General features: G+C 41.9%; 2 protein-coding genes across 2 annotated transcripts in view; both read left to right on the top strand.

Annotated features, from left to right (window-relative positions):
• The window catches only part of BPIFB6 (BPI fold containing family B member 6), an 18,739-nt gene extending 8,154 nt beyond the window's left edge, over positions 1-10,585 (top strand). The window contains exons 8-15 of the mRNA XM_043980795.1: positions 1,048-1,224; positions 1,497-1,550; positions 2,735-2,905; positions 4,142-4,209; positions 5,140-5,185; positions 8,689-8,752; positions 9,284-9,360; positions 10,553-10,585. Of these exons, the coding sequence (XP_043836730.1) occupies positions 1,048-1,224; positions 1,497-1,550; positions 2,735-2,905; positions 4,142-4,209; positions 5,140-5,185; positions 8,689-8,752; positions 9,284-9,360; positions 10,553-10,585 (690 nt within the window). The remainder of the gene's footprint in view (positions 1-1,047; positions 1,225-1,496; positions 1,551-2,734; positions 2,906-4,141; positions 4,210-5,139; positions 5,186-8,688; positions 8,753-9,283; positions 9,361-10,552) is intronic.
• A 13,182-nt stretch (positions 10,586-23,767) lies between these two features.
• Positions 23,768-56,284, top strand: BPIFB3 (BPI fold containing family B member 3). Its single transcript, XM_043980794.1, has 15 exons — positions 23,768-23,879; positions 27,290-27,446; positions 28,594-28,698; positions 29,485-29,625; positions 35,502-35,565; positions 38,182-38,242; positions 38,907-38,998; positions 39,888-40,067; positions 41,259-41,312; positions 45,233-45,403; positions 47,275-47,342; positions 49,988-50,030; positions 52,530-52,593; positions 55,087-55,163; positions 56,249-56,284. Exons 1-15 carry the CDS (start codon positions 23,768-23,770, stop codon positions 56,282-56,284), a joined length of 1,425 nt encoding a protein of 474 aa, XP_043836729.1.
• Positions 56,285-72,089: the final 15,805 nt, after the last annotated feature.

Here is a 72,089-nt window from a genome sequence, read left to right as displayed (position 1 = left end):
TATATATATATATATATATACATATATATTTTTAATTTGGCAGGGCAATGGGGGTTAAGTGACTTGCCCAGAGTCACACAGCTAGTAAGTGTAAAGCGTCTGAGGCTGGATTTGAACTCAGGTACTCCTGAATCCAGGGCCAGTGCTTTATCCACTGTGCCACCTAGCTGCCCCAATAGTCTATTAATATTAATATTATATTCCTTCTAGCTATCACATGTAATTTGGGGAATAGTTAGGTAATGATAACATTAGATCTAGAAGGGATCTTAAAGCAGTTAATGTCAGAGCTGAGAGGAATCTTACAGACCATTTAAGTGAACTTCCTCATTTCACAAATAGAGAAGCTGATGACTGAGAAAGGAAGTGACTTGCCCAGGGTCACACTGTAAGTCAGTGGTATAGCCAGGACTAGAACCCATGTCTCTTGACTCCTAACCTAACACTCTCTGCACTGTGTCACACTGACTCTTGTGACAATGAAACAGCACATTTGAGCGGGATGGATGAGATAATAATGGAAGCAACGAGACTGTAGAGTCCCAGGGCTTGGGTTTAAATCATGCCTCTGCCTCTTACAATTAGTAATACTACCTAATTACCTTACTACATGTATGATCTTTGGACAGGTGACTTATCCTTACTGGGCTTAGGTTTCCTTGACTGAAATGAAGGTGCTGGGCAAGATGGCATCAAAGGGACCTTCCATCTCTTGAAAGTTAGCACTTGAGAATTCATGAGCTTCCTAATGATTTGCTACTTAGAAATTTTGTTCAGTCATTTCTGTTTCTTTATGAGCCTATTTTGGGGTTTTCTTGGCAGAGATACTGGAATGGTTTGTCATTTTCTCTGAAGCAAATGGGCTTAAATGGCTTCTCTGAGGTTGGATTTGAACTCGGGAAGATGAGTCTTCCCGACTCTAGGCCTGGGACTCTATCCACTGAACCATGTAGCTGTCCTTAGCATCAGTGTATATAATTGAGAAACAAGAGTTAATTATTCTTGAGGCTGAATGAATGTCTGTCTCTCCCATCTCCAACTATACAGCCTGTAGTCCAGAGAAAAGAGGGCGACACTATTGTTCTGCCTGAAGATGGAGCTGCTATCACAGTGCCAGAAGACTACCCAGATGGTTCATCCCAGCTGGTGCTCTCTGCAGCATTCTTCACGGCTGAGTTTACCCTCCTACAGAAATCTTTTGATGTGGACATCAAAGGCAAAAAAGTGAGTCACTTTCCACTCCTTGGCCATGATCCTTGTCCTACTCCTGGCCACACACAGGAGGCTGTTTTCCTTCCGGTCTGAAGGGTCTGGGGCCTTGTGATGCATGCCTATTGGGATTCCCTCCACCTTTTATGACAGTTATTCCTTCTCCTGTTGGACTAAGTCCCTGAGGGCTCATCTTCATCTTTTCAATTCCTTAGTGCTGAGTACAGTATTCATGGATGGTGTGTCATAAAGATTTGTCAAGTTGAGATTTTGTTTTTGTTTTACAGATTGGCAAGCTTCCCCCACATACGACCAAAACACTAGCTCGCTTTGTGCCTCGGGTGAGTCATATCACCTGCCTCTGACCCCTTAGATTGGACCGCAGGGAAAAAAAATCAGTGCCCCCTTTCTCACAATTTCATAGAATTCACTTTTCTCCAGGTTTTCCAAAGCACTTTCCTGACCACAACTCTGTGAGCTAATCAGTACAAGCATTATTAGCATTCCAATTCTTTATTTTATTTTATTTATTTTTTGTTTTGTTTTGTGAGGCAGTTGGGGTTAAGTGACTTGCCCAGAGTCACACAGCTAGTAAGTGTCAAGTGTCTGAGGCCAGATTTGAACTCAGGTCCTCCTGAATCCAGGGCCAGTGCTTTATCCACTGTGCCACCTAGCTGCCCCACCATAGATTAAGAACTTGGAGGAACCTTAGTGGAACATCTTATTCAGTCCTCATTTTACAGGTGAGGAAATTGGGACTCAGATAGGTTAAATGACTTACACATAGTAAATGTCAGAGCTAAGATTTGAACCTGGTGTTTCTGGCTTAAAAACTATCTTTTCATCATGCCACACTACTTCTTTTGTGCTCCTCCCCCCCACCCCCCTTGTGGAGGAGATGGGAAGGGGCCTGGTGAGGACATTTTATGCTTGATATTAGACCTGAAATGCTATAAGCACATTCCCAGGGCCAAGCTGCCAAGATATGACAATACAGAATTAAGTGAAATGAGGTAAAAATCCTTTAAATAACATATTGTTAATGTGGTTTTTTTTGAAATTTCTGGGAGATGTGAGGAAGGTTTTTTTAAAATCAGCAAGCTGAAAAAGTTTAGGAGAAATATAATCCTAGCACACTGGATTTTTCTCAAATTCATTGATCACAATAGTTCTATTGGTGCTGTTGGACTGACAGATCAATGGCGTTCTCTGCTGTTCCTTTGGTTCAAGAGAAGGCAATGATGCTGAGGACATCAGAAGTGAACAGGCTGTCACATTAGCAACTTACTATCTATGTCTTATAAAGAAGAGGTGGCTGGAGGTGGTCATATAGAATGTGACTATGGAAAAGTAAGGGAAACGTTTTCTCCATTTTCTATTGCCTGTATTCAAGGAGAAACAAAAACATTTGAATAGTACACTTCTTTGTCTAATGTAAAAAAAGTGATGAGGAATTTTCCTCCATTTCTACTGAGGCCAACAGCCCCAGGGCTTATCCTGAAAAGAGTATCTTGGATTCCTGCAGGTTCGTAAGGCCTACCGCAAATCAGTGCCTTTAATGACCCAAATCAGAATCGGTAAGCCCCCTAAAGTCACCATGAAACCAGGCAATAGCCAGCTGCACCTCCATGGTACAATAGAGATGTTCGCTGTTCCCCCCAAGTCAAACCCTTCCTCCATGTTTGTTCTAGAAACTGTGAGTATTCAAACCATTTCTCTTTCACTAACAGTTCCTGCTTATCCTTGTGATTCGCTAACTTACTAGAGTCCGATTATTGGGCAACGGATCATGTGATCTGATCCATTTGTCTTACTGGCTCCATGTGAGAAAACATGATTGGCATGGTCATATATCTAAAATATTCTCAGAGGGGGGAGAGATTAAATTTCGTCCACTTGGTCCTAGGAGGCAGAACTAGAATTAGTTGGTAGAAGTAATAAGGAGGTAGATTTTAACTTGATAGTAGGAAGAACTTCCTAAAAATTCAACTTGTTCAATAATGGGATGGGCTGCCTTGGGAAGTAGTGATCAGTTTCCTGTCAGTGGAGGTTTCTGTGGAGAGTCTGGATGAACCCTAGCAGGGGAAATTGTAGAAGGGACATAAAAAGGATATAGATATTGGCTGAGATGTCCTCAGAGGCCCCTGTCCCAGTTACTAGAGATTTGATGTGTGAGCAACCAGACTGAGTTGGTCATGACATAGACACAGAGTTAAGGAGAGATAAAGATCATTTTATCATTTGAAAAATATTTATGAACTACTCAGAATTGCCCTAGTTGTTTTGCAGGGCTTGAGGAACTATAGACATGAAATCCTTGACTAGTGAGATCATGGGGTTGAGGGTATGGGGACTGGGGAAGCTGATGATGATCTTATTTGATCTTGGACCTGAAGAAAGAACAGGAAGTGGTTGGGTTGGATGGCTTCTAAAGTCCCTTCTAGCTGTGATGTTCCATGAATCTACGATTTGAATTAATCTTTGTTGACAGGATCAAGGCAAATCACATTGTATGTTTCCCATCCCTCTCCCAAACATTTTAATCCTTCTTTCATTGATTAAAATGAATGTTCTGGACTCTCATGTAGGGGTTGAACAGTCAGAAAAGAGTAGCCTAAGGGGTAATAGAAATGGAAAGGAAGGTCCTTGGAGACTGATATGGATAAATTGTGTGCATATGGGCCTCTTTGTTAGCTCTAGCTAAAGATCCACCTCCTTTTTCACTTGCTGCTTCTCCATATTTTTGATCCCGGTAGAGATTGGGAGGGGGAAGATCCCAAAGTACATGTCCTTACCTGAGTGCTAGTTCTATCTATTGGAGCTAGGAGTCTGGAAGCCAGAGGAAGGCATGACTGAGTAAATATCTGAAAGGTTTATGTGTTTGAAAAGTGCCATGATCTTGGATTGACTTCCTGTTCTTTGACACTGGCAGCACTTCAACCTGGACATTCAGTACTCACTGAGTGAAGACAGGGTGCACATGGCTACATCCATGGACAAGTAAGTGAGGATCTCTCGCTCTGGTCCAAGAGCATCCTCTTTGACAAATATGCCTATGGACAAATGTAAGAAGTGGTTACATGACATCCACCCATGACATACCCACAGAATATATTTGTTTGTGAAATGTATCATATGCACTCACTAGAGGAACATACTATTATCTGACATTCAGGCAATGTATATATGTTCTGCCTCACATGTTATATGACACACTGGAGGCAGTACATACATGATACATACTCACCCAAGATATACATGAAATATACGCTTACATACTTGTACATTATGTGTATAATATATAGCTTATGATCACATATACCACACTCAGAAAGATACAAGGTCACAGTGAGATATACATATACAATATAGATGTATTGCTGCAAAGTGGAAAGAAAATGAGACCCTAACAAAAAGAATTGGCACAGGGCACTCTGGTTATTGCTGGTGGAGGGTGGGGAGACACATCCTTGTTCTTTTTTTTCTTTTTCTTTTTTTTGTGTGAGGCAATTGGGGTTAAGTGACTTGCCAAGGGTCACACAGCTAGTAAGTGTCAAGTGTCTGAGGCTGGATTTGAACTCAGGACCTCCTGAATCCAGGGCCAGTGCTTTATCCAGTGTGCCACCTAGCTGCCCCGATGCACCCTTGTTCTTAAAGGGCAAGCAGCCTCATGGCCATGCCTATATATGGTTGTAGGAGGACCTGGAACAGAATGCTATAGGCCTCAGTATCTCTCCAGTTTAAACTCCTTGTTAGCAGGAGCCCTCCCAGCCTGAACCTGGGTCCTCCCTCGGTTCCTGGGATTGCCCTTCACAACCTCCTGGCATGTTGTAGTCTTTCTCCCCCAACCCTGAAACTGATGCCCCTGACTCCTTGCATGCCCAAATCTCTTTTTCCCACCTCTGACTGGCTTCTCTTTCATCCCTGTAGATTTCTGGACCTTTCTGTGGCCTCTTCTTCCATTGGATCCATTAAGGTAAATACACAGAACTTCTGTCTTATGTTACTTTAGATGGGGTGTATTGGACTTGGAGTCAGGAAGAGAATCTGTGCTTCTGATACCAGATATGGTGACTATGAACAAATCACTTAATTTTTCTCTACAATGAAGATAATCCTGACAGTAGCATCTGATTTGATGTTTTGTTGTGAGGCTTGAATGATATTGTATATTTAAAGCACTTTGCAAATCTTAAAGTGCCATAACAACATTAGCTTTTATTATTGTTGGATATGATGTGGCCATGGGAAACCCATGGGGATGACTTGGTTCTAATTTGGTTAATGAAAGTAGAAACAAAGTAAAAGTGGGGAGAGTTTTCATAAAGCCACCTGCACTTTCCATTTGCCCCCCCTCTTATTCACATGCCTTATAAACCATGATACATGTTTAGGAGTTGCCTGGGAATAGAATCTGTTGGGGACCTTAATCCTTCCTGGGTTATTACCTGTAGGTAGTAAAAATAGGAGGCAACAGGGTGACTATTAGGCAAGAGCCAGCTTGGCATAGATTAGAGTTGGATTTCAGCAGTGTTGAATTGCCTAAATTAATCAATTAGTTTATAGCAGCTTTCTGGTTCCTTCCTCTTCATAGACTCATGGATCTCCTTAGGAGATACCTCCCTTTACCCAGTGGCACATAGATGAGACTTAGTTCCCTGGACCCAGACTCAAATGGGTTGGTTCTGAGGAGACAGAAGGCTTTGTACAAATGTTCAATTGTGGGTAGTGTCTCAGTGCTGAGTTTCCCACATTCTCTAGTTCTGGGAGTATCCTGACTATGAACAAATCCGACATGTTTTTATTTAAAAATTTTGCATTATCTTTTGTTTTCAAATCCCCTTAACTTTTTTCCTTAATATATCTTTCATCTTTCTTTTCCTTCTCCTCTTCCAATCAGAGTCATTCCCTATAACACAGATTTTAAAAGAAAGAGAAAAGAGGTGAATTCATCAAAACTAATCAATGCATTAACTGAGTTTGACAGAGCCTTGGCACACAGCAGGTGCTTAATCAATGCCTGTTCTTGATTTGACAACATGTGCAGCATTCCACACCCCATAGTTACTCACCTTTACAAAGGAGAGAAAGAATTACATTCTTGTATTTCTTTTTCAGGGTCAAATTTGGTCATTATCATTATATAGCATATGATTTCCATGTTTTTCTTTCCATTTGCATTGTTGTAGTCATTGTACATATTGTTTTCCTGCTTTGGCTCATTTCATTTTGCATTGGTTTATATCAATGTGCTTGATAGAGCAATAAATAACCTGCTGTGCCAAAGCAGAAACAAGTGGGCAGACCAGACCACCAGGATCAGGTCTAGCCCCATGCTGCTGAACTCTATGGACTCCTTATTGTCATGAGGAGGGGAAGGGTCTGGTTGTGAGTCAGCCACATGACAACAGGACTTTCCATCTTTCTCTGTGTTCTTCAACTTCCTTGAGGCTATTTTTCTTTCTTTCTTTTTTTTCCTTCGGTGTCAGGGAGGAATCGGATAAGATTAAGTAGCTGGGAATCAATTGGCACAAAATCTTGACTTCCTTAGCACTGAGTACTCGGGCTTCATGGACTGATGGCATTAGTGACCAGATCTTTTTACCATGGTTAGTATCTGCCTATTGGCTCAGGGGAGAGGCTGCCCTCAGCACAGATGGCACAATTGGCTGTTATAGGGGTGGATGAGCCAAGTTTGTGCTTGCTGAGGTAAGAGAGACATTCTCCACTTCTCAACCCCAGTGAATAGAACTAACAAAATGCTCAGCCAAAGAAACATTCTCTTTGAAAAAGGATTCAGAGATTCTTAACGTTTTTCACATCATGGGCCCTTTTGTCAGTGCAGGTAAGCTGATGACCCTTGTCTCATAAACAATAGTTTTCTATGCATAAAACAAAATACACAGGATTTTTTCATACATAGAATTATAAGGAGACCACTTATTTTGAAATATAGTCATTAAAATATAAAAAAAATCCCCAAATTCACAGCCCCCAGGTTAAAGACTTCTGGTGTAGAACATCTCATTAGTTACATTAATTGGGGTTAAGGAGTTTGGGACATTCCTTTTACATCAGCATAGCCATGGCAGAACCTAAGTTGGTGATTGCTCCTGGTGCAGTGGACAAAACATTGGATATACAGTCAGTAGTCCTAGGTTTGAAGGCTGGTTCTGACACATACTACCCATGTGACTGTAGGTAGGTCATTGCCACACTTTGGGTCTCAGCTTCCTTGTCTGTAAAATGAGGAATTTGGACTAGGTGACTTACTTTTTTTTATGGGGGCAATGCGTATTAAGTGACTTGCCCAGGGTCACATAGCTAGTAGGTGTCAAGTGTCTGAGGTCAGATTTGAACTCAGGTCCTCCTGAATCCAGGGCTGATGCTCTATTCACTGCACCACCTAGCTGCCCCTAGATGACTTATTTTTTTTAATTATAAAAGTATTTTATTATTTTCCAGTTACATGTAGAGATAGTTTTAAACATTTGTTTTTATAAGATTTCTAGTTTCAAATTTTTCCACCCCTCCCCAAGACAGCAAGTAATCTGATATAGGTTATATGCGTACAATAACATTAAACATATTTCTGCATTAGTCATGTTATAAGAGAAGAATCAGAGCAAAAAGGAAAAAACCTCAAAAAAGAAAAACAACAGCACCAAAACCAAAAGAAATAGTATGGTCCAATCAGCATCCATATTCCACAGTTCTTTTTTATTCTGGATTTGGAGAGTCTTTTCTATCATGAGTCCTTTGGAACTATCTTGTACCGTTGTATTGCTGAGAAGAATAAAGTCTATCACAGTTGATCAACACATAATGTTGATGATACGATGTACAATGTTCTCCTGGTTCTGCTCATCTCACTCATTATCAGTTCATGCAAGTCTTTCCAGGTTTCTCCGAAATCTGCCTGCTTATAGTTTCTTACAGAACAATAGAATTCCATTACAGTCATATTCCACAACTTGTTTAGCCATTCCGCAATTGATGGGCAGCCCCTAGATGACTTACTTGTAAGGACACTTTCTGTGCCAAATCTGTAATATGTTTTCATGACTCTCCTGGCAGCTCAGGAAAACAAGGGTAAGCCCTAGTTAAGGAGAGTGACCAACTTCTTGCATAGCCCCAGGACCCCAGATCAATGCAGATTTGCCCTGGTCATCAGTTCTCCAAAAGGTCTCAGCGCCCTGAAATATTCAGAGGGCCTTCCCCTTTGGCCTCCCAGGGCTCAATCCAATCCAGGTCTCTGTTCTGATGCCTTCTGGGATTGGGTATCTAGAAAAAGGTCCAGACTGTACCACCATTCTTTTCATGGGGGGATGGCCAATGGAAAATGGGGAAGGGTCCTAGGTTTCCTATTTATAAAATGAGAGAGTTTGACTAAGTGATTTCTAAGATCCCTTGTACCTCTGACATTTTATTTTCAACACTATAGTTTTCTGATACTCTATTTATGTTTTTTTTTTACAGGAGAAAAAGCTGAAAGAATTTTTAACTAGTTTATTCCAAGAGGCTTATGTACCGGTCATCAATGGTGAGGGCCAAAAGACATCTTGTTTTTTACCATGAGGTAGCTGATTATTGTTGGTGGGGGGAGGGTAAGGAGGAACTCTGGGTAGTGGAAATATGACTATGGTCAAAGGTCTTGCCTATTCATTGTCTTTGAATATGACTAACTGAGTAGGGGTGGGAGCAATGATAAGCTCCTGAGGAAACCAGTCTTGCTATTAGCATCCTGAATGTCACAACCAGAAAGTATGACAGTAGCAGGAAGAACTCTGGACCAGAATTCAGGAGCCTGGATCTGTCCCTGGGGTACATAAGACTGTGACACCTTGATGTAACCTGAATCTCTTGGAATTTCAATTTCCCCATCTGCAGAATGAAGGACTGGATAATCTCTGAGTTTCCTTCCAGTTTACAATTCTATAATTTTATGAACTTTAAATGCTATAGAAATATTGAATCTCCATGACTTCAGCCCACACCCTAAGGAGACTTCCCTTTTCTCCCTAACTCATTCCTAGCTTTGCCCCCTGTTGATGGTGTCCTCATATTTTTTCAGGTGCTCTTGAAGTCGGGTTCCCCCTTCCAGATTTCCTGGGCACGAAGTATGACCAATCAGAGCTGGCCATTGCAGAGGTATGGGTCAGGGCTCTCTGTGTTTCATGGCCTTCTTACCTCTAAAGTTGGAGGGTGGGGAAGGAGTTTGAGAGGCCCAGACTGGTATAACCAGCAGGCAAGTTTCAAATTCCCATCTCCTCCCCAGCCTATGATAATTCCTACCCCAACTAAAGAGCAGCCTTCTGCCCAGGGAATGAGCCCCTGCCTAGGAATCAGGCTTGATTGAATTCCTGACTCTAGCTGTTTGACTTTGGAAAAGTCACCTTCCTTCTTAATGCTTTTCTCTGGACTCTCCTCTGCTGGTCAAGGGGCCTGGAGTCTTTCCACAACTCCATGCTGTCTCCCTGAATCACAGGGAAGGGGCCAGAATGGAGGTGCTATCTATGATTGGCCAAGTCACTGACTGAAAGCGTCACAGACAAACCGGTTCCAGAAATATCAATTCACACATTGCTTTATTCAAGGGAGTCAGGTCAGGTATTATTATTCACATATTTTCAGAGAAGATATTGAGGGTCATAGAAAGGAAGTGACTTGCCTAAGGTCACACAACAGGTTAGAGACAGAGCTAGGAGTAGAAATATGGGAGCAACCTTTAGAGGAGGCCCACAGACACTGAGATAAATCTGAAGGTTGCTTTAGCATGTGACTCAGAGTCCGTAGGCCCTTGTTCTTTTTGTTCTGTAGGTCACAGGTCTGAATTAAATCCTAAGAGGACAGGGAAAGAGTGTGGGTTGGTTGCTCTGGAAACGGATTCTGCCTGATTTAACAGAAATCTTCCTCTTTACACACCCTTCCTCTCTTCTTAGTGGATTACAGTATCCAACTTGGACACCTTCCATCAAGCCAACCGGGACATTCCCAGAGGCTAGGGCAGAGGGCCGTGTGTGTGTGTGTGTGTGTGTGTGTGTGTGTGTGTGTGTGTGTGTGTGTGTGTGTGTGTGTGTATGTGTTTGTGTGAGACTCATCTCCTCTATGCATTCCAAGATGCTCTGGGGCAGAATGTAGGGGGTCCAGGCCCTTGTTCCTCCCTCCTGTCCCCACAGCAACTCAAGGCAAGGTCCCACTATTTTCTTACGCACAAGTCTCATAGCTAGTGGCAGGGCTCATAGAGGGTAGAGTGGGCACCATCACAAGCACCTGTCTCCATAGGGATTTATGATAAGAAGCCTTTCTTACTTGTGCTTCCATTTCTTCTCTTTTCTATCAGAATGCCTTGGTGGTGGACCTGCGGACAACCTAGGGGAGAGGAGGAGCTACCTCATCGCCCAGGGTACCTGCCTCAAGTCAAGAGAGCCGAGAGTCCACCCCACTTCCAGACTCTAGCCTTCTCCATTTTGTCTATGAATGCTTTTCCTAAGATAAGGAGAGGGGAAGGGCTTTGCCTGTGGCCTGTCTCAGTAACCAGGATAAATGGCTTCACTGGGATCTGACTGACATCTTTGCTTTCAGCAAATCTACCCTCATGAGCTTCTCTCCCCCTCTTCACATGATCACTTCAGAGACCTGGGTTCTAGGTCTGGATTGGCCACTCCCTCACTGCTTGACCCTTGGCAAGTCACAATGCCCATGTGACCTAGAACCCAAGCTTCCTGGACCCTGGACCATTATACTGCCCTACCCTGGGATGTAGGATGTGGCCCTGGAAGGAGAGATGCTGGGCAGTGGGAGTTGGCAGTGCTTGTGTTGGGGGTGGTGGTGGGTGGGGAGTAAGGCAGAATAAGGGAAAGATGAAGGGAAGGATAGAGATGAGAGAAATCAAAATTCAAAAGCATCCCCCACTCCCCCACCCAGTCTGCAGTTGGATGTGGGCAAAAGCAGCCAGACTCATAATGAGTCTCAGTTGGAAGGAATCCCAGAGGGTGTCTAGTCCAACCCCATTGCTCTTTAGTCACCATGAGGGAGAATCTTCTACAATGGCCCCACATTGACCACTTATTTTTTCTGTCCAGTTGTCCATCCTCAATTATTATTAGCAATAACAACAATGAAAATAGCTGACATTTGTGTTCATTCATTCATTCATTCACTCACTCATTCATTCATTTATTCAATGAGCATTGACTAAGTAGCTATTATGTGTATGGCCCTGAGACTGACCCCAGTGATCTCAACATACTACACAGATTCTATGGGGGAAGGACTTACAGTCTGGGGAAGGGCAAATTCACACCACAAATACCCATGATACAAAGTAGACAGAGAAATAAATGCAAAGAAAAGATTCAGGCAGATTTCTGGGACAGTCAAAGAGGGAGGGATCACTTTGAACTCTTCCCAGGGTGGGAAGGGGAGAATGGGTCAAGATGGGGCTCTGGCTTCTGATTTGGGTCTTGAAGGAAGAGAGGGGCTTCCTCTGGTAGAGGCCGTGTGAGGGTCTACTCCACCAGGGGAGATGGCAGTGGGCAGGAAGAGGATGGAGATGGAGATTAGTCTATTTTGACTAGAATGTAGAACGTTTTAGGTGGAAAAGTGTGAGAGAAGGCTGGAAAGGTATCTTGGAGCTGAACTGTAGAAGGTTTTGAGTGTCAGCACTAGGAGTTACATATATAGCCATAATTTCATTTTATCCTCATAAAAGTCACGCCTGAGGTGTAATAGAAGAAAAACAAACAAACAAACCTGGGTTAGGAATGAGAAACCTTGGGTTTGCATTCTGACTTTGGATGTTGGGCAATTTCCTTTTCTTTCTCTGTAAAATGTTGAAGTTGGACTAGATTAAATTAAATTGGGGTCCATGGATCCCTCTCTCCCATCTATGGCTAGATTTCCATGGAGCCAAGAATTTGGATATGAAAAAAATTTTATCTGTATTTACATTAACCTTTAACTGAAATCTAGTATTTCCTTCAATTATGAATTAACCCTCCCCCAACATTATTCTAAGAAAGGGTCCATAAGCTTCCCCAGACTGTCCATAATACACAAAATGTTAAGAACTCTGTGCAGTAAATGATTGCTAAGGACCTATGGATCTACAGAGGCAGGGCCTGCAAGTGTGCATTAAACCATGAGGCTCTGTAGAGCTGGCATGGTGTAAAGGAGAGAACACTGGCTGTTTTGTCTTGGTTTTGATCTCCCCATAGCTCAGGGAAAACCCTCCTTTCCATCAGAAAGACAATGGGTCAGAGTCTGGGAGCTTTCTACTCAAAGCACAATGGTCTCCTGGTCTTATTTCTTATATGCTCCTGTTTTTCTCTCTCTCTGCCTCTGCTTGAATGAGTATAGGATTTCTGATCTGTAAAGGGCTTAGAACATAAACTATAAGAGCTTTTAGAGAGACCATAGAACTTAGAATATCAGAACCAAAAGGTGTGTTAGAGACCATGTAGTAAAATCCTCTCACTTTACAAATGGAGAAACTGAGGCCCAGAGAGGGGAAGAGATTTTGCCAAGGTTACATAGAATAATAAATGGCAGAACTAGTACTTGACTCCCAGGCCAAAGATCTTTCCAAGTAACAACAATAGCAACACATTACTGTAGTCCTTGGAGGATTTCAAAGTGCTTCCTTTGAGGTGGGTAGTGCAAAGATTATTCCTCCCATTTAACAGAAGAGAAAAATGAGGCTCCAAGGCAGGCAATGACTTGCTCAAGATCATACTGAGTCAGTGTATGAGTCAGAATTTAGAGCCCCATCTTCTGACTTCCAAGCTCAGGGCTCTCTTTAAATCACTGTGCTGCTCTTGGGCCCTCTCATTCATGCTCCGAGCCTAGCACTCCAGTGTGCTCAGGCTAAGCCATCTGAGTGAGGGATCATCTGCCTTGGCAGGCCTGGGTTTATTTTGGCTCTGCCTCCCTGGCTGTAGGGCTTCATTCATCCAGTTGCTTCCTTGGGATTAACTCTGCTGCATTTTCCCCAATGCTGGCTCTAGCTTTATCAAGAGATTTGTTCTTTGCCGGGACAAATGCCAAGTCTCTCATAATGGTACTATTGTCCCTTCTTAGAGCCTGGCCCTCCCTGTGGCTCCAGACACCAGAGTGGGATTGCAGGGGATAAGATTAAACTCGGGGTTTTCAGGGTTTGGGCGATCCTAGTCTCCTCCCCCAAATGGGGATGATGGAAGCCATGATACTAATGAGAGTCTGATCCACTTCCCTCTTGTTCTCCATTGCTTTTGCTACCATAGCTCTTGGTCTCAAACTGTGATCAAGAGACCCTGATCTTCCTCTGGTGGCTACTCCAGGGCAGGCAGGGAATGAAGGAAAATGCAACTGGGTCTATGGGCAAGGGGCCCATGTCTGAGGGCCACCCTTTCACATAGTGCTCAGCTCAAACACAAAGGTGTTATCTATTTTGCCCAGCCATTTATTGGGTCTGGTCATCTGCCCTCCTCTCTCCCTAACCCCCAGGCCCATTATATACACACAAACACACACACACACATCTGTACCCCCACTGCCATTGGGATATGAAGATTCACTAATTTAACACAAAAAATACACGCAGGCAAATGCATATCTGCACACATATATAAATGGCTTATGTGCTGAAGGAAGGAGGAAAATCCCTATACCCATGCACAGACATGGATGTACATCTTTGTACTTGGATCCAAGAGACTGAGGAAGTTTGACTCCTAGCTCCAACCCTGACTAGTTGTGTGTGTCATTTAACGCCTATAAGCTTCAGTTTTCTTATTTGCAAAATGGCTCCATTGCTTGCTGATTACGTGACGTTGGGCAACTCACTATACTTTTTTTGGGTCTCAGTTTCCTCATCTACAAAATGAGGGGGTTGGACTATGTAGTTTCTGAGACCCTTTCTAGCTCTAAATACCATGATCCTATGACAGTCACATCCTTTGCACTGGGTGTTATGACTCTCTTAATGCAGCCTATGATTATATTAACTTTTTGCCCTCCCATATAATAACAATATATAAAATTATAATAAAAATAATAATATTTTCCCTCATACAACAACAGCAACAACAAAAACAATACAGATTGAAACCTGGTAATCTAGTAAAATTCCCAGAAGGACTATCTAGCCACACTTCTCCCATCTTGTATTTGGGCAAGTGATTTTTTTGATTATGAGTGTCAGATGTCAAGTAGCCCCATTAAATTTCACCTTATTTGATTTGGTCCAATATTCTAGAGTGCCAAGATATTTTGGGAGCCTGAATCTGTCATTCAGTGTGTTAACTATCTTTTCCAGTTTTGTGTCATTTTATAAGCATGACACCTATAATTTTATCCCAGTGATTGACCAAAGTGTCAAATAGCACTTGGCCAAGTACCAATCCCTGGAGATCACCTTCTAAGTTGACATTGAACCATTAATGACTACTCTTTAGATCCAAATGTTTAAGCATCTCCAAATCCACATGACTGTATTATTATTTATCCTGCCTCTCTCCACTTTTCCCATAAGAATAATGTGAGATTTGGGGCAGCTAGGTGGCGCAGTGGATAGAGCACTGGCCCTGGAGTCAGGAGTACCTGAGTTCAAATCTGGCCTCAGACACTTAACACTTACTAGCTGTGTGACCATGGGCAAGTCACTTAACCCCAATTGCCTCACTAAAAAATAAAAAAGAATAATGTGAGATTTGTCAAATACTTTGCTCAGATATGGGTAAGCTATACCTACCTCATTAACCTAATCTCCTAATCAAGTAACCCTGTCAAAAAGGAAATGAGGTTAGTCTGACATGACTTTTTCATGATGTAACTGGGCTGGCTCATTGTTATCTCTGCTTCCTTTAAAGAAATTATTTTTGTATCTTTTGTTTTTACACATTGCCTAGATTTTTCTCTGTGTCCCTTTTCTTTCCCCTCTCTGAGAGAGCTATTTCTTATAATAAAGATTTTTTAAAAAGGAAAAGAGGAAGAAGAAACAGCAAAACCAATCAACACATGAAAAAAATCTAATATTCTTTTTGATGCTTCACAACTGTGAACCCTGACATCTACAAAGGCACTGCTTCCTTTTCTAGATATTCACTAATCGTCTCTTTAATAATATGTTCTATTCTCAGGCATTGAAGTCCAACTCATTGGCCAATAGACTTCAGACTAGATTCTCTTTACATTTTTGAATATTAGGACATTTGGGGTGTGTGTGAGTATTCAGGGAGGACTGGCACTGCTGGTGTGAAGGCTTGCTTAGCTCCTTTCAGAGCTACTCATCCACCTTTGGTGTCCACCTGGCACTCAACTCTCACATGTAGCTCTAAGAAGCTGTGGCATTTGGAGTGGCCACACCCTGGCAGTGAGTTAGGGAGGTGTCTACCCTATGTGTATGAAGACTTTGCCCAGCACAATGGGTGGATGAGAACAATTTGTTTCAGTACTATGGAGGCAGATGAAGCAGGTGCTGTGGAGCATGTAGAGCTTGGTCAGACATGGAAGATGCCAAGGTCACCCACTGCATCCTGGGCCATGGCCGGTCATTCTGACTTTTATCTTGCCACTGGACTTTGATGGCTCTGGGAGAGAATGAGGCTGAGGACTTTGTTCAACTCTGTCTCACTTAAATCCAATTCATGAGCAAGCTAAGACACACTCTATGGTGTCATTGGTTCTCTTTGAAATGAAGGATGAATGAACAACTCATCGGGACATTTACTCTTCTTAGGTCCTTGGATGCCTCTCCAATGGTTTCAAATATCACTGGCAGTCACTCAGTGATCACACCCTCCATTTATTTCATTACCTAAGGTTGTAGTTCATCCAGGCCATGTGACTTGTACCGATCAAAGGGAGCTAGGTACTCTGAATATTCCCTTACTCATTTCAGATATCAACTCCCTATTAGCCATTTTTGTTCTATCCATTTCAGTCCCAAGATCATTCTTTTTTGCAGAGAAAATAGAAGCAAAGTATGAGTCACTTCCTTCTGGACATCAATTTCCTCATGTGAACACATGACCAAATGTCCAAGCCACTTGACAATGTTGGGAATTAAGCCAAGGATCTAAATGATCCCCATGGTCCCTTACAGTTCAGTTCTTGAGAATTTGCAGGACCAGTCAAGTGAATGTGTTTGGTTCATTAGTTAGCCTTGACGGGATAATTATATAGAGAATAAATACAAAGTATTTAAAGAGATACAAGATAAATACAAGGTGTTTAAAGAGAAGGTACTTAGGGAAGAAGGGAGAGAACTAGCATTTTGGGGATCAGGAAGAGCCTCATGTAGAAGAAGGGGCCTAAGACTTGTTCTGCTCAGAACTAGGAGGGATAGACAGGCCGCATTATAGGGAGATGATGGTGATCTGTGGACAGAACACTGAGCTAGTCATTTTGGGAGTGAGGTGAAGGAGAAAGAAACACGATTCTCTGAATCGAAGGAATCCCCCAGGTCATGGCAGAGTGTGAGGGGGAAGGGAGAGACAGGAATAGACAGTGCCCATGTGGGAAGCCCTTCACCTATTAATAATATGGTGGCCTGCAAGTATAGCTTTGATGGGCCACAGGAGAATTAAAGGTGACCTAGAACAGAGGAACACTTAGAACTAATTTGATACTGTTTTTGGTGTTGGGAAGACAGTCTGAAAATAGTCCTTCCCTTTAAGAAGGTTACATTACACTAGATCCTACATCCTACTGGCAAGGCTAACCAAGTGGGGTTAATTTGGAGGAAGTGAGTTTTGAGCAGGGGTCAGAAGAAGTAACAATGCCATAGAATTGCCAAAGGCATTGAGGAAATTACTTCAACAACACAGTTAATTATGCTGTTGTTGTTCAGTCGTATCGGTTGTGTCTGACTCTTTATGACCCCATTTAGGGTTTTCTTGGTAAAGATACCAAAGTGGTTTTCCACTTCCTTCTCCAGCTCATTTTACAGGTGAGGAAACTGAGGCAAACAAGCTTAAGGTCACACAGCTAATAAGTGTCTGAGGCTGGATTTGAACTCAGGTCTTCTTGACTCCAGGCCCAGCAATCTATCCACTGTGCCACTTAGCTGCCCACAGTTAATTATATTCAGGAATAATTACAGGAACTGAGATCCATCTAGCACAATCTCCTCACTGAGTAAATTTCATACATCCACACAAACTGAGAAAGTGTTGTCAGTGAAACAATTTACAACAGGCTTGGCAAACCAGGCACGGAAAATCTAGAAGGAAGATCGAAGGAACTGGAACTGACCTTAACTTTCCCTGGAATATTATAGTAATTACCGCTGCATGAAGCTTCCTGGAGTTGTTTGGATTCTTGCTTCACCTTCAAGGTTTTATACCCGAAATTAGAATGAGAGGTCATTTACAATGAATTCTTATGTGATTTTGGTACTTGAGGCCTGAATTTTCCTCCCTAAGACTGAGCTATTGGTTAGTTATGAATGAGAGCTCTTCACACCCTTTTAAACGGAAGGGACCCTGGACTTCTAGTTGGGAGGGACTTTAGCGACCATCGAGCCTTTTACAGATGAGGAAGCTGGCACAAAGAGCTTAGATGATTTGGCCACGGTTACACAATGAGCAGAAGTTGCCAAGTTGTGTAGGAAGTTGTAGGAGCCGGAGACAAGTTCTAGCATGTGAAGGGAAGAAGTGGGGCTTGATAAAGTGTTTGTGTGACCAAAGAGAAATAACTTGGCAGTGGCCAAGAGAAAATGACAGAATCTTAAACGTTGGAAAGGAACTCTGGGGTCATTTAGCTAAAACTTAAAAATTTGCCTCTTCTAAAATAGTCCCGACAAGTGGTCACACAGCCTCTTGAAGACTTCCAGGGAAGGAGTACCCTGGCTTTGGAGGTAGCGAATGCCACCTCTGGACAGCTTTAACTGTTAGGAAGATGTTCCTCGTACCAAGCAAAATCGATCTTCCTTCAACATTTACTCTGTCGTTCTTAGTCCCATCCTTTGAGGAAAGGCAGAACAAGTCTTTTTTTTTTTGCAGGACAGTGGGGGTTAAGTGACTTGCCCAAGGTCACACAGCTAGTAAGTGTCAAGTGTCTGAGGCCGGATTTGAACTCAGGAACTCCTGAATCCAGGGCCGGTGCTTTATCCACTGCTCCACCTAGTCGCCCAAGGCAGAACAAGTCTTAATCCTCATCCCCTTCTATGTGGAGCTTCCTAGTTCCCTCCTTCTCCAATTACTTTGTATTTAACTAACTTGTCTTTAATCTCTGTATATTTATTCTGTATGTTCTTATAAATATACACATCTCCTCTGATAGAATGTAAACTCTTGAAGAGTAGGAACTATTTCATTCTTTGTTTTTGTCTAGCACCTCTCACAGTGCCCGTACATAGCTTAATAAATGCTTGTCGATTGATTGATTCCCCAAGAAAGTCTTTCAAATCCTTAAAGGCCTGTCTAAGTTTTTGCTCTTCCAGGGTAAATATTCTCAGTTTCTTCAATGATTTCTTTTTAACAAATAATTTATTTTTATTTTCAGTTCCAACCTCTCTCCTTTCCTCTTCCTCCTCCTTCACCCATTGAGAAGACAAGAAATACAATACTCATTATACATATGAAGCCATGCAATATTTCCACATTAGTAAATGGATTCTTATGTGATGTGGCAGTCAGGTTTGGAATTTAGGCACCAAAGCAACAGCTTAAGATGATGACTGGCTTGTGTTATCATTCAGTCTATCAGTCAATAGTCATTTATTAAGTGTTTACACTGTGCTAGAGGCTAGGGATATAGAGATAGAATTGAAATAGCCCCTGTCCTAAAGGAACTTACATTCATATTTTCAATTTTCAATCCCTTCACTATCCTGATCACTCTATCTGGCCATAGCAAATATTTGACGATGATGACAATGACGATGACAACCAATAACAACAACCACAACCACAACAGCAGCAGCAGCAGCAGCAACGACAACAGATAGCATTTACATCATGCTTTCAGGTTTGCAAAACACTTTACAACAACTTTCTTTTGGGAAGAAAGTACTGTTATTACTTCCTTTTTCCAGACAAGGAAACCAAGGCAGATAGAGTTTAAGCGACTTGCCCAGCCATGCAGCTAGCAAGTATCAGAAGCTGAATTTGAACTCAAGACTTCCTGACTTAATGGTACAGAGCTCCATCCACTGTGCTACCTAGTGACCTAATACATTTACCCAAATCTTCTTAAAATGTGGTTCCCAGAACAAGACATAACACTGCAGATGGGAGTCTGACCAGGGGAGAGGACTTAGACTCTCAGAACTGGGAGGGGCCTTACACAACATTTATTATTATCCCTTAATTATATTGTTGTTGTCGTTGTTGAGTTGTTTCCATTATGTTTGACTCTCCATTACCTCATTTGGGGTTTTCTTGGCAAAGGAGTGGTTTGTCATTTCCTTCTTTAGCTCATTTTACAGATTAAGAAACTGAAGCAGGGAACAGCTAGGTGGCGTAGTGGATAAAGCACTGGCTTTGGAGTCAGGAGGACCTGAGTTCAAATCCGGCTTCAGACACTTAACACTTACTAGCTGTGTGACCCTGGGCAAGTCACTTAACTCCAATTGCCTCACTAAAAAAAAAAAAAAAAAGATAAAAAAAAGAAACTGAAGCAAACAGGGTTAAGTGACTTGTCTAGAGTCACACAGCTATAACTCCCCCTTGCCTACTTAGTGGTCCTGCCAAATTTCATGGCATTCTATGCCTTTTCATCCTGCTTCTAACAGTCTGACTTCAATCTACCTATTCAAGTCATATGGTAAGTGGTAGAGCAGGGGTTAAAACCTAGACCTTTGGGCTCTTTACCTGGTCTTTCCATTCCACTGCATGGCATGTTTCTTCTCATCAGCCAGGCTCCCGAATGGCCACACAGAGGGTTCTCTTATCTATGGCTGCCCTGCTAGTCCCTTCCTTAGGCTCATTCCTCTTTTCTGCTCTCCTCTGCAAAGTCTTTGCCTGACAATGACAAGAACTATTTTCTTAAGTAGCCTTAAGGTTGACAGAGAACCTCTCTAATGAGGAGTATAAATATTATCATTCCCACTTTACAGATGAGGAAACTGAGGCTTAGAGGAAAAATATGACTTGTCTATGGTCACCGAGCTATTAAGTGTCAGAGCTGGGATGCAAATTCAGGTCTTGTAATTCCAAGTCCACTAATCTTTCCATTATACCACACTTGCCTTGTGACTGGAAGTGTGACTAGTTGTAGGGCGGCAATGTGTTCCATCAATGGCAAAGCACCAATTCTTCCAGAGCTGATTCCTGGAGCCAGGGGCTCATTGTCCTAGCATCCCCTCAAAGAGCCATTACCTTTTACAAGAATCTCATAGCATTTGGCTCAGACCCATAGGGCAACCAATCCCCTTTGCGTTACTCAATTGTTGGCTGACATTTTCTCCCCCAGAAGGAAGGCTTAGCCTGGGTCGATAGGAAAACCACAATTTACTGTTGACACCCTGATGGGTTTCTTGGCTATCCCCAACCTTTTGTATCTTCCATATCCCCAGAGCTGTTAGTCCATATAAAAAGCCTGGCACCCCAGTGCCCCAGGAGGAGCTGAGCAAGCAGGCATCCAGGAAGACCTTTTGACTCACCCAGAGCAGGTAGCGGGTAAGACAGTCAAGTACATCTTGTAGGGTTCCCTCAAAGATGAAGATTGGGGAATTATATAAGCATTAGAGCTGGAAGAGATTATAGAAATGAGGGGCATCTTGGTGCGGTGGAAACAATATGGACTTTGGATTCAGAGGACCTGGGTTCAGATCCTGCCTGTTGTTTATTATCTTCACGAGTTTGGGAAAATTAACCTCTCTTGGCCCTCAGTTTCCTCATCAGTAAAATGAAGGGGTTAGACTAGATGACTTCTAGGGTCCCTCTCAGCTCTAAATCTCTGATCATCTAGTTCAACACCTTCACATTATATAGCAGAGAGAAACTGAGGCATAGATGGGGAAGTGACTTTCCTAAGGTCACACAGGTGGTAAAATAGCAGATTTGAGACTTGAACCTAGGTCTTCTAACTTCAAATCTAGTGCTCTTTCTTTTGTGCCATGTTATTTCTCTAACTTGCTTCTTATTCCCACTGGGAACCATGGGTATAAGCTTCCTCTGAACATGTCTTACTCCTCTGTTTAATAGGGATGAAAATAGATTATAGGATGAAGAGGTAGAAAGGGACCTTAGAGACCACTCTAGCTCTATTTTACAGATAAAGAAACTTAGGTCTCATCTGTAACCCAGGTCTTCTGATTCCAAACCTAGTATTCTTGATGCTGCACCAGTTTGAATAGTTAGCCCTTATAGAGGGTCACAAGTGTTTTGAGAACTGTCGGAGAAAAGTGAGATGCTAATATTTCATTATATCCCTGTAGATTTTATATGGTAGTGAAGAGGAGCCATTTTGTTGTTACCATTTTAGATATGAGGAAAATAAGGCCCAGAGAGAAAGGGAGGTACTTTCACAAGTGAGTGATGGAAAGTCATTGGATCGACTTAATTATTTCTCTGGTTCAGCAGCAGACAAAACCTTGAGTTGTATTGTGAAGTGGTTCATAAGTCAGAATGAATTGATTCTCTATTTCTTCGACTACTGCTACTGTAGCCCTCACTACCATTTATGAACTAATATCTCTGTCTGCTTTCCTGAGCTTGTATCTATCTTGTATCTATGTGGGTTTAGGTTGACTTCTGGACAAGAAATCTAGTGGTAAGATCTTCAGGTCCTACATTTCCTTCTTTTGATTTCATAAGAGCTCACATCCCTATGCCCTCAGTTTCCTCATCTCTACAATGGGAATATGTCTGCTTGCTATCTAATTGAACCAGCCCAGCACAGGGATTAGCCCAAAGTCTGAAATGCTCGGTTTCTCTTGGAGAAATTCAAGGAACAGGTAATAGATGGAAAAAGTCATGTGATACCTTGGAACATAGAGTGTGATGTCAGAGCTGGATGGGATCTTAGAACATTGAACATAGAATATTAGTACTAGGAGGAACCTTAGAACATATAGAATGTCACAACCAGAAGGGCCTTTAGATAACAGAATATCAGAACTGATATGGATCTTAAAGCGTAGAATGGCAGAGCTGGAAGGATATTTAGAACCTAGAATGTCAGTGTATGAAAGGACTTTAGACTAGAGAATATCTCTTCCATAATATATCTCAGTGGGGTAGTGAGATTAGGGATTGTTTTATTCTTTTCATATGTATGCCCAGTCCCTAGCATAGTACATAACACACAGTAGTTGCTTAATAAATGCTTATTGTTTGAGTGGAGACAATATGGTCTTGGTCTCAAGATACCTGGGTTCTAGTCCCAGTTCTGACACTTTCTAGCTATGTGACCCTGTGCAAGTCACCTCACCCCATCTAAGCCTCCTTTGTAAAGTGGGGATAATAATATTTGTCCATAGGATTGTTGAGAGGAAGCCTATCAACTATTTTTTTTCATTTCTCCAAGATAAACTCAAGATTCAACACTCTTGGATAACCCCTATGCTGTCCGTTAGATCAGACAGCAGGCAGAAATGTTCCCAAATCTCTCATTTGATAGGGGAATGAAGTGAAGCCCAATGAGAGTGATTCGTCTGAGATACTATGGAGAGTCAGTGGCAGATCTGGGGAACAGATGAAGGTCTCCAGCCTCAGTCTTGTACTTTCCCCACGTCAGTGCACTATTTTTCCAGATTACATGAGGATGCTTAGAGCCAGGCAAAGCATCCTCACCCACTTGGTGACCTCAGGTTACAGAGAGCTTGACCGTGTAAAGTGTAGAAGAGGCAGAGAGGCTTTTTCTTGGTGCTGGTTTTGGGGTGAAGTCAGGATCTTTGGATCTCTCTGTCTCTGTCTCTGTTTCTCTCTGTCTCTCTGTCTCTCTCTGTCTCTGTCTCTCTCTCCGTATCTCATTTGACACTGGTGGGGATAGATAGTTGGTCCCTCAGTTAAAACCAAGTCCCTCATGTGACCAGCCTTCTACTAATTGCTTTGGAGGCAAACACAGTGTCTGCCCTCACAGATCTTAAGGTCAAAGTGGAGTTGATGATTAGGCCATCCCATGTGTGAAGTGACTTGTGTGGGGCCAGAAACACCTGCCTTGAGCTAACAAAGACAAGAGGGATGTCCTGAAAAGATGCTTGGATTTGGAGTTGGGTTTGGACCTGGGTTGAAATCTCAGTTCAGCTTCCCTTTATGACTTTCAGCATGTCAGTGGATAGAGTGTTGGACCTGCATCCAGGAAGCCCTGAATTCAAATCCAGCCTCAGATACTTACTTTTTTGAGACAGAGCAGTCCAGCCTTTGGTTGTATCTATAGTGAGGAGGACCCCACTACTTCTCATAGAAGTGATAACACTTTTGGATGACTTTAGCCATTAGACTTTTTTTCCCTGATGCCATGTCCAAACTTGTCCTCTGCCACTTCTCGCCATTCCAAGTTTTGCTCTCTAGGGGGGAAGGGGCCAATTATCCTGTAGGGATGGGCTGACCCAGGGCCAAACTTGGGTGTCTGTGTGTAGATGACTGAGAATTCCTGTTCCCAACTCTTCCAGGTATTAGGGCTGATGATGTTCTCCAGCCTCTCTGTGGTCCTTTTCTTTGGGTTGTTGACTCCATCACAAGGGCTACTAGAAACAGTTGGAACGATTGCACGGATTGACAAAGATGAACTGGCATCAGGTGAGCTTTGCTCGTGAACCTCATGTTTGTGGCAGGTATCTGGGCATTGGGTATTTCTTGAGCCCTCTGCAGATTAGAGTGTTTTTCTCAGGTAGCCCCATAAGGTAACTAGCATTTATATCATTATCTCCATTTCCAAAGGAGGAAACTGAGGCTCAAAGAGACAAAGCTTCTTGCCCAAGATCACACAGCTAGTGAGGAACAGTGTGGTTATTAGAACCCAGGGCTCTTGGCTCTCATTCTGGTGTTGTTCCCACTCCATCAGGTGACTACTTTAAGTGACTATCAAGAGGAACCTTGAAGAAGAAAAGAAATCCTAGAACAAGGGAATAGCTCTTTAAAAGGGAGCTCAGGAGGTGTTTAGCCCAATCTGTACCTGAAGCATGGGACCAAGAGTCAGAATACCTGATTCCTCTTTCTGGTTCTGCCACTACCTTGATGTGGGACCTTGAAGAAGTCTCTTCCTCTTGCTGGGACTCATTTTTCTCTTCTGTAAAACTAAGGGATTGGATTTTAGAAAATGAGAGAGATGGTAGCTCCACTCTTCTCTGTCCTGGTCAGACGCCACCTGGACTAGCACAACCATATTGGGTCACCATATTTTAGGAGGGACATTGAGAAACTGGAGTACATCCAGTGACCAAGAGGGAGAGAGGGCTAGAGAGTATGTTATAAAATGATTGGCTGAAAGTACTTGGGACATTGAGTTTGGAAGAGAAGACTCAGGGCAGACATGATAGCTGCCTTCAAGCAGTTGAAGGGCCATCATGAGGCAAAGGGTTTAGACTTTCTCTGATTGGCCCCAGAGAGCAGAGCTGGGAATACTGGATGGAAATTGCAGGGGGGCAGATGGAAGAAAGGAGGCAACTATGTGCCTCAGTCAATAGAGCACTGGGCCTGTAGTCAGGAAGAACTGAGTTCAAATCCAGTCTCAGATATTCACTAGCTGTGTGACTCTGGGCAAGTCACTTAACCTCTGTTTAACTTAATTCACTGGAGAAGGAAATGGCAAACCATTACAATATCTTTGCCAAGAAAACCCCAGATGAGGCCACAAAGATATGACTGAACAACAGCAATCGAATGGAAGAAAACTCTTCCTAACAACAATCAGAACTGTCCAGAAGTATATTGGAGCAACACCTCAGGGGCTGGTAGGTTCTCCATCACTAGGTGTCTTCACGATGATGCTGGATGACTTTTGTCAGCGATTTTGAAAAGAAGATTTCGTATCAGACTGAGGTTGGCCTAAGTGATTGCAGAGGTTCCTTCCAACTCAGTGATTCCATAATTCTTTTTTAAAAGGTTCATTGCTTTAAAAAGTTCTCATTCCCCCAGGCCAGCCCCTCAATGAGAGCATCTCTTGTAACATAGAAGTATATTTAAATAAACCAATGTGAGGGAGGTTTATTTCTCTTTCAGACCTATGGAGTCAAGGTTGTTGCTTTTACATTGTGTAAATTGGTGTCTTGCTTCTCTTTTCTTTCTTTCTTTCTTTCTTTCTTTCTTTCTTTCTTTCTTTCTTTCTTTCTTTCTTCTTTTTTTGGACAGGGCAATGAGGGTTAGGTGACTTGCCCAAGGTCACACAGCTTATCTATTAAGAGATGGGGTTTCTGTAATTCTGCAAAGGCTTATTCTAGTACTAATATTCTACATTCTTAGTTCTAGCATTTCTTCTAACTCTAATGTTTTATGTTCTAATTTCCCTTCCAGACCTAATATTCTGTGTCCCTTGTTCTAAGGTCCTTTTGGTTCTAACGCAATTTAGGTTCCCTGACTCCATATCTATCTATCATACAAGTAGATCACATGAATTATGGAGAAATCCAGGTGGAGGTGGTTTCTTTATGGAGCAGATCTCTTCAGAGAGCACTTCTCTACCTGTCTCTCTCTCTCTCCCTGCTCTTTTTTTGTCTTTGTCATTGTCTTTGTGTGTGTGTGTGTGGCACTTGGGGTTAAGTGACTTGCCCAGGGTCACCCAGCTAGTAAGTGTCAAGTGTCTGAGGCTGGATTTGAACTCAGGTCCTCTTGACTCCAGGGCTGGTTCTCTATCCACTGCACCACCTAGCTGCCCCTCTCCCTGCTCTTTTCAGCAGTACACACTGCTTTCCCCCAGACTTAAAGCCCTCATTTGAAGCAGTGCAAAGAGGCTCTGAAAACGAACAATGTGGAGAAAGGGGGCCCAGAAGGATTGGGATAGATGGAGAAAGGGAAGGTGCTTGCATTCGAAGAGTGGGTACAGAAGCCTTAAGAGAAGAGAAGACTCTAACCCCTCAGTTACTGGTGAATCCCTTGTCGACCTGTATCAACTCGATAGTTCCTAGGACATGTCCTAGATATCTCTGACACAAATGTTGAGGTTGTGCACAATTCTGTAGCTTCTTCCCTAAAGCTTTCCTCTGGTCTCAACCCTAGTCCCAGCCTCAGTCCTAGCCAGGCCTTTATATGCTTGTCTACTCCTAAAGAAGCCGTGATGTTCAAAGGCTACTCAATGGTGGGGCTGGAAGCCTTGGGGAGCCCTCTTCTGATCACTACAGAATGGTTGGAGCACAGAGGGGAAGAATACGAAGTCATGTCGGACAGGCAGGTTGGAACCAGACTGTGGAGGGCTTTGCATTCCAGGCTAAGGGGTTGACTGTTATCTTTGGTGAGGGAGCCACGGAAGGATTTTGAGGGAGTGGGAGTACGAAATGATCAGAGCAATGCATTAGGAAGAAACCATGGCAACAAATATTGGATGGATAGGAAAGGGGAGGCTGGAAACAGACTGTGAGTCTCTGGAGAGATGAACCTTCTTTGTGAGAGTCTGACCACTTCCTGGTTGGAAGAGAGAGAGAGAGAGAGTCTGGCTGGATCCATTTCCTGGTTTCCTCCCCTGCTTTAAATCCAATAGATACTCCCGAACTGGGAGTCTTTGCTCAGGACTCCCAGACATTGAGAAGCTGAGCATGGATGTCTTGTGAGAGGAGTGAAGTAGAAAGCTGATATCTGACTGGCACTGATCGGTCCATTCAGGTTAAATACTGATTTAATTCAGACTTTCTTTTTTCTATTTCACACTATCCCAAATAATGAATCTGGCTGACTTGGACACTGAGTGACTATTGCTTGGGCCCAGTGACCTGAAGTGGGCAGTGTGATGTACTGGAAAGAATACTGGACTTGGAAGAAGACCTGAGTTTGAATTCTGACTCAGCTATGTTCTAGCTGTGTGACCTTCAGCAGTTCATTAAGCTCTCTGGGCCTCGGTTCTTCCCGGTACAATAAGAGAGTTGTGTTAGGTGATCTCTAGGATCCCTTTTGGCTTGAAATCCTATAAAACTCATGAGGTTGGCTGTCTCTCAGGAGACAGCCTGATTTCTTCAGCCTGGAGGACACATCAGGAGCTAACTTTTTGTCACTCATTCCAGCTATCCAGAATTCCCTAGTGGGTGGTCCCATCCTACAGAATGTGCTGGGGACGGTCACATCCTTGAATCAAGGTCTACTTGGGTCTGGCGGGCTGCTTGGAGGAGGGGGCCTGCTCAGTTACGGTGGGATAGTTGGAGTTGTGGAAGAGGTCTCTGGGTGAGTCACTTTCAATTCCATTTGATTTATACTTAATAAGAGTGGGAACTTTTTTCCCCATGGATTTTTTTGGGACTTTTGGAGCCTGGCAAACAGGTTCACTTAGTGGGCTAAAAAAAAAAAAAAACCAAAAAAACCCCCCAAAAAACAACAACCAAAAAATAAGGCAGCAAGTTTGACCCAGGTCACAAACTGGCTGTGTGACCCCTAGGCACCTCTCTAAGAGTTTGCATTTCTTCTTTTGAAAACTGCCAGTTCATATCTTTGACCATTCATCGATTGGAGAATGAGGATTGTGTGAAGTTCTGTGAAGGTTTCTACCAGTGCTAACATTTTACTCTGTTCTAATCACTATTCTGGTTCTAATGTTCTATGTTCTAGTCCCTTCTAGTTCTAACATTCTGTGTTCTCAGGTTTCTTCCAGCTCTAACATTCTATGTTCTAACATTCCTTGTAATTCTAGCATTCTATATTCTAAGGTCCTTTCTAGGTCCAACACTGTTTTCTTTGTTCTAAGGTCCTTCTACCTCTGCCTCCAATCCTTAAATCTAATATTTACTTCTAATAATAATATCTCTAATACTCCCCTCTAATATTTAACATTTAGATATCCTCTCTGAAACCAAATGTGTCTACCATATGACTAGATGAAATGTGACATGGAAAAAATCCAGATTGGGACCATGTCATTAAGAAGGTTCATTAATAAGGTACAAATCTGCACTGGCAGAGAGGGTTTCCTTACCAGGAAATCCCCATGTATAGGAACTCACAGGAAAGAACATGAACAGCAGCAAAGCCAAATCTTCAAAAAAAAGTGTGGATGAATCTGGCAGAAAGGCTGCATGTGACGAAGGGACCTGGGTTCTTGTTCCAACTTTGCCACTAACTTGCTGGGTGGTCACAGGCAAATCACTTAATCTCTCAAGTGTGTTAGCATAGATGGTTTTGAAGGCCTCTTTCAGCTCGAAATTCCCAAGTGCTAAGGCCTGCCACCCTCCACCTGCAGGTGTGCCCAGGACTTCCTCTTCCACTGCAGATCCATTCCAGAGGAAGGGTCTCCTGGGGTGCCCCTGCCTAGGATGGATGTCTGCTCTCTCTAGGACCTCACCTTCTCTGATTTCTTTTCCTTCCCCTTAATTGGCAGGTTGAAGATTGAAGAGCTTACACTCCCCAAGTTATCCCTGAGACTACTGCCAGGATTTGGGGTACAACTGAGCCTGCTGACCAAAGTTAGCCTCCATGGGTCAGGGTAAGTGGGACTCTCAGGAAGGGGCCATTTCTGCTGACTCATGGACATCTCATTCATCCTTGCTTAGCTAAGCTTCGTGCTTCAGGTTGAGTGGTGGGTGGGTGGTCATGGGCTCACAGGCCAGGGCTCAGCAAAAGGAATGGGCCTTAGTTAAGGGAACTGGAGCTCAGGAAATGGATGAAGGATAAGCAAAGGGGACAGTTGGGCTTAGGGAAGTAGAGAGAGCTAAGAGGCAAATAATACACATGGAAGGGGTTCTGAACTTGAACTTGGGAGACTTGGATCCTAGTACAGGCTTTGCCACTGATTTATGGTCTAATTTTGAACAAGATACTTTCTCTTTTTGGGTCTTACATTCCTTGTCTGTCAAGGTTGGCCCAGATGGTCTCTTGAGTCTTTTCAAAAAGATTCTATGTTCTAAAGTTCTTCCCAGCACTGACATTCTATGTTCTGTAATCCCTTCTAGCTCCGAATTCTATATTCTGAGGTTCCTCCTAGCTCTGACAGTCTGTGTTCTATATTCTAAGGCTCCTTTCAGCTTTTGAATTTTAGGTTTGAGCATTATGTGTTCTAACCTCACTCTGATGTACTGTGTTCTGTATTCTAAGGTTTCTTTCAGTCCTGCCAGCCCATTATCGATGACCTTAGACATGTTTATTGACACCTATAACATGCATACATCTGGTTGTAGCCACTTGGGCATACCTCCACTCCTTTATGGCATGGTGCTGGTCTCTTGGCCCACTTGGGGAAGGGAGCCCTTAACAGTTCTGAATTTTCTTCCAGTCCCCTGGGAAGCCTGTTGCAAGTGGCAGCTGAGGTGAATGTGTCATCCAGGGTGGCCTTGGGGGTGAGTCCCAAGGGAACACCAATCCTGATTGTGAAGAGTTGCAGTACCCTTTTGGGTCACATCAACCTGCTATCTGGGTAGGTACTGGCTGGGCTGGGGTTAGGGCTTGGCTTGAGTCAGGTAAGAAAACACCTCCTTTCTCATTCATGACCCACAGAACCCAAGGTTTTCCTTCTATGATCACCTCTTCTTGGGACTTGGACTTCTCTTGGTCCTGATGGTCTCATAATTTCACTCTCCATTTATAAAATAGATCATGGGGTATGCAGGCAATTCTTGTCCATTGAATCACATTTTTCTTTTTGCGGGTAAGTGACTTGCCCAAGGTCACACAGCTAGTGTCAAGTGTCTGAGGTCGGATTTGAAAATAGGTCCTCCTGAATCCAGGGCCAGTGTTTTATCCACTGTACCACCTAGCTGTCCCCCTTGAATCACATTTTCTTTTTTATATCATAAAAGTATTTTATTATTTTCTAATTACATGTAGAGATAGTTTTCAACATTTGTTTTCCTAAGATTTCTAGTTTCAAACTTTTCTTCCTTCCTCCCCTCCCTACCCCCTCCCCAAGACAGCAAGCAATCTGATATAGGTTTTATATATATATATATATATATATATATATATATATATATATATATATATATATATATATATATATATATATATATATATGTACAATCACAGTAAACATATTTCTGCATTAGTCAAGCTGTGAAAGAAGAATCAGAGCAAAAGGAAAAAACCTCAAAAAATCAAAACAAAAAAGTATAAATAGTATGGTTCAATCTGCATCTAGATTCCACAGTTCTTTTTTTTCTGCATTTGGAGAGCATTTTCCATCATGAGTCCTTTGGAAGTATCTTGGACCATTGTATTGCTGAGAAGAGTCAAGTCTATCACAGTTGATCAACACACAATGTTGTTGATAGTGTACAATGTTCTCCTGGTTCTGCTCATCTCACTCAGCATCAGCTCATGTAAGTCCTTCCAGGTTTCTCTGAAATCTGCTTGGTCATCATTTCTTACAGCACAATAGTATTCCATCACATTCATATACCACAACTTGTTCAGCCATTCCCCAATTGATGGATAGCCCCTCACTTTCCAATTCTTTGCCACCACAAAAAGAGCAGCTATAAATATTTTTGTAAATGTGGGTCCTTTTCCCTTTTTTATGATTTCTTTGGGAAAAAGGCCTAATAGTGGTATTGCTGGGTCAAAGGGTATGCACAGCTTTATAGCCCTTTGGGCATAGTTTCAAATTGCGCTTGAGAATGGTTGGATCAGTTCACAGCTCCACCAACAATCCAATCACATTTTCAATGCCTCAGTGGATAATTAGGCAACACAATGGGTAAGGAGCTGGTCCTGGAGTCAGGAAGACCTGAGTTCCAATCTTAAGTCTTAAACACATTAACTCTGTGTCCCTGGGAAAGTCACCAAATCTCTTTCTGCCTCAATTTCCTCAAATGTAAAATGAAGATAATAATGGCACCTACCTCCAAGGGTTCTTGTGAGAATCAAATGAAATAATATTTCTAAAACGCTTTGTGAATCTTTAAACCAGATGTAAATGCTAGCTATTATTATTGAATCCTTCCTCAGGCACTTATTGTGTGATACAGGGTAGGCAAATCACTCAATCTCTCTTAGCTTTAATTTCCTCAGCTGTAAATTGGAGATAATAATAATAGCCCCTGCTTCACCGTGTTGTTGCGATGCTTAAATCAGATAACCTATGTAAAGTGACTTATTTGCAAATCTTAAAGTATTCTATAGATATAAATATAGCTAATGTTGTTGTTATTGTTATTGTTATTGCATTAACATCCAGCCTTACAGGGGTGGCTAGGTGGCGCAGTGGATAAAACACCGGCCCTGGATTCAGGAGTACCTGAGTTCAAATCCGGCCTCAGACACTTAACACTTACTAGCTGTGTGACCCTGGGCAAGTCACTTAACCCCAATTGCCTCACTAAAAAAAACAAAAAACAAAAAACTACAAAAAAAATCATCCAGCCTTACACAAAAGCTAATCTTGTCACCTCACATCTGGACAGTACTTCATAATTGGAATCATAGACCTTAAAAGGTAGAGAAGGTGCCCTGGAGCAGAAGAGGTCCTAGGATGAGGAAGCCTAGGCTCATAGGGTGAACTTGAATAATTCAGACCTGCTGATTTCCAGGTAAATGTGGGAGGCACCCCTATACTTAGCTACAACTGTGATCCCACTTTGAAAGTTTGGTTCTTCATAGTTGTCGTTCAGTCATTTTAGTCAAGCCTGAATCTTCGTGACCCTATTTGGGGTTTTCTTGGCAGAGATACTGCAGTGGTTTGCCATTTCCTTCTCCAGTTAATTTGACAGATGAGGAAACTGAGGCAAGAAGGGTTAAGTGACTTGCCCAGAGTCACCCAGCTAGTAAGTGTCTGAGGCTAGATTTGAACTCAGGATGATGAGTCTTCTTCATTCCAATCCCAATGCTCTTTCCACTATGCCACCTATGGTTCTTTTTTTTTTTTATGGGGCAATAGGGTTAAGTGACTTGCCCAGGGTCACACAGCCAGTAAGTGTCAAGTGTCTGAGGCCGGATTTGAATTCAGGAACTCCTGAATCCAGGGCTAGTGCTTTATCCACTGCGCCACCTAGCCGCCCCCCTATGGTTCTTTATAGAGGACTCTTGAAAGGTCCTTAAAATAGAAAGAAGTGAAGTGCTTTAATGGTGGAATTTCAGGTATAGTGAATGGCTATTAGAAGCAGGAGTCTTTGTATGTGTGTGTAGGGGCAAAAAGGAGGAGTGGTATTGGTGATGTGGCTACCAGCCTGATATGATGGGAAAGAGACTTAGATTCAATTCTGCCTCTAATTGTGTGACCTTGGGCAAATCAAGGGACTGGACCTGATGTTCTCTCAGGTGCCTCCCAGTTCTGGCATCCTGTGATTTGATGAAGCAGGCTAAGTTTATCTTAGACATATGCTGGAGTTTGGTTTAGCTCTTCATCCCTCATGGTGTCCCCTCCCCAGTGTTCACTGCTCCAAGCCTATACTCAACAAGGGTTCTGAGATTCCTTAGAGTGAGTCTCTCCCTCCTAGATGTTTACTCTCCCAAGGAAACTTGCATTCCTGGACTTTGCCCTGGTGGGATATGTGAAAGGCTCTCTCCTCTATTTCCGTCCCTGTAGGGGGATGAATAAATCAATAAATGTTTATTAAGCACCTACTATATGCCAGGTGCTATGCTAAGTGTTGGGGACACAAAAAGAGGCAAATCACAGTCCCTGCCCTCAAGGAGCTTACAATCTAATAGATTCGAGTTCTTGGTGATCAGATTGGGGAAGAAATTATAGAGGGGTAAAGAGGAGCTTTCCTGGCACCCTTAATATCCTGCCTCATAGGTAGCTCCCTATTGTGCCTACTGGTAAAAGTGCCTATGGGGGTAGGGAAGGACTGGCTCTATGGGTAGCCTTGGCTGGCTTTCCCATCACCCATGAGGTCTGTGGGTTTTCATAGTTCAAGAACAACTAGATTTGGAATAAAAAAAATGTGGGTTTAAATCAGAGCTCTGCCATTTTCTTCCCAGTTAGCTGTATAACCATCAGCAAGTCATTTAATTTCTATGGTCCTCAGTTTCCTCACCTGTGTAAGATGAGGGTTGTATAATGAGCCTAGTAATGTCCTTAAATTTTAGCCAAACTTCAATGTGAATGTCGAGAAGGGAAGAGGGGACCACTGAACAGAACTACAACTATTTGTAGGAGCATAGACTTAGAAATGGAAGAGACCTCAGTCTATTCCCTGTCATTTAACTAATCAACGTCACATAGATACTAGGTGGCAGAGCTAGGATTTGAACCCGGGACCTCTGACAATAAGTCCAGCATTCTTTCTGTTGCATTCTGGAAGTGTGACAATAAAAGCTAAAAGCCAATTGAAATTGCAAAGTATTCCTTGAATTCATTCTCCTCACCTTTGCCAGGTGACTGAACCATTGACTTGGTCACTGCAAGTCAGACAATGCCCCCTAGTGGACTCAGAAGGAAGGTTATGGAGAAGGATTGCTTCCTTGCTGGAGCCACATCTTGTTAGAAGCATGGCTCTGGTTGTTTCTAATTGTTAAAATTTTATCTTCCTGGGTGAAAATGGGTGCAGTTGCTTGAGAGGAGTGAGGAGACCTAGATTCTAGTCCCGATTCTGCTTCTGGCTATGTAACTTTGAGAAAGTAACTTTCCCTTTCTAGATCTGGATTCCCTCTTTACTAGATCCAGGATATGCTGCAACCAGCTCAGACTGGCTTATGAGAACTGATTATTAAATTTTCAGCGTGAGGATTTACACCTCAGAAATTGGCATGCCACAAATCAGGGCCTGATTGATTATTTTCTGAATTGCTTCAGAAGATGATGTTAATAATGCATATTCAATTTAAAAGAGCGTCATGCCTACATTTTGTTTTTCAAAGAGCTGGTTGTTAAACATTTATGAACATACTGCTGGACTAGGTACACTTTAGAGTTTCTTCCAACTTTGTCAGTCTAGATAAACTATATGTACTAAAGTTCCTTCCAACTCTGACATCCTATGGTCTATGATTCTGGTCTGTGGGCTAATCCGTTTGGATAATTCATATTTCTATGTCAATCACTAATGGTTTAGCCCTCTTCCCTCCCCCTTTCCCCACCCCCGGGAACTTTAAATTCACATATCAGACAAGTCCTTATGGAGTGATGCTGGTGGTAGAACATAAGGTTGTAGGGAACAATTTCTCACATCAAAGCTCTATGGGGTCATGACCCACAGTTTAAGAAGCTAGGCTCTAGTTAACCAATCCATAAACATTTATTTGACGTATTTGAACTCAGGAAGATGGTATGGCTCCAGGCCCAGCACTCTATCCACTGTACCACCTAGCTGCCCTATAAGCATTTATTAATTAAGTGCCTACTGTATGCCAGGAACTGTGCCAGATTCTGGGGTGATACAAAAGTGCCCTCAGAGATCTTCCATTCAAATGGGGGAGATGAATGTGTAGGGATGTATATATAGGTATATATATATATATATATATATGCATATACACACATAAACACACATATGTTTATTATATATGTATATAAATAAAGTAAACTCACATGAGTATGTGTTTGTGTATTGTATGTATACTAGTGATTTGGGGAATCAGAAAATGCTTCATGTAGAACAGAGATTCTTAAGTTGGGATACATAAATTTGGAATAAAATGTATATATATATATATATGTATATATTTTGATAATTGTATCAATATAATTGTTTCCCCTCATAATACTACACATTTTATTTTATGCATTTAAAAGTATTCTTTGGAGTGGAGGGGTCTATCCATGGGTTTTTCCAGACTGCCAAATGGGTCCAGAGGACACAGAAAGGTTATGAATCCTTGATGGAGAAGGTGGTATTTGAGTTGAGTTTTGAAGAAAACCAGGGATTCTAAGGGACTGATGTGAGGAGGTTGGGGGTGGGGGACAGCACATTCCAGGCTTGGGGAGCAACCAGTCCTAAGGCATGGAGACAGATATGGAGTAGTGTGCAGTAAGAACATGAAGAAGTTCCTGGTGATTGAGTCCCTATTGTGTGAAGTAGACGATCCCCCACATCCCCCACCTCCTAGGGATATTTGGAGTTTCTCACAGCACCTAGAGATGCCTCAGACCCATGAAACCTCACAGTGACACCTGCATCTCATATCCCTTAGGAAAGATCTGGTCTTTTTTTTTTTTTTTTTTTTTTTTTTTGGTGAGGCAATTGGGGTTAAGTGACTTGCCCAGGGTCACATAGCTAGTAAGTGTCAAGTGTCTGAGACCGGATTTGAACTCAGGTCCTTCTGAATCCAAGGCCAGTGCTTTATCCACTGTGCCACCTAGCTGCCCCAAGATCTGGTCTTGTACTGATGAACTCTTCTGTTTCTTTGGCCTAGGCTGCTGCCAGCCCCACTCTTTGGTGTGGTGGAACAGACACTCTGCAAAGTGCTGCCCAGATTGGTGAGTCTCCAAACTGGCCCTGCCAGGTTGCTGCCCTCCAGCTGACCCTTGATGTCTGGACCCTGCTGGCAGATTTATATAACTCCTCAAATGACACCCAAGTTAAGCCCTTAAATCCCTGCATCTAAAATTCCCTCATGAAAACCCTCTTAGGTAATTCCATCTAAGCTCCCGGCACACTTGGTAGTTTTGGCAGAAGGGGACAGAGGCGGGGGAACAAGGATGTTAGTAATATTATTAATAATGAAAATAACGACAGCTAGCATTTATATAGCACTCTGTGGTTTGCAAAGTGCTTTATAAATTTCTTCTCATTTTATCCTCACAACAACCCCAGATGATAGGTGCTATTACAGATTTGGAAACTGAGGCAGAGGTTAAGTGACTTGCCCAGGTTCACACAGTTAGCAAGTATTTAAGGTCTGTTTTGAACTCAGTTCTTCCTGACTTCAGGTTCCTCTATTCATGTTACTATGCTACCTAGCTACCCTCACCCCGCAAATGTTATCTCACTTTTTTCTCACAACAACCTTGGGAGGAAGGTGCTTTTATTCCCATTTTACAGATGAGAAAACATTAGGCACAATATCACTGCCCTGAAATATCTCAAGTGATATCTTTTTTTTTTTTTTTTAAGTGAGGCAATTGGGGTTAAGTGACTTGCCCAGGGTCACACAGCTAGTAAGTGTTCAGTGTCTGAGGCCGGATTTGAACTCAGGTATTCCTGACTCCAGGACCGGTGCTCTATCCACTGTGCCACCTAGCTGCCCCTCTCAAGTGATATCTTACAACCACAGCCCCATAAGTGACTCAATCAGAGCAAATTGGGACCCTAGAATATAAAGTGATGGCCCACAGATTTGGAGGTAGAAGAGACATTAGAAGTAATTGATCCAGACCTCCTGGTTTTATAACTGATGAACCTGAGGCCAAGGGAGGTTAAGCGACTTGCCTAGGGATTTCACCCAGGTCATAGCATCATCAGACTGGAGCTGGAAGGAACCTTCAAGGTCATCCTCTTTAATCCCTATATTTTATGGTTGAGAAAACCTAGGAGCAGAGGGACTGTGATATGAAACACAGTGGATTGAACACTGGATTTGGGGTCAGGAAGACCTGTGTTTAAATCTTACTTCAAAGGGGCAGCTAGATGGCGCAGTGGATAGAGCACCGGCCCTGGAGTCAGGAGTACCTGAGTTCAAATCTGGCCTCAGACACTTAACACTTACTAGCTGTGTGACCCTGGGCAAGTCACTTAACCCCAGTTGCCTCACTAAAAAAAAAAAATCTTACTTCAGACCCCAGGCAAGTCACTTAATCTCTCTCTGCCTCAGTTTCCTCAACTATGAAATGGAGATAATAAAAGCACCATCTTCCCAGGGTTGTTTCAAGCATCAAATAATACATGTATGGTATTTTGTAAGCCTTAAATGCTATCAGCATTATCATCATTTTCATCTTCATCTTCATCCAATTATTATCATCCAAAGAATCCCTGTTACAGAGAGAGCAGTTGAAGCACAGAGAAGGATCATGGAATTATACACCCAGAGCTGGAAGGGGCCAACCTTCTTATCTTAGAAATGACCAAGACCCAAAGAGGTTAAATATCTTGTTCAAATTCACCCAGACATTATTTGTCCAGGGGAAGATTTGAATCCATGTCCTCTGACTCTGGGGCTCCTCCAGGATTAGTGTCAGAGGAGGTTGGGCCCCCAAAACAGAGACTGTCAGAGCTGGAAGGAACCTTAGCCACCAATCCCCATATTTTATAATGTGGGTAACTGAGGTCCAGAGAGAGGAGTAGCTTGTTGAAGGTCACACAGTGAGTCAGTGACAGATGTGAAATTTAAACCTAGATCTTCTGGCTTCTAGCCCATGGAGACTTGAATATTCTACAGCTAATTCATGCTTGAGATCTCCTTTCCCTCTACCTTCCTCCCCAACTCTCTGCAAACTAACTCCATTTGATAATTTCTTTAAGATGGATGAATCCTAGCTATCTGAACCAATGCAAACATTTGCCATCTGAGGCTGAAGAATAGTTCTAAGAGAGAACCTACCCCAGATCCTGCCTCCAAAGGAGTGTCTGGAAAGTGTCCATGTGCTTCTTACCCCAGTTCAGTTTCTCCAGACCATGAAAGAACAATAAACTTTAAAGCCATTTATAGAAAACTGCTCAAAAGGAAAACTGTTCTGAGCAGGGAGCCCTGTATTCAAATCCCAGACCTGCTACTTAATTCTTGTGTAACCTTGAGCAAGTTACTCCCCCCCACCGGGTCTCAGTTTCCCCATCTGTAAAATGAGAGAGTTGAATTAGAGCTGAGATTCTTAACCTGGGATCCACAAATAGATTTCAGGGGGTCCATGGACTTGGATAGGGAAAAATTTACATTTTTCTCTAATAATCTCTAGCTGAAATTTAGTATTTCCTTCAAATACAAATCTTGAAATATTATTTTAAGAAGGGGTCCACAGGCTTCACCAGACTGCCAAAGGGGTTCATAATGCACAAAAAATTAAGATCCCCCGGGCTAGTTGAGTGCTATGGTCCCTTCCTGCTCTAAATCCTACAGTCCCAGAACTCCAGGTGTGTCTCCCTTCTCTCCCATGCAGCTGTGCCCCATCGTGGACAGTGTTCTGCAGGTGGTGAATGAGCTCCTGGGCTCTGTGCTAAGTAAGTTGTGGGTACCACTCCCTCCTCTTGGCTTCTTCTGTTTCCCTTTCTACTGCCAAGTCAGAGTAAAGTCTGTGTGACCCTGGCCATCTTATTTCCCTTCTAGCATAGTCCCTATGGAAAAGGGGACTGATAATCCCTGTCCTGCATCTCTTACAAAGCTTTTGTTAGGCAGATCCAACAAGAGAATATGCATGAAAGCTCTGGGCAGCATTGGGCAGATTTGGACAGATGTGCACTATCTCTATTAATAATTGTAGCTGACATTGCTAAAGAGCTTCTGGTTTACTGAAGTGTTACACATATCAGCACATCCTCACAACAGCCCCTGAGTTAGGCAGGACTGACTGCCCTTTACACATGATGAAAATTCAGGTCCAAAGAGCTCCAAGTGACTCGTCCAAGTTCAGTTAGTGTCAGAGACAGGATGTGAACTTGGGTTCTCTTTCCCTTGTATCACCCTGCAGTGAGAAACCTTATTTCTAATGCTATTTCCACTGTAACACATATTAAAGGCTTGAAAACATTAGACTAAGTGCTTTGAACATATGCATAAAAGTCAGTATGGAATTTTGAATAAAGACCAATTGGCCAAGGCTGTAGTGGGTGGGAGTCATGGGGCCTGAGGCTAATTTAATGACACTCCTTTCTCTTCCCTTTGTAGGCCTTGTCCCCATAGGTGCCCTGGGCACTGTGGAATTCACACTGGCTACCCTGCCCCTCATCTCCAACCAGTATATCCAGTTGGACATCAATGTGAGTGAGTGAGTTTTAGAAGCTGTAAAGCACCCTATAAGTGAGAATTGTGAATGGCTCAGCCTTGGGGTTATTGCAAGCTGCTCTCCTGTTACTTAGATGCTTTGTAGAGAAAACTTGGGCTTGAGTGCCTGGGTGGGTGGGACTCATGGCAGATTTCAGACCTAAAAGAGAATGGAAGAGTCATTCAGCCCAACCCATGCCTGAACAGGAATATTGACTCTAGTTTTCTTGGGAAATAGTCATCTAATCTCTGTTTACACCAAAGCTTCTTAAACTATGGGTCTTGACCCCATATGGGATTGTGTAACTGAATGTTGGGATTGCGAAAAATTTGGCAACAGTAAAAGGCTATGTATACCTATTTTATATACCTATATGCCCAGGGTCATGTTAAAATTTCTCAGGTGAAAAGTGGTCATGAATGGAAAAAGTTTAAGAAACCCTGGTCTACACTAGCTCTTCTCTCCCTCCTCTTCCCCAGTAGGAATCCCATTATCTCCTGAACAGCCTATTCTATTGTGAAATAGCTCTGAATTTTAGAAAATTCTTCCATATATTGAATTGAAATCTGTTTTCCTATAACTTCCACCTATTGGTCCTAGTTCTACTCTCTGGGACCCAACAAACCATATCTGATCCCTCTTCTCCATGAGTTGTTTAGAAGTTTGACAACAGCTTTTGTATCTTTCCTAATGTGCTTTTCTTCAGGGTAAGGACTCCCCTAGTCCCAGTTCTCTAGCTAGGGTCTATTGGTGTTGTGCCTGGTCATGGGTGGCACGGCAAGGTCTACATAGGGAGTTGGGGGGTATGGGCTGAAAGCCATTACATGATGTCAGAATCATATTCTTTCCCACTTTTGCCACTCCACCCCATGCTTCTCCCTCAGCCTCTGGTTAAGAGTGTGGCTGGTGACCTGATCGACCTCCCCGAGCCTCCAAAGCCCATCAAGTTGCCCCCAAAGGAGGATCACACCTCCCAGGTGACAGTGCCATTGTACCTCTTCAATACTGTATTTGGAGTCCTGCAGACCAATGGGGCCATGGACATTGACATCACATCTGAACTGGTGAGTGACGGGGCTAGAAGTTTACTGCAGGTACTGAAATGCCAGCATTGGGAAAGATCTTCTCTGTGGGCCTCAGACATCCCAACCTCCTGTCATTTCAGCAGAGGGGTTGGAGCACTTTTCCAACTTTGCTGAAAGGAAAGAATACAAGCTGTTGAGTTTAGAGGTCCTGAGTTAAAATTCCAGCTCTGCTACTTAATACCTGTGTGACCTTGACCAAGTCATTTCAATTTAACCTCTCTGGCCTCAATTTCCTCATCTGTAAAATGAAGGAATTGAACCAGATAATATTTAAGGTCTCTTCTGGCTCTACTTTCCACATTCTCCTTTAAGTCTTGGCTGGTATTTGTCTTGAAGGGTACATGGGAGCCAGTGATGAGGTCTCAGATTCAGAGATAACGTCCAAGGTTCAAGTCCAGCTCTGCCACTAACTTGCTGGATCTCAGTTTCCTCAACTATAAAATGAGCACCATAAATCCTTAGAAATCATAGAATTGCAGTAAGGAAAGTATTTGGTGAATCTTTTAAAGACTTTAAATGTAGACAGTGGGAGCTATTTCCCTTTCTGAAGCTCAGTTAAAGGCACATCCTAAGCCCAGTTACCACTGAGAGGGTGAAATATGAAAAAGTGCTTTGAAAAAAATCTATAAAGGCAGCTAGTTGGTGAAGTGGATGGTGGGCTTGACCTGGAATAGTAAGATGTTGAGTTCAAATCCAGCTCGGATACGTACTAGCTGTGTGGGCCTGGATAAGTCACTTAACCTCTTCTGCCTTGGTCTCCTAATCTGAAAAATGGGGATCATCACCGCACCTATCTCCCAGGAGATTGTCGCAAGGATTGAATGAGACAATATTTGTAAAATATTTGCAAATCTTAATCTGCTATATAAGTGATATATATGTGGCATATAAATTGTAAATTTCACATGTATATGTACATACACACATATGAATGAATATATTATATATACAATGTATTATATGAAGGCTAATATATACTTTTCATATACATATATGTGTACATGAAGAATTACTACGGGTAGAAGAGGTGGAAAAATGGCCTTGTAGGTCATTTCTCAATGCTTGTGTCCCCTCTCCCCAGTCCCATACCCTCAAACACCACTGCAAGACCTCCGGCCTGACCATATTTGACCCTTTCCCACTAACTGCCTGTGTCTGGTCTGCAAACAGGTTCCTGGCAGTATCCCTATGACAACCACGGCTTTGTCAGGACTGGTTCCCAAGGTAAGTGAAGTAGTCACATCCCTTACTGGCCTGTCTCCTTCTTTCTGGGCCCTCCCTCCCCCAACAGAAAAAGTGCAGTAAGTGGATCATAAGAGAAAATGGGATGGTTAAGTGGTTTCAGACTTCCCTCTGGGCTGAATGGGGCCCACCCTGCCTGATGTGCCTGCAGGAATTAGAGCTGTAATTAGGGTCAGGCTGTGGTGGGTTTGTCCAGAAGCCAATATCTAGAGGGGAGGGAGGGGCATTTCCCTCATGCTGCATTCAGGAGAATGAGTTTCCCTTTGGTCTATGTACCTGCAGGAGTTGAGGGAAAAGCCAGTCTGGGAGAGAGTGAGGGTGGATAGTCATGGGCCAGTGTAGGTCAGAGGAAGAGGATGGGGATGCAGGTGTTCCTTTTTATCCCCACAACTGCATCCCAGGTTGGATTGTCTCTTCTAGGCCCCTAGAGGGAGTTGACTGGACTAATTCCCTTCCCTCACTTGAATTTATTTATTTATTTATTTTTGGGGAGCAATGAGGGTTAAGTGACTTGCCCAGGGTCACACAGCTAGTAAGCGCCAAGTGTCTGAGGCCAGATTTGAACTCAAGTCTTCCTGAATCCAGGGCTGGTGCTTTATCCACTGTGTCACCTAGCTGCACCCCCACTCCCCACCTGAATTTGCCCCAAGTGCTGGGATGCCTAGTTAAGGTTCAGACTGGAATCCAAGGAAGGTCAGAGACTTGGCTTCTCTCTAGTACTGTCTTTGCCATTAATTAGCTATGTGATTTTGGGCAAATTATTTCCTATCTTTGGGCTTCATTTTTTTCCTTCATACTATGATGGAGTTGGATTAGATGATCTCCAGGGCTCCCATTATTGATTCATGTTCAGGTATTATGTTCAGGTATCGATTCATGTTCATTCTTTCTTGAAAACAAGTTTTCCTGGAGGGAGAGTGTGAGGTCACAGTTGGCTTGAAGGGGGCTTAGGGAAGAATGAGGGCATTGAAGATTGATTCAATTATTCAGCACACCGCTTTAGTATCTTTTATATTCAGGACCCCATGCTCAGGGCTAGGGATGCAAAGATAGATGGGACATAGAGACTCTTCTCTAGGAGTTTACAAATGAACGACATGGGTGGGAGGGGAAAAGGGTGAGGGAAGAAGACATGTGTAGAGATAACTGGACTTCAGAGAAATGTGAGTTAAGTACAAAATAGAAAGTGAGAGAAAGTCCAGGCAAAATGCTTTGAGATTTTTCAGGAGGGAGAGCCCATGTGGCAGCTCATTCTACTCTGTTCCATTCATTCAATTCCAAAAGGTTTTAAGCACTGTGAAGAGGACAGTGCCAGTTTTAGTCGGTCAGTTTTCAGTCACATCTGATTCTTCATGGTCCCATTTGGGGTTTTCTTGGCAAAGATACTGGACTGGTTTGCCATTTCCTTCACCAGCTCATTTTACAGATGAGGAAACTGAGGCAAACAGGGTGAAGTGACTTGCCTAGTGTCACACTATTGAGGCAGGATTTGAATTCAGGTCTTCCTGAATCTACAGACAGCTAAGCAGCACAGTAGATAGAGTGATGGGCCTGGAGTAAGGAAGACTTAGCTTCCTGAGTTCAAAATTTGACCTCAGACACTTAATGGAAACTATTATGGGCCAGGAAAGGTGCTAAGCATAGGGACCTGAATTGTCAGGATGAGGCTTTTGTATTTGATTCTAGGGGAACTAGGGAGCCAGTGGAAGTTGTTGAGCCAGAGAGTCTAGGTAAGAGGTGAGGGCTTTAACTAGGGTGGTGGCCATGGCAGTGGAGGGAAGAGGGTGGGTGTGAGAGGTGCTTTGGGGACAAAATTATCTGACTTGGGAAATGGAATGGGGATAGGGGAGAACAAGGAAGACTTCATGAAAGAGAATAACAATGGAGAAGAGTGCGATTTGGCTGGAACAGAAAATATCTGAAGGGAAATAGTATGAGATAAGCCTGGTTGCATAGGGCAACATTAGGAATTTCTGCTTTATTCAAGAGATGATGGAGGAAACAAGCATTTATTAAGTGCCTCCTATGTGCCAAGCACTTTATAAATATTTGAGCCTCACGACAAACCCTATAAGGCAGGTACTATTATTATTTCACAGGTGAGAGAACTGAGATAGACAGAGATTAAGTGATTTGCCCAGGGTCACAAAGCTAGGAAGTACCTGAAGCTAGATTCAAACTCAGGTACTACAGACTCCAGACCTGGTATACTATCTACTATATCATCTCGCTGCCTCTGAAGTTTTATCCATTGTATATTTAATTATGATGCTGAGTTTATACCAACATTTCTTCTTGTTTTTTAAAAATAGTTTTTGAAAATGTATTTTTTATTTCCTTACAGTCCCCTCTCTCTGCCCCCATATTGAATCCTACCCAGTGACAGAGTAAAATGCCTTTCAGTTACTAAATTTAGTGCTAAAAAGCACAGCAGAGATCTGAAGATGAAATAAGTGGGGCAGGGGAGAGGATCTCAGCTCTCTGGTGCTGGAAGAAAAACTATAACTAGGGCAAGACAATTGGGACTTTCCCCAAGGGCATCAAAATTGGGAGCTAAGCTAACAATACCTAACTGTTCTTAGGTCACCTGATCAGAGGAAGTGGGAATTAGAGGGATTTTGGTTAGATAATAGGAAGAACTTTCTGATTAGAAGAAAGTATTGACGACATAGATAAGGATGTCTGAGTGATGTTTTGGGATTTTGGAACTTGAATGAATGAATGAATGAAAGAAAAAGCATTTATTAATCGCTTTCTGTGTGCCAGGTACTAGGATGGGGGTGGTGGATACAAAACCAAAAAGCAAGCTGGTCCCTTTCCTCAGTGAGGGGAAGACATTACATATAGTGGTCAGGAGAAAGTGTTTTGGAATGGGAAAACACAGGGATGATGAGCGGATGCAGAGCTCTTCTTGTTTGACCTGTCTTTTCCTGCTATGGCTTTGTTGCTTTGATTACAGTTTCCAGAGCAAGAGATGGAAAGAGGTTAGGTTATTAGGTGCTTTGTGGCCTGGCATGAAGTCAGCCAGGATCCAGCAGTGTAGGGCCTGGGTAAGGCTAGGGAGCTCCTGAAAGTTTGGGCAGGCAGTTTCCTTTCCTAAAGGGCATCATCACCCTGCCACCCCGGGGAACCTCTGAAATGCCCTTCCACCAAGGGCTGCAGCTAGCAATTTCATCACCTGGGGCAAGGAAGTCTATTTAATCTCAAACCACTTTTAAAGACAAATTCAGGGATTTTGGAGGATGGGGAGGGGGACCTTGGATTTTGAGACAAGACTCTTAGGTGGGAGAGGCCCTGGGACAGTGAGGTGTAGAGGGAAACAGAAACCCAAGTACACTTGAGACACCTAAGTCCACTGATGGTTGAGGAAAACGGGGAAAGGGGGAGGGGCTAGATCTTTGACGATTTTCTATGTTAACTATTTTTGCTAACTAGAAGCTAAACTTAATTGTTTCTACATCTGCTATTAAAGGAATTCAAGTACTATTAGCATAGCTCCCAATTGGGTTGCCTTTGGGAAAAGCCCTGATTGCCTTGCCCTACTTACAACTATTATTCCAGGGGCAGCTAGGTGGCACAGTGGATAAAGCACCAGCCCTGGATTCAGGAGGACCTGAGGTCAAATCCAACCTCAGACACTTGACACTTACTAGCTGTGTGACCTTGGGCAAGTCACTTAACCCTTATTGCTCCACCAAAACCAAACCAAAACAAAACAACTATTATTCCAATATTAAGGAACTGGGATCCTCTCCCTTGTTCCCTTTATTTCATCTTCAGAATCTGCTGTGCTTTCTAGCTCCCAAACTCTCTGATTTTAAGATGTGTGTGTGTGTGTGTGTGAGTGACTATTTTGCTCCTTAGTCTTTACTAAGGAAATCTTCCCTGCATTTCTCCCATAGGCCCTGGAATCTCTGCCCCCAGACCAACCTTTGCTGATCACATTGAGAGTGAAGAAAGCTCCAGAATTCATGTTGAAGACTGGGAAAGCCTCAGTGTCCATCCCTGAATCTATAGAGGTGTTTGTTCATCACTCCCAAGGGACCCGCGAATCCCTATTTTCACTGAATTCGGTGAGCACCTATCCTTTCTGCTTTTCTGGGATCAAAGAGCAGAGAACATCTGGGCTGTACTGACAATGACAAATGTGGATAGACCATAGAATTTATAATCTGAGGATTTGGGTTCCAATCCTGACTCTCCTACTTACTATAGTAACTACTACCACTGCCCCTGCTACCACTGGATTGGGAGTCAGAGGACCTCAGTTTGAGGTTTATCATTGCCATTTGTTGTCTGTGTGACCTTAAGAAAGTAATTTAACCTCTCTGAGCCTCAATTTCCTCATGGGGATAATATTCATCGTACTACCTACATCATAGATTTTTGGGATAAAAATTTATTGTAAACCTTCAACTTCTCCATAATATATATGTTACCACTACTATAATATATATTATTGTTACTACATAATAATAATAATGACTGATAATAATGATAATTATAGTGGTAATAATAACAGCAGCATATTACACTTGAGAGGTCAAACACTGATTCCAGCAAGGCTCACCACAATGTGTCTGGATTCTTTCTCGAGAATGGTTTTCAGGGGTCAATTTACAGATGCTGGGGAAAATCAGGATCTCAAGCCTGGTTACAGAGCCTCTCACGTTTAAGGATTGTTCAGGCAGGGATATGTGTTGGATGATAATCCCTACTGGTGAAACCTGCAGTGAGGGGCAGAAGGATGAGCTGAGGGTCAGGAAAGGTCTATGGAAACAGAATCAAAAAGTGTCAGAACTGGAAGAGACCTTAGTAAATAGAAAGTTAGAACTGAAAGGGACCTTAGAGACCATGTAATCCAAGCCCCTCATTTTGAGGATGAGGAAAACAAAACCTCAAGACATACTAACAGCTATCATTTATATAGCATTTTATGGTTTGCCGGGCACTTTATAAATAATATCTCATTTGAGTCTTACAAAACTCTGGGAGGGAGTTGAGATAATTATCCCTATTTTACAAATGAGGAAACTGAGGTAGATGGAGGTTAAATGATTTGTCCAGGGTTACACAACTGGGAAGTATAGAAAGCCAGATTTGAACTTAAGTCTTCCTGCCTTCAGAACCAGTGCTCTATCCATTGAGCCACCTAGCTGCTTTCCCCACTAGGACAATAAATCACTTTAGAATAAGTATCAGAGCTGGGGTCTCCTGATTTCAGCTCGGGGCTTTTCCCACTCTTTTACAACAGTTTATAGCCGAGTCACTCTCTAATTCCCTTTGTACTAATTTTTTTTCACATACAAGGGTTTGTTTTTCTTTCATTTGGGAAATTGTCTCTGATTCCACAGTGAGCATGAGGGGTGGAAGGATGGTGGGAAGGAGTTACTTAATTAAGATTGTTCAGGGAAGTGATGCTGAGGCAGGTAAGTAGAACCAGGAATACAATTACTCAATAACAACAATGATGTAAATGGAGTGGGAAAAAAAGGAGGGAAGAAAGAAAGAAAAGTAAAGCTGTATAAATCAAAATTTGGTCCCAGAGATGAGGAAGTGCATTTTCCTATCTTTCTTTGCAGAAGTGAAGGACCATGGGTATGGGATGTTGAACATATTATTATACAAAGTTGATGTGTTGGTTGGTTTTGTTGAATAGCTATTTTTCTCCTCAAAAAATCTATAATTATTTAAAAAATAAAGGATGGTTTGCTGGATAGAGAAAGGAGAGTTATTTAGAAATGAAGGTTGGATAAAAACAAAAGTTATCAACAAAAATAAGGACTAAAACATTGTTCAGAGAAATGGCATAAAATTCGACTTTTATGTGTATGTTCTATAAAGTGAGAGATGGCCTATTCTTTTTTTTTTTCATTCAATTTCAGTGCACTGAAAACCAACAGAGGATCAGAGTAATGTTTCTTATATATATTTTTCCATCCAGGTCTTGACACTGAGTGCTCAGCTAGCTACCTCAGCAACTAAACTACATGTCTCCCTTTCTCTGGAACGGTAACTGGGCAGGTTTTATTTTCTCCTTGGTGTGCTGTTAAATATAGATGGACTTGCATTATCCACTTAACAGTGCCTTTTGAATAGAGTTGAAAAGGAATTTAGAGGTCATCAAATCCAATCCTTTTATTTTACAGGTGAGGAAACTGAGGCCCAGGGAAGTTAAGTCACAGAAGTGAAAGTGGTAGAGCCAGGATTCAAAACCAGGTCAAAAGACCTGCAAGGTGGAGGTGGGCTGGGGGTGGGTGTGGGTGGGTCAGAGAGAAGACCCTTGGGGGGGGGGTTCCTTCAGAGCTAGAGGGACCAGTACTCTTTCTACTTCCTCATACTAGAGGTTTAACCAGTGTTTACTTATTGTAATTGAATTAAACTTTTCAGAAACAATGATCAGGAAATACATTTCTGGGTCTATGATTGCCAAATGCTTTCTATTCATTAATTTTCACCTGTTATTGTTCTTAACTTCTGTCACAAACACATTCCAAGCCCAGGAATATACTTAACCACCTTAGCAAAGTGGCCCTAAAATGTGGGTAAGTAATTGTCTCTCTAGTTCTTGCTTCCCTCATCTCATAAAAGGAAGTTGTTGAGTATGGCTGTTACAGCCGGACGGGACCTGAGTAGATGAGACTCCCTCCACCTTTTATTCCAGGGCCTTGGCTATCTTCTGGCTTTGAGGCAGCTAAGGGGGAACAGTGGTTAGAGCACTGGGCCTGGAGTTCAAATTTAGCCTTAGATACTTACTAGCTGTGTGATGTTGGTCAATCCATTTAACCTCTATTTGCCTCAATGTCGTGATCTGTGAAATGAGAATAATAATAGCACCTACCTCCCAGGATTGTTGTGAGGATCAAATGAGATCTCAGCACAATATGTGGCATTAGGTGTTTAGTAAATGCTCCCTCCCTCCCTCCCTTCCTTTCTCAGACTTAGAGTCCTCATACTGTCCTCTGACTACTGAGTGTCCTCTCTCTCCTCTCCTTCAGTTCTCACCAGCTGGCACCCAAATCCCCCTCTCCAGATTGGCCTCTCCCTGGCACATTCACCCTTTCCAATGGCTGAGCAGGTTGTCTGACTTGGGCAGTGCAAAGAGGCAGGTTAATGTTAAGCTGTAGAGAACAATTGGCCTATTCTTGAGTTAGGGTCTTGTTTACACCTCAACTCTAATCGATGGTGTGTGGATGTCAGACTTCCTCTCTCTAAACTCCTTGTCTGTTAGAAAGTTATAATTGTTAGTTGACACAGCCCCCTTTTCTGCCCCTTTCCAGATCTCCTGTGCCTCAAGGGAATGGTTTAGATGATAAGCTAATCCCTACTAATGCGTATTCAGATAATCAGCTATTCCCTCCCAAGGCATTTAATACCTTAACCCTTGGCAAGTGGGAGACTTATTTTTTACTAGAGCTGAAAGGGACCTCAGAGATCACTTAGTCTAAAGTTTTTTAATCTGGGATGCTTGAACTTGGGTGTGTGTTCTTAAAATTTTAAAAATAACTATATTTCAATATAATTGATTTCTTTCATAGTCCTATGTATTTTAATTTTATGCATTTAAAAGTGCTCTTATATGAAGGGGTCCACTGGCTTCTTCAGACTGCATATATGTATATATAGTTAAAAACTCTCATAGTACATTCCCTTCATTTTATAGAGGAGAAGCCTGTGGCCCAGTGACTTGCCCAAGGTCACATAGTGAATGAATTAAAGGCAGAACTATCTCTTCCAGTGACAAGGCCAAGGGCACTGGGGAGCTATTTTAAGAGAACTCCCCTTAAACCCTAGCCTCTCCATGTCAGACAAACCACACTTCCCTTGCCCTATTCCTTTTCTTTTTCTCCCCTTGTTCTCAGAACCAAGATTTGTTCCTCTTTAGGCCCCAACAAACACACAGCAACCCAAGCTAGCCATTGAGGTCAGTGGCGTAGGACTGCCCTCTCCTTCCTTTTCTTTCACTTACCTTGTTGATCTGGTTTCTCTGGGCTGTGGAGTTCAGCATAGTATAATGGAAATAATGATGGATTTAAAATCAAGAAACCTGGGCTCAATTCTTGGCTCTATCATTTACTAGCTATGTTAGAGTCTGTTGGACCTGGAGTCAGGAAGACATAATCTAACCCAATCCGATAAACATTTATTAAGTGCCTACTATGTGCCAGGTACTGTGCTAAATATTAGGGATCCAATTAGTAAAAACAAAGACAGTCCCTGCCCTGAGTTCAAATCCAGATTCAGACACTTAGGAGTTAGCTGTGTGATCTTGGCTAGGCAAGTCATTTCACCTCCGTCTGCCTCAGTTCCCTATGGAGATAATAGCACCTGCCTCCCGGGGTTGTTGTGAGGATCGGAAGAGGTGATATTTGTAAAGAGCCTGCCTCACACAGTGCCTGACACATAGGAAGCACCTAATAAATGCTTCTTTCCTTCCTTCTCTGGGCCTCAGTTTTCTTATCTATAAACAAACGGTTTGGACCAGATGACCTCTAATATCACATATAGGAATAAAATGCTGAGGGAAATTCATGAGTTTGGAGGAAGCTCTGGGGCCTCCATTCTGCTTTATCAGCTCTCCTCTGGCTTCTCTTTGGTATACCTGGACACAGAATCCATAACCCATAACCCATCCATATCTCTCTTCATCCCTGCAGGCTCAGTGCCAAGCTGGTTTCTTCCTATTCTGCTAACTTTGACGTAAGTTCTTGGGGAAGGCCATGGGGTTGAAAGGAAGTGAGTCATCCCTGGATCTGTCTCAGAAACACCACAGATTGCTTATGTGAAGGAAAAGGTTTAGCCACCTAGCCGTCCCCTCCCCAGCTATTTCAGCTCCACTAACCCCAACCCAGGCAGTGCATGTCCTTGGAGTTCAGAGGATCTGAGTACAAGCACTCTGAGGGCCTGAGCTGCTCTGGGAAGGGGGTCAGGGATCCAGCAAGTTCGAGGAAGGAGCTGCACCCCAGCTGGTGCTGAAAGTCTCAAAGACATCTGCTTTAAGCTTTCTCGTCCCCCATGCCCTTCCCATCTTCTACCCTTTGATGAGTATCTTTTCTCCAAATTACTCTGTGTGTGTAATTTAGAATTCCCTGAAGTCCCTGGGATCATTTTGCTGGGCCAGGTTGGGCCACTGGGTGGCCTAGGATTCCCTGCAGAACTCCACAGTCCCTTAACAATCACATCCTTTCTTTCAAATGACCCTCACAACAATCCTGTGAAGGAGGCATGTGCATTATCATGTTCATTTTACAGAAGAGGAAATTAAGACCCAGGGAGGTACAGTGACTGAGTCAATGACTAAAATGCAACTCAAACTTAGGACCCATGAGTACTAGTCAAGTATCTTTTCTACCATACTAGGCTGACATCCCATTGTAGTTCTGGAGAGAACATAGGTGTATGATGTAGAGATTAACTAGGATTCACAAGTGCCAGAATTAGGCAATCTAGGGAAGCTTTAGAACCAATGAAATGTCATTTAACTCTATAGAATGAGGAGCTTTTTACCCCAAGGAAACTCAGGGTCAAAAAACCCAAACAGATTCTGGAAAGATTTAAGCAAGTGATGATCGTAGATCTCTGGTGGTTTTTAAAGGATGATTTTAGATGGCAGTGACTTTAGAACCAACAGTTATACAGAACAAATATTACTTTTTGTAGCACCATCATTCATTCATTCATTCATTCATTCATTCATTCATTCATTCATTCATTCATTCATTCATTCATTCATTCATTCATTTGGCAAACACTTATTATATGCTTGCTATGTGATAGGCACTGTGTTAAACTCTGGGGGTACCAAAAAAAGGCAAAAACAATGCCTGCCCTCAAGGAGTTTACATTCTAATTAGGGAGATAAGTTGTAATGCCACCTTAGAGGAGAAGGCTCTAACAACTGGGGGTAGGGTGGGGAGGATGACCAAGAAAGTCTGTCTTCAGAAAAGTAGCATTTTAGCTGAGACTTCAAGAAATCAATGCATCCTAAGAGGTGAAGGGGAGGAGGGAGGGCTTATCAGGGATAGGGGACAGTCAGTGTAAAGGCAGAAGGATCACTGGGTATTGAAGACTAGTGAGAGAGACAGTATGGCTTAATTATGGAGCATATGGAGGGAGGCAATGTGAAAGAAGATTGGAAAATCAGTCAGGGGTCAGGTAGTGAAGAGCTCTAAATGCTAGAGGAATTTATAATTCATCTTAGAGATAATAAGGAACTGCCTGAGTTTATTAAGTAGGCAGAGGTGGCATGGTCAGACTTGAATTTTAGGAAAACCATTTTAGTAGCTGGGGAAGATGGGCAGGAGTGTAGAGAAACTTGAAGCTGGAAGACTAATTAAAAGGCATATTTGTTTTTGTTTTCCATTGGACGGGTGAGGTGGGAGGGAGAGAAAAGAAATGCTTGTTAATTGAAAAAAAATTAAGAATAAAAAAGGCTGTTGCAATGGTCCAGTTAAGGGAAGATCAAGACTAAAGTGGTAGCTGTATAGACAGAAGGGGTTTTATAAGAAAGATATTGTGGAGAAAGAAAAAAGATTTGGCAACCGATTAGATATTATTGGGTAACGAAGAAGGAGGAAGTGATGATGACATTAATGTTATTAATTTGGGTGACTAGAAGAATGGTGATTCCCTCAACAGTATTGGGGGAGTTTAGAAAAGGGATAATATAAGATAGTGCCCCAGTTAGGACTAGATCCTGAAAGTAAATCGAGCAGGGTAGGGGTCAGGGATGATCTTGAAGCATCCATAGGTTGTATAAGAGTGCAAGGTTATTAAAGCCTTTATTACAACAACCCTGTGGGTTTGGTAATTCCAGGACTGTTATGTTCATTTTATAGAGGAGGAACCCAAGATTCAAAGAGGGGAAATCGTGTGCCCATGGGTGAGCACAATGCTAGATGTTGTCTGTCTAGGAAGCCTTAGAGCCGAGACTGGAATTGAGGTACTCATGTTAGGTCTAATGTGCTATACATGTGTCTGTAGAAGTTTCCCTTTAGATAGCTCAGATAGCTGGGGATGTTGGTTGGCTGGAGGCAGCAAGGACCTCTCTCTCCTTGTATGTATGTTGATGGCTCCTGCCAGGATTAGAGGCAAATGTACTAGGCTTTGGATGCACACAGTAGGTTGCACATTAACAGAGGAAAGGAGCCGATGGGACCTTAGCCATCCCTGCCAACCCCTCTATGTACTCCATTTCAGGGTTCACTTCTAGAAGAGTGGCTCAGCGATGTCGTGCGGTCAGTCTACGTGCCCAAACTCAATGGTATGGAGTGTTTGTCATTCTCATCTTGCTTTCCAGCTCGATGTTCCTATCCTTTTAGCTTGTTGCTGCTATTTAAGGCTCTGTCCCACTGTTCCTTCACCACCAGCGCTATCACAAGTGCATTTTATATGAATTAATCAGCACATTCTGGGGTTGATCTCTTTTTAAAAGGCAGTTTCTTAAGTGATTGTACTAACTCAATTCTTGACCCACAACCCATAGTTGAATAAGACCAGTGGGATCTCTCCTGAGACTCCCAACTCTGCCTCCTCACACAGGCAGGATCTACCTTCTGGCGATTGGTCCATCAACACAAATTAATTATGTACTTCTTATATGCTAGGAACTGTGATAGATGTAAAATTGATAGATGTAAAAGGTGAAAGTGAAATGGTTATGATGTAATACTATTGTGCAATAAGAAATGATGAGCTCAATGATCTTAGAAAGGCATGGAAGACTTATGTGAAATAATGAAGAACAAAGTGAGCAGAACCAAGAGAACACTGTATACAGTAACAGAAATATTGTTTTAAGGATGACTTTGAGTGACTAAATCATTTTGACTATTATAAATACACAAATTAGAAATAAAGGACATATGAAGAAAGGCGTTATCTGCATCCATAGAAAGAACTGATAAATAAAAGTATATAAGGAGTAACGATACACATATATGTATATCTATATATCTCTATATACACCTATTTGTGTCTCATGGTAGCCATCTCTAGGGTAGGGTGGGGAGAAGGAAAAAAGGGAAAATATGTACATACATAGCTATATACAGAATATATACATTTGAACAAAAGGTATTTTGTGGAGAGAGGGTATAACAAGGGGAGTTGGGGGAGGAGGAGGTTCAAGGAAGTTCTCATGAAGAAAGGGGGCTTGAACTAAATCTTGAAGGCAACAAGGGATTCTAAAGGTAGATATGAAAAGCTATTACATTCTAGGAAAGTAGGACACCAGTGTAAATGCGTGGAGATAGGAGTTATAGATCTCTGTGTGGGGATATTGAGTAAGATAGGATGGCTATCTTTTTTTTTTTTTTTTTTGTGAGGCAATTGGGGTTAAGTGACTTGCCCAGGGTCCCACAGTTAGTAAGTGTCAAGTGTCTGAGGCCAGATTTGAACTCAGGTCCTCCTGACTCCAGGGTTGGTACTCTATCCGCTGTGCCACCTAGCTGCCCTGATGGCTATCTTTTTAATCCTATCAACAAGACAAAATGGAAAGCACAGAAATCACATATAAGGGAGCTAAGGGCAGGTCAATGGATAGAGCTCTGGGCCTAGAGTTAGGGAGATCTGAGTTCAAATCTGACCTCAAGCACTCACCAGCTGTGTGACTTTTGCTTTAATCTACTGGAGAAGGAAATGGAAAACAACTCCTTTATCTGTCAAGAAAACTTCATATAGGGTCACAAAGAGTCACATGTGACTGAACGATTGAACAAGAAAGGATACAAGACATAATATCACTGTGGGCTGTGATCACAAATTTGAGTCCTGCTCCCCACTCCTAAACAGCAGAGTTGAGGTCTTTCTCAACTTCTGTCTCAGGTGTCTGGTCTCAGAGTCACGAGAAAAAGGGAACTCTTGGTGTTTCATTTTAGACATTGCCTATACATTTATGCATAACATACAAATATGGCCCGTGGTGGATAATTGTTGGTAGCTGACCCTAATTTGGGGGTGGGAGCTACATGTTCTCCTCTGAATTTATGTGTTCACTTCCTCTCATTGACAGCTCCTATACTATCAGAGGGGCTAAGTGGATCCCAGGTTTCACACAGCTTCCTTTACTTCTGCAGGAAGACAGAGATTCCCCTTAAAATGGCACTAACCCGGGGCAGCTAGGTGGCACAGTGGATAAAGCACTGGCCCTGGATTCAGGAGTACCTGAGTTCAAATCCAGCCTCAGACACTTGACACTTACTAGCTGTGTGACTCTGGGCAAGTCACTTAACCCCCACTGCCTTGCAAAAAAAATGGCACTAACCCATTAGGATGGCATGATCTCTGAGTCATATCTCCAACAGAGGGATGAGTTATGTTGAGTTAGCTACACTCATTGCATTTGGGCTCAAGGTCATAGACTGTGGTCCACACTGTGTCTTTTGGACAGAGCAAAACTAAGCAATTACCACCGTAGGCATCAAGCGCATGACCTTGGGCTCCTTTGTATACAGTTCTAATCCACTGGACCAACTGGTCACAGAATCATGTTAATGATAACATCTCTCACTTACATTACTTTGTGGCTCTGAGTTGAAAGCACCTTGCAAACAATCACCTCTTATATCCTCCTTGTGAAATAAGGTGGGTGGTGTGATTTGTTCCCATTTTACAGAAGAGGAAACTGAGGCCTACAGAAGGAAATTGGCTGACCTGAAGCCATTCAGAGAATCAGTGGAGAGTCAGGAAAAGGATCTGTCTTCTCCTAAGGCCTCTGACAATTATTCTAATGTCTTATATTCTGATTTCTTTACAGTGGATTTGGAAGTAGGCATCCCTCTGCCCAAGATCCTCAACATAAACTTTGCAAATGCTGCTCTGGAGATTATTGATGTAAGTAAGGCCTTGAGAATTGATTTCACCTGTATGGGCTTTTCATGTTACTTTAGAGAGCAATACCTCACGATCTACCCTTTGCCATAGTTTGGGTAGGGCAGTGGCTAGATTGCAGGATTTGGAATCAGGACAGACTAGTTGTGAGACTGTGGTCAAGTCACTTAACCTTTCTTTGTCTCTGTTTCCTCATCTGTCAAATGAGAATAATTGTATATACCTCCTTGGGTTGTTGTGAAGATTGAACAAATTCACATACGTAAAGTGCTTTGCAAACCTTCCGCTCCATAAATTCTAGCTGTTATTATTAGCTATTCTTTTTGATTACTCCTTCATTTTCTCTTTTGATCTTCATAATAGCCATGACCTGAGGTAGGCAGACCAAGGCAGGAATCATTGTTCTCATTTTATAGATGGGGATAGTAAAGGGAACATCCTTTATAAACCTTAAAGGATGACACAACTGTGATGTTATCATCATTATTATTATTACAGTTTCTGCATCAGAAAGAAAGTTGGGCTTGGCATCAAAGTACTTGGTTTAAAATCTTGGCTTTGGGCAGTCTAATTAACGTTCTGACCTGTAAATGAGGAAGTTAGATTAGAGTCTCTCTCAAGTTTTTCCCCAGCTCTAAATATTGTGATACCGTTAACAACGATAATCAGCAAATACATATTCAATAATAACAATAATAATAATAATAACAATATCAGGGTCACGTACCTGGTAAGTAACAGCCAGGACTTGAATCTAGGTCTCTCAGGAGAAGTATATGTTCTTTCAGCAGCTACCATGACCCTGGTCCTGTGCTAGGCACAGTGGGGGGGGGGAGGCAGAATCTGAGAAAGAGAAGAAAGGGAACCAGTCAAAATTACTGGATTAATTTATTGGAGTCATTTAATAAACATTTCCTGAGTGCCTCTTATGTAATGGGGAATGCTGTGGGTGGGGTGGTGGTCCCAGAAATGACTAAGGCACAGTGCCTGTTATCACTAAGTTAATAATCTGTTGAAGGGTAGATGAAAATGTGTCTGGGAATAGGGCAGGGAAATTTAATGGCTCTATATTTAATTTATCCTTCCAGAATGCTGTCTTGCTGACTGTGGCTTCACGAGGATGAGGGGATGGAGGAATTTCCAGGGCTCTGGTACTTTCTGAAGATACAGGTGAAGCCCTCGAGCCTTCCTGGTTTCCTCTTATTCTGATTTTCTTGTGGGCCTTAGAGTAGATAAAAAAAAAAAATCAATCCACGGGTCCTGGGCTGGCCCTTCCTGGTCCTGTGAGCCTTCGGCAGTGGTGATCCAACCAGCTCACTCAGGGTTCTTCCCCAGGACAGTCTTTTAGGACATGGGGTCCAGTTGGGAGAGCATTCAGGGTCTACCCCTGCATGTGCTCTTACTTCAATAAAGGATTCTACTATTTCTGCATTCCCTGGCTGATTTTTTTTCCTGACCATACCTAGTTCTCTTGCTTCTATTCTTCCCTTCCTGGTAATCCAGTAACAGGATTTGGAGGCTGGGATGAGGATGTCCAGGTTCTGTACTGACCTCCGATGATATGGTCGTTTTTTGAGGGAAAATAACATTATCCTGGGGCAGCTAGGTGGTGCAGTGGATAGAGAATTGGCTTGGAATCATGAAGACTCACCTTCAAGAGTTCAAATCTGGCCTCAGACACTTTACTAGCTGTGTGACCCTGGACAAGTAACTTAACCATGTTTGCTTCAGTTTCTTTATCTGAAAAATGAACTGGAGAAGGAAATGGTAAACCACTCCAGTATCTTTGCCAAGAAAAACTCAAATGGGACCACTAAGAGTTGGACATGACTGAAACTACTGAGAGTATTAGGCTTGGATAATAATAATAACAACAACAATAAAACGTATAATTTCAAAGTCATATTTAGTTTGGGCAGTTGTGTGTGTATGTTGTGGGGGCAGGGTAGCAGATTTACTTTTCTTGAAGAGAACAGGTTTTCAACATGGAGAGCAAAGGATAACTGTTAATGTAACTGAGGTCTCTTGGGTGGTCGTATTTCAATCTTTCAATATGAACACAACCTTCTGTTGACACAACCCTTTCATGCCCTAGTAGATGGATGGTTTTTATGAGAGACTGTGTCAAAAAATAAGATAAAACAAAACCCAAAAACCCTCACAAAAATCATCATTGTGCAGCCAAGGTGCAAATGGTGATGAGCCTTCCTGAATGTAGCTGATGGTGTTGGACAGTAGACCCACATTCTATCAAAGGGCCTATACTCAAAGCCTTCCCAGGTCGGAGGGTCCTGCTAGAATTTATGTTTCCCTTTCACCGTCATGGGGAATTCCCTGCATGTCCTCCATGAAGAGGAATCAGAAGACGATTTTAGCAGCAGGAATGATCATGTGACTGAGAATAATACTCTTGTGTTTCTAATAAAGGGTTGGCACAAATGTAGGATTTAAATAGCTGCCAAGAGCTTTAAGTAGTTTCCCATAAGACTCATGATAACCCTGTGGGGTAGATTCTACAGATAGAACTGTCTCCATTTTAAAGATGAGAACATTGAAACCCAGAGATTGTAGGTCACTTGCTGGTACAAAGGGAACCAGCATGTTTAAGTGAACAGACTTACAGGACATTTTTTGGATCCCATATTACATTTTACATGGATAAATAAATACCTGGTAACATTAAGAGTACAATGTAAAATCTAAAGAAATAAACATTACCTATATACAATTCAATTATAAAATAGATCACAAAGAAACATTATGATGCATTGTACATAGTTACATAAATTAGTAAAGAGACACAATTGCTTTTACTAGTCTCAAGAGCTCATTCTGAGTTCTGCCTAATTCCTGTTATTTCTTCCCTGGATATGCCTCTGCCTGTACTCCATCTGATGGTACAGAAACTCATACCTACCATAAACTTCTTTTTCTTTTCTTTTCTTTTCTTTTTTTTTTTTGGTGAGGCAATTGGGGTTAAGTGACTTGCCTAGGGTCACACAGCTAGTAAGTGTTAAGTTCCTGAGGCCAGATTTGAACTCAGGTCCTCCTGACTCCAGGGACCGTGCTCTATCCACTGCACCACCTAGCTGCCCCTGTACCATAAACTTCTTCATCAGACTGGCATACCTTGGACTTATTTGGTAATTTAGATAAACACAATGACATAACCCAGTAGACCAGGGAGCCTGCTTCTGTAAGACAGGTCTCCCTTTATATAAATTTGCATTAAGCAAATTAAACTTTACATAAAGAATTCTGAATGAAATCTGCACCCCACAAAACCGCCTATATTAACTTTAATGTATGGTACTATTCTCTCTGTCTCTCTTTCTTTCTCTGTCTCTGTCTGTCCCTCTCTCCATCTCTCTGTCTCTGTTTCTCTGTCTCTCTGTCTCTCTCTGTCTCTCTGTCTGTCTGTCTTTCTGTCTCTCTCTCTCTCTGCTCCTGCCCCTTAGCTAGGCACTATGCCTCTCACCCCTGAACCCTTCCACCAAAACCAAAACCAAACCTTAAAAAATACCCTCTAAGTGAAAGAAGACGAACTGATTCAGGGAGAGACTGCTGCCCGGGCAGATTGGGGGCGTGGCTGCCGAGAGAGAACCCCGTGTCCTGCCCCCGTGTAGCTGTCTCATCCCCTTCTGTTGTGTACTCTGTAGTATTTTATGATTATAAAATCACTTTTCATCTATGACTTCATTTGATTTCTGAAAGGGAAATAAATAGGGGTTGTTATACCTATTTTTACAGATGAACAAACGGGGGCTTGGCTTTGTGGTATAGGTAAATTATTTCATTTCCTCCAGGCACTTTTATAGTACCAAGGAGAATGACCCTGAATCCGTTTTTCTACACAGGATGCCATTGTTGTCCAAGGCTCTAGGGATTCCCGGGTGGGAGGCTCAGAGGAGATGTCAGACTGGGTTGGCTTCTGGGGTTAGGATCGGCTCTCTGGGCGTTCTGACCACTGGTTTCTTGGCTCTTGACAGTATCTCTGACAAATGGCTTTCCTGACTCCTCCCCCTCCAGTGAAGGGGAACTCACAAACTCCCAAGGCAACTCAGTCCGCTTCAGGAAAGCTCTCATTGGGATGAAGTCTTTCCTTAGCAAGCCCAACTTAGTCCGTGTGCTACTTCCATGCCTTGCTCCCAGTTCTGTCCCCTTTGGGCCAAGGAGAACAAGTACAGCCCGACTTTTCCTGAGGACTACAATGTCCCTGCTGAGGCTCCCCCCCCACCCCCAGGCTAACCATTCCCAGTGTCTTCAGCGAATGCTTTCACCATGCTTTCCTCCTTGGGGTATACTCTAAGTTGCCTGTGTTGCCCCTTACCTGTGGTGCTCAGGACTGAACACATCACTCTAGTTGTGATCTGACCAAGGAAGAGTTCTATATTCTGAGGTTCCGTCCAGCTTTAAAATTCTATGTTCATCATTTGTCCAGCATTGACTGTCTTCTGAGGTTTCCTGGAGATCTAATATTCTCTGATTCTTTAATTAAAAAAAAAATGAATGAATACCAGAGAGGGACAGACAGAAAGAGAGATACAAAACAGATAAGAGAGAATAGAGAGATGAGATAAAGATAAGATATGAGATGAGAGTGAAAGTGAGAGAGAGAGAGAGAGAGAGAGAGAGAGAGAGAGAGAGAGAGAGCATTTCCCCAAAGTAGAACAGAAAAGGAGGGTTATATGTGAAAGAATTCATCTCTATTACATGTACTTTGGATGATAGATGCACATTCTCTCAGCTCTATCAGGCAAAAAATTATATAATAAACTCAGCACATTACTTTCCAAAGCTTGTTTTGCTTGTTTGTATTTCCTTCTGAACTTCTTTTATTATCTTCTGCGCATTAAAAATGCTTCAACCGCCCTCTTTTCTATTTGTTCTCTTTTCTGATTCTAAGGTTCTAGATTTCAGAAATTTCCCTCCCAAACATGTTGCATTCCCTTTTGGTTTTCCTTCCCTGAATCCCACCAGGACGATTTATAGGTTTCAGATATTGAGACCATCTAATGCAATCCCCTCATTTTATAGAGGAAGAAGAAACTGAGGTCCAGAGAAGCAGTTAGGTAGTAGAGTGGGTAGAGACCCATGTTTGGAGTCAGGAAGCCCTAAGTACCAATAGATCATCAATAAACATTTATTAAGGGCCTTCTCTGTGCCAGCCACTGTGCTAAGCACCAGGCATAGAAAAAGATGCATGTAATTGTATGTAATGTAACTGAGGTCTCTTGGTTAGTCATACTTTAATCCTTCCTAGATTTCCTGTCAGTTCCTGCCCTCAAGGAATTTATTATCTAAAAGGGGGGGGCAACACCCAAATAAATATATAAAAAGCAAGTTATATACAGGATAAATAGGAAATTCTGCCTCTGACACTTCCTAGCTGTGTGACTTTGGGCAAGTCACTTAAACTCTCTCAGCCTCAGTTTCCTAATCTGTAAAATGAGAGGGTTAGACTCAATAACCTCTAAAGTCCCTCCAAGTGCTAAATCCTGTGCTACTGTGAAGTTACACTTACTCTAACTTTAAATCTTGTTCTCTTTTCCCCACACCATGCCACCTAATGATGCTGATGAAGTCAATGATAACCTAACATTCTCTCCAGAGGCAAACATGATGTTTGAAGAGAAGTGAGGATTCACAGGGAAGCTCTTCAGTCACTTCTGTTGTAAAGTAGCTCCGGTGTTTCTCTCACGAGGGCTGAAAACCGGATTCGATTTTGCAAGAACTGCTTGGAAAAAGGGGTTGTTCTGACTCTAGGCATTGTGGATTGCAGATTGTAATCTCCAGTAGCCTAAGTGGCTTGAGCCTATCCTGGGAGGAGGGTTGGCGCCTTTATCCGAGCTAATCTTCAGGAAAGATCCTTGGTGTTAGGCAGAAGCCTGGAGGAATGTACTCCAAACCCAAGCTTATTCTTATCAGGGCCATCAGAGGCTCCATGAGTCCCAATGGTGTGTACTGGATGGAATCTGGTTGATTCTCACCTTGGCAGTCTGTAGTGGTCACTGTTATATAAGAGGACAAAGCAATACCTCCCAGATATTGCCACCTTGGTGCATTTAATGAGCATGGGAGAATTCAAGAGCTGGACAAGACCCTGGAGATTTAAGATCACCAAAGGGCTTCAATTTTTTTTTGGTTGGGCAATGAGGGTTAAGTGACTTGCCCAAGGTCACACAGCTAGTAAGTGTCAAGGGTTTGAGGCCGGATTTGAACTCAGGTCCTCCTGACTCCAGGGCCGGTGTTCTATCGCGCTTCAATTTTGATTGGCACTCTCCAAAGAGGATTTAGGCAGGAGAAAATTTCAAGGGACAAAAGGAGGAGGTAGTAGTTATAGCTCTTAATAAAACATACCTATCTTAGGTCATCCTGGGGCAAGTGATTTCACCTTTCTGAGCCTCAGTTTCCTCAGCTGTAAGATGGAGAAAATAGTGTTTGCATTATTATCTCATAGTTTTTATTCCTGATTGCAACTACCCCAGCTGGCTGCAAGGAGAGCACTTTGTAGAATTTTGAGGGGTGATCATTATCATCATCATTATCACGCAACTGTGGTGCCATAGCTGCCTGATCTTCTCTGCATCCTTAGAAGAGTAGCAGGACAGGGCTTATGCATTTCACTGAGAGGAAACTGACATTCAGAAAAGGGAAATGACTGTTTAAGGTCACATGGTAATTGGCATCATTGACTCATCTGGGATCTAACTCTTCACCTAGTGTATTTTCCTACTGCTTAGTGTACTGCTCAATTTCATATCATCTCTTGGAGGAGGAGCCTTGCATTTGGATAGAGAAGGAGAAATTTTTCTAATTAGGAATCAGGAGTCTAGAGTTTTCTTGGATAATATACTAGGAGGGCTAATATTCAGAGAGAAAATAAATAGATATACAGATGATTAATAGAGGAATGGAGTGCCAGGCATGAAGTAAAGAAGACCTGAGTTCAAAATTCAGCCGCAGACACTTGCTGTGTGACCCTGGGAAAGTTACTTAACCTTTGCCCAAGTTTTCTTAACTGTAAAATGGTCATAGTAATAGGACCTACCTCCCAGATGTGTCGTGAGGATCAAATGAGAAACGAATTGTAAAGCTCTTAGCATAGTGTTGAGCCTGTAGTAAGCACTATGTGAATGTTAGTTATTATTATTGTCAAAGGCTGGAGCTGAACTGATTAATGGTAGGGGCTAATTTTCTACTTACCTGTTTGTACTCCCTGTGCAGTTGACTTATTTGGTATTGATTTTCCTCATTTGGGTGATCTGGTCAGCATGGGTTCCTAGAAAGAGTCTTTGTCTTACAGTTAGAAGGTCTTAGTCTGAGGCTTTGCTGTGTGATTCCAAACTTTTAATCTCTTGTCCTGGTTTTATCATTCACTGCTGTGTGACTTTGACCTCTCTGGGCACCAGTTTCCTCATTTGCAAAATGTGGGTGTTAGACTGGATCATCTCTAAGGTTCTTTCTAGCTTTAGAGCTGGGGCTAGGTGGCTGAGTGGATAGAGTACTAAGATTAGAGTCAGGAAGACTTGTGTTTAAATCTGAAAAGACTAGCATCATAATTCAGTAATAGCCTTATCACTATCACCATTCAAATCATTAATGATATCATCGCAATTAATATAAACCCTTCCTTTTCAAAGAAAAATCATCACCATAAGGAACTTTATTATATTTCCAATCATTAATGACTATGTTATCAGCCCCATCTCTTAAATATTTTATTGATGTTCTTTATATATACATAATTGCCAGTTTCATATATTATGTTTTATTTATTTCTATATATTGTATTTCATTTATTTTTATATTTTATTTTGTATATTGTCACATTTCATATATTATATATTTTGTATATTGTCACTTACCATTGACTCCCACTTCCCCCAATAGAATCTTCCCTTGTTTCAAGTAAGGATAGTTATACAAAACAAACAATCCATTGGGAATGCCTAAAAACATGTCTAATTCTGTACCTTTAGCCCATTATCTCTCTGCTAAGTGGAAGTCATATTTCACAGTCTTATAAAAATCTTGCTACCTCCAGCATGGCTCTTGTCTAAGTGTCCTTTGGTCTGGGTTCAGATGCTCTTTGTATCTTTATTATCATTTCTTTTACTCCTGTCTCGACAGATCTTTCCCATATTTTGGCCATATCTTTCCCTCTTAATTACATCCTTTAATGGTTTAGAGATAATATGCTTAATTAGTTTTACTGCCATACTTTCTGTAAACCTGTTTTTCCCTCCACTACTTTTCATTTTACAAAACAATACTGTTCTGCATCTTCCACTATCTTCTTCCACAACATTTTACCAAATTTAACAGTTTAATATTTGAAAGTGGTCTTGATCTTGCTTGGCATATTTTCCCACCTGGCGAGGAGATTGAGTATTTACTAACTAGAATAGGCTTTCTTGGCTCTTTTGGTCTCCTCCTGATGGCTGCTTTATAAAAGTTAAAACTCTCTTGGGAAAGGTGATAATCTGTGTCAATGCCTGTTCTTTTATTTATTTGCCATGTTTGGTGCTACCATTTATTTAAATAAGTCAGATTGGAGTTGCTTTAATAGTATGCAATATCCTTTCTTATTTTCATTCTTTTTTACAATGTAGTATTGATTTTAATCTTTGAGAAGTCAATATTATACAAGTAGACTTGGAAATGGCTCTCTAAGCCATGTGAAAACCAAAATACTCAGAATCTATAGGAATTTGATCAATACAATGACCATAAATCCAGAGAACTGGATGATAATGGATTTAGGGTGTTGTTAATGATTTATCTATACCTATGTGTATGTATGTATATATACACATATACATGCATGCATCTATATATGTATATAGATACACAGTGCCAGGCACATAGTACTTAAATGTTTACTGAATTGGATCTCTATCCATTTTTGCTCGCTCCCTTCCTTCCTTCCTTCCTTCCTTCCTTCCTTCCTTCCTTCCTTCCTTCCTTCCTTCCTTCCTTCCTTCCTTCCTTCCTTCCTTCCTTCTTTCCTTCCTTCTCCTTTCTTCCTTCCTTCCCTCTTTCCCTTCCTTTCCTCCCCTCTCTGTCTGTCTGTCTGTCTTTGTCTCTGTCTCTCTCCCCTAGTCTATCTATTATTATACAGCCAATAGAGTTTTTTTTTATTTTTTGGCTTGGCCATGCATATTTGTTACAAGAAATTAATCTCTTGTTTTTCTTTTGTGCCCCTAGGGGGTGGGAGGGAGGAGAAAATAGAAAATAAGCTAGACAATGGAATAAATATCATTGGAAGGGACTGGGATGGAGGAAATAGTTACATTGGTTGACTACAATATCAAAATATATGGTACCTACTCTGCTGGGTATTGTGAAGAAAATTTTCTGTCAAGTTCATGGTACTATATAGAAACTATATAGAGATTTCTACTTATTTAAAAAATACAAAGGTAGGTGGTGGTGGTGATAGAGATAGCAAATGTTGCGTGCATTTTTATATGACGTTATTGAGTTATTAGTTTTATTTAATAATTTTATTTAATCTCATTACAAAAGACCTTTTACAAAATGGGAGTAATCTGTAAATGTATATAATGTAAAAACAAAACACATTAAATAAAACAAAGTGACAGAAAAGAAAAAAAATCACTCCCATATTGGTGACAAGTTGCTTCCTATTAGAATATAATGAGTTTCATTTTGGGGGCAAACATTCCTTGGGGCTTTCACTTCTACCATTTCCTGACTTTTTTAAAAGAAATTATTCATGATACAAAGATATGATTCTTTTGTATAGGCTATGAAACTCTGGTCATTCTTATTTCTTGCTCCCAAATGACAAATTTCCAACATATATCTTGGACTCTTTCCCAGGTGTACCTTTGTACTGAGGTTATCATGTGTTTAGTGCATGTCAATTTTTTTTTGTGGGGAAGTTATCATTAAAAATTTTTAAATTTATTTTTTTGTGGGGCAATGGGGGTTAAGTGACTTGCCCAAGGTCACGCAGCTAGTAAGTGTCAAGTGTCTGAGGCCGGATTTGAACTCAGGTACTCCTGACTCCAGGGACCGTGTCTATCCACTGCACCACCTAGCTGCCCCAAAGTTATCATTTTTTAAATAGAATTTCTGTACTTCCTAATTGCAACAGATATTGGCACATTATCCACAATTATCTTCATGTCTTTTGGGTAATACTACAATATTACAAGGTGAGATGACGCAAAATATCCTATGAAATTGTGCTTCCTATTACCTTTGGATCCAACTAGAACCAACCCCATCAGCTCCTACATTTACCTCTCCTAGATGAACCTTTGACCCATCCTTTCATTTAGTTACAAGTTACTTTTCATCTTCTTTTCCACTTACAGGGAAAATGTTAAGATTGCTAAGATTCCCTTCTTCTATTAGTGTGCCCACTGCATAAGGATCTCATCTTTATAGGGTTAATAGTTAAGGTGATATTTATAGACATCATAAGAACTATGTGATCATTTGAGTCCTGTATTCTCTCTCGCACCATTTCCCAACATCATTGTAGAAGGAAAAGGAGGGGGAGGGTTACCCAGAACTGAAGATCATTCTGTATTTTTCTTTATTTCATAAGTTCTTGCTGCAAAAACATTCATTCCTTAGCAGTGAGCTTGCTGGTGATGACCCTTCACAAAATAAGTCTAAATATTTTTTATCTCCCTTTCAGAGGAGGGCAAGCTGAAGTCCAGAAAGGATGACATATGACAGTCAGTAACTAGCTGGGTCAGGACCAGAATACAGGTCTCTTAACTTACAGGTAATTTCTTTCCACCCTTCCAGTTTGTGAGTGTAGTGTGACCATGTTTGAGCTTGACTAATGAGGACAAAAGAGACTGCAGCTGGGGAATCCCCTTTAGGGGTTCTACTAGGGTAAGGAGCTGGATATTCCAGGAAGGGTGCTGGACCCCCAAAGGGAGTAGGGTGTGGCCAGAGGGAAAGACCCAATCAAGAAAAATGGTTAGACCAAAGAGAACAGAAGGAAGGCCAGAAGGAATCTCTGACCAGCAGTATAGCTTTGAAAGTTACATGTTAGGGGGCAGCTGGTGGTGCAGTGGATAAAGCACTGCCCTGGATTCAGGAGGACCTGAGTTCAAATTTGACCTCAGACACTTGACACTTACTAGTTATGTGACCCTGGGCAAGTCACTTAACCCTCATTGTCCTGCTTCCCCCCCCCCAAAAAAGGTTACATGTTGAATTTATTACATATTTAGAAAGAAAGAAAAGAAAGTTACACATAGTAGAAATTCACAGTTTCATTTACAATCTTTTTCTGTCTTACTATGTATATGAAAATGTTCATTTTATTTGATGTTCATGAAATTCAGAAGAAGAAAAGTAAATGGCTAGGCTCTGCTGTAACATTGTCAAAAGTGGGAGAATGATTTAGGATGTGGTTTAGCAAAGTAATATTGTGACCTGAATAAGGAGAGAGAAGGGGATTGAGGGGTGAAAATGGATTATAGCCCTTGATTTACTGTTTGATTCTAAGCAAAATTTTGGCCTCACTTTCCTAATCTGTAAATTAAGAGATGTTTGGATCAGATGTTTTGTTCCACTTTAATTATTCTAATGTCAAAGGCTTCTTCTGATTGATGTTATTCTTTAAAAAAAGTTTTATTGTTCTTTGTTTTACACTGCAATAGTTTCCTCCTTAATACCCTTCCCCCCCCCTTTTTTTTTGCGGGGCAATGAGGGTTAAGTGACTTGCCCAGGGTCACACAGGCTAGTAAGTGTCAAGTGTCTGAGGCTGGATTTGAACTCAGGTACTCCTGAATCCAGGGCCACTGCTTCATCCACTGCGCCACCTAGCCCGCCCCCCCTTTCCCATTTAATCCTTTTTTAAAATTAAATTTTTTTTATAAAGACACGGTTTTTTTTTTTGTTTTTTGTTTTTTTTTTGGTGAGGCAATTGGAGTTAAGTGACTTGCCTAGGGTCACACAGCTAGTAAGTGTTAAGTGTCTGAGATTGGATTTGAACTCAGGTCCTCCTGAATCCAGGGCCGGTGCTTTATCCACTGCGCCACCTAGCTGCCCCTTCAAAGACACGTATTTAAAAATACAAGACAATTGACACAGCAACAGTATCGGATAGCATATACTGTATTCCACATCTGTGGTCCTCACCTCTTTACTGAGAAGAGGTTGCTGTTTCCTTATCAGTTCTCTGGGATCAATATCATCCATTACAGAGTTTGATTGCTTTGTGGCCTTGTTATCATTTGACATTATAGCCAATAGCATGCGTATTGTTCTGGCCTTCTTTGCTCTGTGTCACTTTCATAAAATTTTCCCGTTTCTCCTGAATTCTTCATTTTCTTAATTTTCTTAAAGCTCTATTGTATTCACTTATATGCATGTGCCCCCAGGTCTGTTCAGTCACTCACCAAGCATAGATGACCATTTGTTTCAATTTTTTTTTTGCTGGCGCCCATAGCGAGCAACTATTATGAATATTTTGTTATACATGGGACATTTCTTTCTGTCCTACTGACCTCATTGAGGAACACGCCAGTAGGAGAGTATTAGTTGAAGAGTATGAAACAATTCATTGACATTTTTTCACATAATTCCAAATAATTTCCAGAACAGCTGTACCAATCAATAGTTTCTACTGACAGTGTGTCAAAAGTATCTGATTATCCATAACCCTTCTAAATTAACTGTTGACTTTTTTATGAGCTTTTTGATTTGATTGGTGTGAGGTTAAATTCAGAATTGTGATCTGGAGTCATCTTCATAGGCTTATTGATTGGTTTGCTTTTCTTCTTTTGAAAATTGTTCATATCTTTTGGACACATTAATTAGGGGACATCTTTGATATTATATACCCTATGTTGTAAGGTTGGCTTCCAGCTCTGATACTCTGGAATTTTAACTGTGTTGGTGAGATAAGTCTTACTCAGAATCATGCATGATGCCTGTCACATAAGCATGTAACACAATTTATGGTGAACTGAATTAAGTCCTTAATTAATTTTGGGAAGTTTTGGCTGAGGAATGTCATTCCTCGTTCCACAATGGTGCTAGTGGATAGTTGCCTTTTAAGACTTGGCTTAACCAAGAACTGATTTTGGCTACTTTTAGTATTAGTAGACTCAGTTGTAAGAGGAATTCAGCTGCATTTGAGTTACTCCATAGTTGGACCATGTTTCTCTTATAGACATTACACATAAAATAAAAGCCAGCACTTATATCACATTTTAAGGTTTGTAAAATGCTTAGAAATATTATTTCATTTGATCCTCAAACAACCCTGAGAGTGGGCAAATTTATAATTAATTTATGAAACATTGGAATAGGGGCAGATAAACCTGGTTCTCTGGTATTTGTTGGAAAACCATAATTGGCAGCAGGAAAATGGGGCAATCAATGATACTTTCATAACCACAGAGGGTATAGATTCCAAGTGGCAAAAAGAATACAGAGCTAGACAGCAAGATGGGGGAATGGAATGGTGGAGAGGCTGGCAGCATGGGAAGGGGAAAGGGAAGGGGGGAGAAACAGAGAGTATTACTTACAGAACCATGGATTAGAATTGGAAGCACTAGACAGCATGGATCCAACAGAGTTGGGAGAGCTTGTTGAGAGCTTATTTTTCTAGTTTTTTTAAAATAATAGACCAACACCTGTCTGTGCCACCTTGTAGTTAGTTCATTAACATATCCAAATTATCTCAAAGTTATCGGTTAAACTTCAAAGTTGTTATGAGAACCTTTTTGATGTTCTGCTGGTCTAGAGCTATGGAGGTCTGGAATTTGTCTGGAATTTACATATCATAGGACTAGAATCCTGACAGCAGTGCCTAGATGACTTCTGCTGATTTTTCATATATCAGGATGTGTATTTAGGTTAATATACGACGTTTGTAATTGTGCTCCTTTGATTTTGGGACAGTTTGTATGTGACTTCCAAGTTCTCCTTCACAATCTTATTTCCTGCCTTATATCAGCAACTTACAAACTTACTATACTGAGAAGAAGGAAGTGGTGGTCAAGAAGACCAGAATGAGACACAATTTGAACACAGTAGGTATTCATTATTATCCTTATTTGACAGATGAGGAAACTGAGGGAGACGAGGGGTAAGTGACTTGCCAGGTTAGAAGAGCTGGTAAATGTTTGAGGTAGGAGTTTGAACTCTATAGGAATACTCTATCTATTGTGCCACCTAACTGGTAAGTGAGAAAAGTAAGGAAAGTTTGTCTCTTCCTTTTTCAGCGAGGAAATGGAGTAGAGAGAATAATTTATCGCAAGGTTTAAAATACTCAAAAGCTGGATGGGCCATTCTCCCAAAGGCATCTCAGACTGACCAGTATCTTGATTCCAGCTCATCTACTTTCCCTTTTAAGGACATTTCCATACTTTAAGTCTTTCAGGCTTAAATCCTCTGAGTTATTTCTGATGCCTTCCTCTTCTTCACTCCCCTTTTCCAATTCATTGTCATGTTATATTAATTATATCTGCATGTTGTATCTATACCTTCCTTTCCACTTTCACTTCTACCATCCTAGTTCAGGACTCCATTACTTCTCACTTAGACTATGTTGATATCCTATCAACTGGTTTCCCTGCTTTTACTCTCCCTCTACAATCCAGATTAATTTTCTTAATTCATAGTTCCAATCATTTCACCCCTCCTCTCTTCAAAACCTTTAATCATGCAAAATAGCTTTCAAAAAGTCCTCCATGTTCTATCTTCATCCTATCTTTCCAGCCTTATTTGTTAACTGCTACCTAGCTGGCGGGGGCAGCTAGGTGGTACAATGATAAAGCAACAAGCCTGGATTCAGGAGGATTCAATCTTCCCTGAGTTCACACTGGCTTCAGATACTTACCAGCTGTGTGACCCTGGGGTAAGTCACTTAACCCTGTTTGCCTCAGTTTCCTCATCTATAAAATGAGATGGAGAAGGAGATGGCACACCACTCCAGTATCTTTGCCAAGAAAACCCTCAGATGGGGTCATGAAGGGTTGGACACGACTGAAAATTACTGAACAACAACAATAACAACTATCTGGTACTTTCTCATTTACTCAGACCCATTCATTCACTATTTCTCAGACACATACCTTGCTTTCTAGTCTCCCTGCTTCTGCTCATACTGTTCCCCATGCTTGGAACTCATTATCCCAATCCCCTATCTTCACCTGCTGAAACTGTATACTTTTCAAATGCTACTACGCCTCTTAAATCCTTCCCTTAGCATTGTATTTGTACTTAGCAATACTATGTTGTAATATGCTTAATTGTGTTTCTATTTTATCCCACCTACTAGCTAAGAGATAATCCCTGAGGACAGGACTATGGTTTATTCATCCCTGTATCTCCTTGCAATAGGATAAAATGCAAACTTCTTAACCTGGAATTTATAGCCCTCTGGAATCTGGCTCTCATTTACCTTATTTACCGGCTTCTACCATTTCCTTTCATTCTCTTTGCCTCCCAACTTGCACTAGACTAGCAGCTGTTGCCTAATTTTTGCCCTCCTCTCTCCCACCCCCACACATTCTCAGAGGCCATGTTCCTCTCCTCTTCAGTTCCATGTATTATTTATGAAAGCTGCCCCTGCACATGGGACAAACTCCTTCCTCATCACTATGGGCTAAAGTCCTTCTCTTCTTTCAAGGGCCAGATTAGGTGCAGCCTTCTGGATGAAGTGTTCCCTGATCTCCCCAGGTGAAAGCAATTTCTCCCTTATCCAGTTTTGCTAGTCATCAGACAGTTGTTGATCTTATTTTTATTGTTGCCATTTCAAAAATATTATTTATTTATTTATTATTTTTTTATGTAAAAATTGTTGCCCTTTAAAAAAATCAACTTAATTTCTGAATATACCCCTCTCTTGTTCCCAATCAGCAAGCCATCCCTTATTACAAAGATTACAAAAGAAAAAGAGGATAAAAGCACTTTCCTATACACAGCCAACATGTCAAACATGCTGACAATGAGTATGATATTCTATATCTATAGTTTTCCACATTTGCAATAAAGGGGAGACAAAAATGAGGATAAGCATTAATTAAGCACCTACCACATGCTGCTGTTGTCCATCCTGCATCTTAGAAGAGGACCAGAGGGGCAGTTAGGTGGCACAGTGGATAAAGCACTGGCCCTAGAGTCAGGAGTACCTGAGTTCAAATCTGGCCTCAGACACTTGACACTTAGTAGCTGTGTGACCATGGGCAAGTCACTTAACCCCAATTGCCCCACAAAAAAAAAAGAGAATTACTTTTGGGGGCGCTAGGTGGTACAGTGGATAAGCACTGGCCTTGGATTCAGAGGACCTGAGTTCAATCCAGCCTCAGACACTTAACATTTACTAGCTGTGTGACCCTGGGCAAGTCACTTAACCCCATTGCCTCACCAAAAAAAAACCCCACAAAAAACCAAAAAAAAAAAAAAAAAAAAGAAGAGGACCAGAGACATCAAGGTGATGTCTTGCTCATGAATTGACTTTAAGTGCACAAAGTCTTCCTGAGTTATCAGAGTCTAGTGGCAGTACAAAAGTCAAGACAAGCTGGGGATGGCCTGGGATGCAGTAGATGACCTTGGCGTCTGACTAAGAGCTCTAGAGCTCCACAGTGCCTCTTCAGCCATCTTCATGGCCTTGGAACAAATTGTTCTCATCTGCCTGTTCTGATGGGGAAAGTCTTCATACATTGGGGTAGTCATCCTCCTAATTCACTGACATGTTTGAAGACTGTCAGTTACCCTCAAACTGATTTAGCCAGTCCGCTGAGACCGTTTAGCTGTGTCATAGCCTCTTTACATACTAGAGCTTCTGGAGCCACAGGTGAGGTTGGGTGAGTCAGGTGGACACCGAAGATGGATGAGCCCTCCAAAGGGCTCAAGAAGCCCTCACATCAGAGGTGCCGGTCCTCCTAAGCACTCCATATATCCTACTATGTGCTAGTA

This window comes from Dromiciops gliroides, chromosome 2, assembly GCF_019393635.1.
Source record: "Dromiciops gliroides isolate mDroGli1 chromosome 2, mDroGli1.pri, whole genome shotgun sequence".
NCBI classification, from domain to species: Eukaryota; Metazoa; Chordata; class Mammalia; order Microbiotheria; family Microbiotheriidae; genus Dromiciops; species Dromiciops gliroides.
The sequence above is the reverse complement of the archived record's forward strand: the minus strand, read 5'-3'. Positions and strand labels throughout refer to the sequence as shown.

Coding starts and splice junctions, on each gene's coding strand:
- BPIFB3 (XM_043980794.1), top strand. CDS start 23,768: ATGTTCTCCAGCCTCTCTGTGGTCCTTTTCTTTGGGTTGTTGACTCCA. Junction 41,313..45,232: donor TGTCAGGACTGGTTCCCAAG/GTAAGTGAAGTA, acceptor TTTCTCCCATAG/GCCCTGGAATCTCTGCCCCC. Junction 50,031..52,529: donor CCTATTCTGCTAACTTTGAC/GTAAGTTCTTGG, acceptor ACTCCATTTCAG/GGTTCACTTCTAGAAGAGTG.